General features: G+C 41.5%; 1 protein-coding gene across 1 annotated transcript; it reads right to left on the minus strand.

Annotated features, from left to right (window-relative positions):
• Positions 1 to 2,375: 2,375 nt before the first annotated feature.
• Positions 2,376 to 40,382, minus strand: LOC144938509 (PTB domain-containing engulfment adapter protein 1-like). Its single transcript, XM_078868904.1, has 11 exons — positions 40,355 to 40,382; positions 39,403 to 39,464; positions 34,394 to 34,465; positions 21,011 to 21,109; positions 15,631 to 15,768; positions 9,888 to 10,004; positions 6,290 to 6,367; positions 5,889 to 6,005; positions 3,626 to 3,908; positions 2,499 to 2,554; positions 2,376 to 2,381 (listed from the first exon to the last, which is right to left on the minus strand). Exons 1-11 carry the CDS (start codon positions 40,380 to 40,382, stop codon positions 2,376 to 2,378), a joined length of 1,056 nt encoding a protein of 351 aa, XP_078725030.1.
• Between the last annotated feature and the right edge of the window lie 31,707 nt (positions 40,383 to 72,089).

The raw sequence follows: 72,089 nt of genomic DNA on the forward strand, positions 1-72,089 counted from the left end.
TTCAACATACTTCTTAGTAATTCAGCACATCTTCATATTCTCATCGTGCCAACTGTAATATTTCAATTCTAACTGTGCCAGGTTTGATTTAAAACTGCAATGTTGCTGTTGCTCACCCATCCTCATATGTATTTTGTAGGCTAAAGTAGACACCTCTAACAGAGAAAAAATGTAAGCTCTTCATGAACAAAATGACGACACACAAACCGGATCTTTTTTAAAGTTATGCTGATAAATATTGTATTGGTCTTTCGGTAAAGCCACGTAGATAGAAAAATAATTTAAAAAATATCACGACGTTTCGATCGTGGTGAGAGACGATTGCTCTCACCTGAAGACGATTGCTTGTGTTGCGATTGAAACGTGGTGATATTTTTTTTTATATCTACGTGGCTTTACCGAAAGACCCATAGAATATGTATTCCTGCAGTCACGAAAGCTTTAATTCAAGACTATGCTGGTAAACACAGTTGAATATTTGCATGGAGTGTGTGTTTGTCCCGTGATTCCTCAGTGACCAGTCACATGAATAATAACTGTGTTGCCGCTTTTAGATACAAACTCATTGGAAATTATAAACAAAGAGGCCATAGACACTTGGCCACATGAGGTCGAAGATGATCTGCACAAAAAGTTAAAATGCTTTTTTTTTCTTCTTAGTTCTTTCGGTAAAGTCACGTAGAATGGAAATAATAAAAAAATTAAAATAAAACATAATAAAATAATTCTCACGACGTTTCGGCCACAACGCAAGCAGCCGTCCTCAGGTGAAGAACAGGTCTGTCGAGAAGACAGAGTCTGAAGACTGTTCTTCACCTGAGGACGGCTGCTTGCGTTGTGGCCGAAACGTCGTGAGAATTATTTGATAATGTTTTATTTTTATTATTTTATTATTTCCATTCTACGTGACTTTACCGAAAGAACTAAGAAGATGAATCCCTGCAGTCACGAAAGCTTTAAATCGAAATTTAAAATGCTTTGTACCATAACTACTCTAACAGAACACGTTTTGGAGACTCTCAATATAGTGTGGTACTTGAATGAATAATACACAGTGCCTCCTTATGTCCAGACGAAAGGTTTTTTGAAATGCCTGGATGTTTCTCTCAACAAATATTGAATTGTTACATTGTATTAAAATCATTCTTCTGTTTTTCCGTTTTCAGTTTCATTTATTAGGTATAGCCCTGTGAGCCATGTAGCTCTTGACTCGGGTATAACCGTAACAAACAAAACATGAACAAAAACATGAACAAATCAACTCTCAACCTTACAAATGTTAAGCCCACGTAGATGGCTGGGCGTTTTCACACGCCCTTTTCTTCAAGCAGAAAGTGACAACACGTTTAAGAGTTAGTATGCATTGCAGTATCAAACCTGGTACGCTGGCCCATTTCCCAAAGTCGATTCCATTGAATGCTGTTGAACTTCGCACTTCCCTGTCAATCCGCAAGTCAATGATCTCACTTGTTGATCTATTATTACTTTCTAAGACTGGCCTCCAGCCACCTGAGCACTTCCATACTCAAAATAACGAACAGACGACTTTTAGCCTGGACATTTAAGTGCACACTTAACAATCCACCAAGCAAAGTTCTACCATTGATCAGATTCACTTTTCTCGCTGAACTTACCAACCTTATATTTTCTCTGGATTCCCAAACCTTCCTTGATTATCTTCCACCTGTTTTGCCCAAGTTTCCCCATGCAAGTGCTCCAAGCTCGCCATCAAGTGCCATCCTCTTCCCTGAGGGTTGGTGGCGTCCAGCACCACCCTCCACTTATCTCTGTTCTCCGCGCGGTCTCGCGCTGTGAATCTGCGTCTTCTGTCATATGTCCAATTGCCTTCTTGGTCCATCTCGGAATTTCTGAACAGATGTTCAACCTCGGATGAGATATCCATAAAATTATAGTTTGTGTCTTCGTACACAACCAAAGTATATGCTGGTATAATGACTATAATATGTCAGGATTACATCTGACTCTAATTCGGCCCTTGGGGTTAGAAATTATCAAGTGCTAACCTCACCCTTTAGGGTAAACTTTTTGGGGTTGATTTGAAGGTGAGATATCAGCAATATTAATGGGCAAGGGTACTTTACATATTTTGTTGTACATCACTAAACTTACATTAGCAATGACTTTATACATTTAAAATGCAATGAGGAGCTGTACATTTTCAGGAAAGATGGAATTAGTGCAAAGTGTGACGATTTTATTTGTTATTTCAGGGCAAAAGTCATGCACGTATAAATTCTTGGGTGGCTGTAACCAGGACAACTTCGTGTGACTGAGCTCATGTGGCCAAAGACTGAAGGAATAACCCTAACTGCTGAGAAGGGCAGGTGAACATTTTCTGTGATTACTTTTGTCATTCATCCCTAGAGAGAGAAAAGATGACAGAAATCGGTCAATGAACACTTGCGTATAATTTGTTTTACTTCTTATCTATGCATTGTTGTTGTTGTGAAAGCTAGATGTATGGCTCATCAACATACCCAGTGATGTCTCAGAAGGGTGAGGCATTGGGAATCCATGCTCATCCACTTTGATCCTGTTCAACACACAGACCAGTTCCAATTAGAGTCGTATAACTTGGAACCTTATGCAATGAGTTGTACAATAAGAACATAGGATTATAAACCTCCAAATCTCCATTCACGAACATCACGGAAGCTCAGCACTAATATCATATAACTTAAAATGAGAGCTGCCTTAGTACATTGTTTGCGTATTATCATTTATAATGCATCGTGTGATATTGACAACTACGTATATTCTACACAGTTGAAAGATGTATTTAAAAAAAAGCTAAGAATGAAAATACTTGTATTTCCAAAGCTTTTAAATTACTTTCTTTGGCACGATTGCAATTAATGCAAGGAGCATTGTGATGGTAACAACTGAAGCAAGTGTATTATTGTAACAAGTACATTTTCTTTCAGTCGCCAAATTAATAAAGCACTTTCGAGAACTTTATTAACAGCCTCTGTGTGAGCAATCATTTTCCTTTCCAGTAATGATTCATGAATTAAAGCATTCCTTTCCTATAAAGCTCACCAGGGTGAAAATTATTGCGATTTTGTTCAGCTGGAAGGCTACAAAAATTGGCCAATTTGGTCCAAGGATATAATGAGCAAATGTGTATTGAGATTTTGACAGACACTTAACATTATAATCGAGACTTGAGGGTTATTTTTGTGAATTCCTAAGTACTGTACCATGTTCTAACAAGGAATCACAGAAAGGGGCATCCCATCAGGGTTTAACATGTATTAATGCAGCTGAAGATACATTTATAGACAACACAAAAATTGTTACTAATTTAGTTAAATGCAAGCGTGTGGAGGGACGGCACAGTAAATATGAAACAAATTTCAAACAAATGTCAATCTTGACTTAAAGCTTTCGTGACTGCAGGAATTCATATTCTTTGGGTCTTTCGGTAAAGTCACGTAGAACAACATTTTTTTTTGTTCTATGTGACTTTACAAATATCAATGTTAAGAATTTGAATGGAGGGGATAGGGTTGATAGTTGTTCAACATTTCTATGCAATTTTCATTCGTGATGGTTAACTAAAGGCACAAACTCTGAGATGAGTGTGAAATCTCATGTGCAGTACCTGTGTGAAGGTTGGAGAACTGGAACCCATGATCTGGCAAACAGAATTGAGATATAAACACTGGGCCGTTGGCTGTCTCTGAAAGGCTGCCTGTGTTGTCATCAGCGGCTGTAAAGGTTGTACCGACTGGAGAGTCGTGCTCTGCTTTCACCGAACGAGGGCTTAGGCTTTCAGCCTCTGATTCGTCACTTTCGGGCTGTAAGTCTGTTGCACTGAAGAGAGGTGAAAAGGGCTCCATATCGAAGATGTCCGTTACTCCAGAGTCTGGAGATTTACTGCCAGTCTGGATAAATAAATAGAAACACAGAAAGTAAGTGCACGACTTAACTTGAGTGCAATGCACCCGTTGACCTTCAGTAGACATATAACGTTCAAATTGAACCACGTATGTGTGTGTTAAACTTCTTTCGCACCGTACAGAGCCAACCGCACTAATTGGAGGTGCGGGGTAAGAACAACGAACTAAACACAAAACGCGGTTTGCACAAAAGTATTTATATTTGACACATTTTCAAAAACATACAAATATATATTTAATCGTTAATATTATAGAAGCCAAAACAAAAATGGCACGCAATTCAATGACTGGTAAATGTCAAACTGACATATTGATCAAATACTGTTATGAAGCAAAATACAAATGTCTTGTTTTGGAATATCCTTGTAAAATGAGTAATCGTCAGCACTATGGTGTCTACTACCTTTTGAGGGTGCCAGGGTGGCGAGATGTTCACTACCTCGCCTGGTATACAGGAGGTCATGGGTTTGATCCCGACTGCGACGCCTGCATATTTTGAGTTTGCATGTTCTCCCCATGCTCGTGTGGATTTTTCTCCGTGTCCTCCAGTTTTTCCCTCCACATGAAGAAACATGCGTTTAGATTATTTTTCTGCTATACATTTCCACGTGAAAAAAAAAGTTTTGTTATCATGTTTGGCCAAGTCGCTTTTGAAAAAGAGCTATATAGCTCAGTGGGCTTTATCTAGTAAAATAAAAAATACCGTATTTTCTAGCATATATCCCGAGAGGTATACCACTTTTTACAAACAAAACAAGACACTGCGGGGTATATGGAGGTGCGGGCTATCCTAAACATATTTTACACGTGTGACAAGTCATAACTCGTTAAATTTTTTCACTATGCAACACTTACCTTTGACTAAAGCACTGCTGAATAAACCACTCACACTAAAATTGCACATGTTATCACGTTTTAAATGAATTGTTTGTACAATTAAACGACAATGTTTGAAGTGCGCGCCCTGTTTACCGGCGACGGGAGCTGGGGGGAGCGAGAGGTAGGGGGCGAGGCAACGGCGTTACCGTAGTGCCGCTATTATCTGCGCAGTGCGCAATCTACCAGTGCTAAAACTGTACTTACTTATCTACTAGTTATGTGTTGCTTATTTATTGGATATTTACTTTTGTTACTTATTTACTGTTTTAAGTTCACTCGTTTACAGTTAGTTTGTTTTCTTTGTGCACGTTATGATTTTAATGTTAACAATTGATAGTGGAATGTATTACAAATGTACACTTCTTATTAATATGATGGAATTAAGCTGCGGTAACGACGTTAAATATATGAATGCATGCGGGGTATAAGGAGGTGCGGGCTATCTGAAATTTGTTTTACACAAAACGCTATTTTTGCGAGGTATATGCGTCTGAGAGTTATATGCGGGAAAATACGGTAGTAAATAGCAAACAGTAATATAACGTTTGTTGATTGATGGTCACGATGTCAGTCCCACACGGGAGGTCAAAAACCATGGTATTCAGTGTGACTAGTCATTATCCTTTGAGGCACACATATCTAAGGTGGTTAAAATGTCCCTTTTTCACCTTAGAAATATTGCCAAAATGTATCGCTTTCTGTCACCTGCTGACTTGGAGAGACTGGTCCATGCTTTTGTGTTATCCCGACTCGACCACTGCAACGCCTGACTGGGATACCGAGCAAAATCCTGGACAGACACCAGCTTGTTCAGAATTCATTGCACAATGGAATCCCAGGATGGAATGTGCATTATACATTTGAATTATTATTATTATCATAACGTCGCTCTATTCAATCTCACATGAAAGCTACATTAGGCCTGGGATGCAATGTCAAAGCTGTAGCTCTAGGTCACTGTGTCCTAGAGCAAGCCATGGTTGTTCCTGACTCCACCTCTACAAGCTCTCATCACTGCCTTGTATAGTTCACGAGGTGCATTCTCTCTGTGTGTTCCACCCGTTGAGTGCTGTCTAGAGCGCCTACAGGTGGAACGAAGAGGGTCGAGAGCTCCGTGTTTGGCAGGGTGAGGCAAGGCTGCAGCAGCAGGGAGTTTGGCCGCTTGGTTTCCACACTTCTCTCCAGCCCACTCTGCATGTGACACACACACCATCATTGCAGTACACAAATAAATGCTGCATTTATCAGCATTATAAATTGTTCATGTCAAAGAACAACTGAATTATATCGATGCAATAATCTCGCTGGTTTACTAGCTGACGAAAGCCCTCAATATCATTAATTCAAGGAAATAATGGAGCCATTTATACGTGCTAAATATTTTTATTTATTTTGGTACGTCTCATTAAGGTTACTGGTTTGTAATAAAACACAAAAACACGTTTTAAACGAGATGCTAAAATTATTGTTATAATGAAACTGCATACCTGTGTACTCTCAAACATGTCTTTCAATCCCTGAACCTGCTTCTTTAGCTGCCCATTCTCAGTCTCCAGGTTGACCACCTGTGCAATAAAAACAAAAACTGAAGATAATTAAGAATCATGCAGAATCACCAGGAATCACTCGCTCTTTTGACAGTCCCAGTCAACAACTACAAGTGTCTCCCTGTCCAAATTAGCACAACGATGGCACTCATTTCCACTGGCAGTCCTGAACCAGTGGTGGAAATTCCGCATTACCCATGGAGGAGTGATAGTCTATCCACATGACAATCACCGTTGACTTCCAATGGTGGTACTCGTTTTATGGACACTGGAGGGATGATCGGCTGAACTTACCCCTGACCAGAATATAAACGTAAGTTTTCATTTTGAGATCAGCACTGTAACCACAATCAAACGCTTCTGGGTTATTTGGCAGCACTTCGTTTTAATCAACTATTGCTTAATCTATGCTGCCATGAACATATCTGTCATTAAAGTGACTAATGATTGGTTGGGGGACTGATAGTCTGCAACAACAACAATGAAAGAGAAACGATATAAGCATTATTTTAGCACTTTAATGGAATGTGATCAATTTTGGCTCTTTAATCTATTTTTTTTTATAGCTAAATTTAGGCCAATGTCAAGCTAAATGTAATGAAACTTCTTTTTTATCCCCTTCTTTGGATTATGAAAATATATTTTTAAAAACAGGTAATTAAATGAGCTGTTCAGTAATTAAGCTTCCTTTGATTCGTACAAATCCAATTCCCAAGTATATCGTTAGTCATTCATAAGTAATACACATGTCAATCATTGCATGTCTATGGCAGCAGGTAAAAAAAATGGGTTCCATTATTTTAATGAAGCAGGCATGACATTAATTATTTGATCAACATATACGGATGGGAATTGAGTAATATCTACCGCTAACGTTGAATAACTGTCCTACGTTTTGATGTATATTCCAGATATGTCCCTCCATCAAATCATCTTTATTTTATTATGCATAACTGTTCATCTCACATTCATCTTGAGTTCAAATTTCAACGATTCTTCATTAAGTAATTTAGAATTTTTTGTAATGTATTTCCATTTGTTGCAATGACAGCCATAATAATGTATGAAATAGTTGTATAATTTCCCCATTTATGTCAGTGCATTCATGCCGCGATTTTGTTGCTTGTAAAACTTCGTCAAATGTCCCTGTGAATAACTTTAGTGAGAGGTTATCTACTTGCCAGACTCATCTTTTGATAAATGTTGTTGCATTCTTTATGCAACGTCAGTGTAGTTGTTCCATTCGTGTGTATGTTTTTTTTCAATAACAAATATATATTTTACGTAGGCCTCGAATTGTGATCATCAGTATCCACTGAGTGAATTTCTTTTTTGCAGTCCACAAAGGCTATAGCCACGATGGTATTTGATATTCATTTGTCTTTTCCCAAAATCGAATTGATAGCATGTATGAAACAATATTTTACTAAATCCGACTGGCTAATGTGAATAATTTACACATATATATATATAGTTATTAATTAAAGACGTCTGTGAGAGCAGGTCAGAGTGCTTTTGGAAAACTGAATTTGTTCATTAAAAGCAATACACCAGTGTTCCGAAAAAAGGGAGTTTTCAAACATCGCATATTACCTGCTATGGCATATGGATCGTAAAACAGAGACACTGACAAATAACATTTAACAAAAGCTGAAAATAAAACAGTCTGCCTCAGCAGCAGACCATGCTTTCCCACCTGATGACGGACGCTTGTGTTGCGCCCGAAACATCGTGATTTATTTTATTTTATACCTTCGTGACTTTACCGAAAGAATCAAAGAGTATATAAGAATAGGTTTTTCCCCTTTTTCATGGCAACAAAACTTAAACTTTTTTTACAAGGAATCATGTCTGTATTAATCACAATACTTGTGGTAAGAATGCAAACGAAAAAACACACTGATAATATATGCATTGTCCTTGAAACTGATGGTCCACACCAGAGACAGCTTTCTTTTGAGACGAGGCTCATGATGGAAAAAGCTGAAAAGTGTGCAATCAAGCAAGGGGAGGTGAATGCTCTGGATTACACGGATAGCAGGAGGAACATATATGAAAATTAGAGACATCATAATGACTGAGGAAAAACAAATGACCCTGGGGTGGGAGACGTCTCACGAAGGAATGATGGCCATTGCTCGAGACTAAGGATGACGTGTCAGCCAAAGTAGAGCACACGCCGGAGAGGACGACCACCACGGAGTTGGCGTGATACGCTCAGCTCATGCGAAGAAGCTAGATCAGGGGTCGGCAACCCTTTCAAAAGAAGAAGAGACATTTTTTTCTTTGACCAAAATAGTTCTTAAGCCGCATCACACGCAGAGCTACTTGTACACATACACAGCAGGTATACAGCAGATGACAGACCAATTCTGGCTTTAAAAAAACAAAACAGGTGATGAAATAAACTGTGTCAAATAATGTTTCTCTTCCCTTATTTATTCTTCAACAATACAGTTTGACTGTTGTACATTTTGTTGTCACCAAACATTCCACAGTGACCCATTCCCTGCCATATTTAATACATTATTTTTACGTTAAATCACGTTTAACATTTAATTTTTTTGCACCAGCTCCCCACAAGGGGGGAAGCCAAAGAGCCGCATGTAGCTCCCGAGAAGCAGGTTGCCGATCCCTGAGGTTGATGACTCACAAGACCATTAGGGATGGCGACGACTGTGTGAGGCCTTCATCTTGAAGTGTGTTCATCATGGCCAATGGTGATGATGAATCCGATCATGAGATTGCCAAGACTTTTGAAACTTCTCATCCTTAACCCATCATCCTCAACCCTAACATATATGGACAGTACATATGTACATGTTGTATTCTGTATACAATTTAATAGAGTACATAGCACGTGATACATTTTGAGTTGGCCTTTAACGTATCAATTTGAGTTTTAACAGTTTCATTTATTTAAGCCTATGTATGCCTGGCACAAAGACTTGGATAATTGTGAACTTATGCATGGTCCAAAGCATGCTAGCTCGTGGTTTCCATTAAAGGAGACCACAGCTATGCACTGTATTTGGGTCTCCATGTGTGTGTGCAAGCACATGTGTGCATAGGCATCCATGTGTGCGCACATGTGCCATTAAAACGTTAAGTACATGGCACTGGGCACACGTACTTGTGTTCACATCTTTGTGTGAGAGCATATGTTAAAATACGTGCATGTGAGAGAACGTGGGGAGTGCCTTTGTGAGCAGTGTAGCGGTTAGGGCGCTTCACTGCCAAACTGGTGATCAGAGTTGGATTCCCGCTTACGGTCAACAGCAGTGACGATTATCTGAACTGGTTCTGGGCCTCCCCGAGGTCGACCCAGCCTCAAATGAGTACCTGGTGCGATGTTTACAGGGAGACAAAGACGCCAGTCGTGGCGTTGGCCACCCCGCCCCTCGTGTGTCGCATAGGTTCTCACAGCAATTGCTCCAACAGTCTGTTCAGGCTATATGGGGGATCTTTGGCTTTATGTCTGCAGATATGTGCATCCGTGTTTTTGCATTCGCCTGTATTCGTTCTGAGCATGTCATACCCGCTGGCATAATGACGCCATCTGCTTTCGGAACTCTGCATCTCGGGCCCCAGAGTCGACGTACTGCCGATACGCCACCTCAAACGCCTGCCCGATTGTCAACGCAATCTCCTTTGCCTGATCAAAGACAGCAGATTAGATTATCGATCGACATGTTGAATATTATGGGAAGACTTCTCAACAACTAATGATATTCTTAATGATTATGCAATGTATGGATCAAGTGGTTGCGATCACAAACATGTGATCAGCATGCGATCAGCATGTTTGTGATGATGGTGGAAGTGGTGTCCATTTAATGCTTAAACTCCAACCGTATGTTGAGAGCTTTATTTTGAATGACAGGGGAAGGATGAATTAAGCACGAACAGGATTTTCAGTCATAGGGATGCGTAGGGGACCGTTCATGGAATAATTACACGATGTAACACAATTTTTGTTCCTGGGTAGTAAGTGTTATTTCGTAATTGCTTATGCCTAAAAAATATAAAAAATGGCTATTACTCCCCACAAACTTTGCTTTTGTGACCAGGACAGTGATATTTTGAAATTTACCTATTTTCAATGGAAAAACGGGCAAATTTGTGTCTTTTCGTTCACATAAAGTCAGAAAAAACAATATATTAATCAAAATTAACATGTATTTATACTAAAGTAATTCAAAAATGACTACAAACGATTTAGGAGTAGTTTTTCTAGATTTGCTATTATACTGTAAATCACTTTCACGAATCAGCCCCCAAATGTAGTCTCCCATCATGTTCTCGTTGTACTGTCCTTGGTAGCGGCGTTCAAAGTCCAGTATTTCCTGGTGGAAGCGTTCGCCTTGCTCCTCCGAGTATGCTCCAATATTCTCCCTTGAATTTATCAAGATGAGCATCAAGGATTGGACTTTGAGGGGGGACATTCTACAGCCTATTGTGCCGTAGTTTTTCACCAGTCTCAACCAGCTCCACAGTTTTCGACCTTGTGATTGCCTAGGAAGCCACGAACCACTGTGACATAGCTGTTCCAAGCCGCTTTCTCCTTACTATGAGCTTCTTGGGGAATTCATTGCACTCCAGGATCTTCTTTATCTGTGGTCCGACGAAGACACCGGCTTTGACCTTTGCCTCAGACAGCTTAGGGAAGAAGTCTTGAAGGTACTTGAAGGCTGCCGACTCCTTATCTACAGCTCTGACAAATTGTTTCATATGGCCCAATTTGATGCTCAGTGGTGGCATCAGCACCTTCCGGGGGTCCACCAGTGGTTCCCACTTGACGTTGTTCCTCTCCACAGAGAACTCGGTCTGCTATGGCCAGTCCCGCCTGTTGTAGTGCGCCTTAGTGTCCCTGCTGTCCCAAAGGCAAAAATAGCAGGGAAACTTGGTAAAACCGCCTTGGAGACCCATCAGGAATGCCACAATGTTTAAGTTTCCGATGACCTCCCAGCCGTACTCATCATACTTCAAGGCGTCCAGCAAGGTCTTGATACTGTTGTAATCCTCTTTGAGGTGTACCGAGCGAGCCAGGGGAGGTACTGGGTACTTGTTACCATTATGGAGCAGCACGGCTTTGAGGCTTCTGGATGAGCTGTCAATGAAGAGGCGCCACTCATTCTGGTTACAGGTGATTCCGATTGCCTCGAACAGACTGGTCACATTGTGGCAGAAGCAAAGCCCATCATGATGGGTGAAGAAGCTGCAAAAAGGTTGGTGACGCTTCCTCTGATCTGCGATTTACACACTTTCATCCAACAAGTTCCACTGCTTGAGACTAGACGTCAAAAGCTCGGCATTGGACTTGGTGATACCAAGATCTCTGATCAAGTCGTTGAGGTATTTTTGGTTGGGGTAGTATGGGTTTCTCTCCTCAGCTCCATCTCTGAAATTGTTATCTGGATCTACATCTTCCTTGCTCTCTGACTTGCTGCCTAAAGACGGCTGCTCTCTCTCCGGAGGAGTGGGTATGGGGAGCTCATGGCAGTGTGGCACCGGGGCGATGGATGAAGGAAGGTCCGCATACATGATAGCACGTGCATTCTTGCCAGTCCGTCGTTTGGAAGGGTCCACCATGCAGAAGTAGCAGTTGCGTAAGTGGGCAGTGGGTTCCCGCCAAATTCTTGGGATTTCAAACTTCATGGCTCTCTTTTCCCCTCTACCATCTTACAAAAATACATTTATTTCACCCATGGCTAATGTGTAAGAGATTCTCGCAACATTTTTCATATATGATATATTTTTTCAATAACATTGAAAATTGTTAAACATTTAAAAATGAAAAACTTTTACAATTATTTATTTTAAACAAATTTGATAACATAAAATTCTGAGCAATAATTGTCCATCTTACCTTCCAGAGTGTTTTTGCATTGCTCGCTGGTGAAATTAGGGGCCCAGGGTTTGTCTTGATCCCCGACAGGCATGCCAAAATATGCCTTGTAGGCCTCACACATCTTACAACAAGCCTGATGAAGCTTGTTGTAATTACTGGCGAAACATCGTACTCAGATTGTAAATGTTGTAATAACGAATAGGCATGTTCTATTTACGTGACAAACCTTACTAATTGGCTGTGTCGGGTGGCGGCGAGTTAATGAAATTTTTATATATTTACGCGCTCAAACTAAAAACAACATGTATTATGGCTTATATTATTTATTTAAAAAAAACCTATTCTAGTGAAATAAACACTTCAGGTATTATTTACCATTGAATACACGTTCCACATATATTAAAAAATGTAATTGTTGATCCAAGTTTGAAGAATGACACTCAATCACAATATCACTTCATTATAAGAATAGTTGTTTGAAAAAAAATAGCCCTCGTCAAGGCAATGAACAAAAGACTTGTGATGAGTGAAGAATATTTTGGTCTACTTGATCTCCTTTCGATGGTCATGACTACTCTGATGTTGCCCCAAAGGGCCACAGGCAATAAAAAACATTATTTAATATTATGTCAAAGTGAAATAAATGTAGCAAAGGCTAAAGAGCCAATTCATAGACTTGAAGATTGTTAAATTAACTGTTATCTATGGCCTTTAACCCATTTTGTAAAATTCTAAATCTATTGACACCTCAACAGGGAATGGTGTACCAAAGAATATATATGTGCAAAACATCTAAGAAATGTACACAGGTATCTGGTAAGCACTAATCATATCTGTTAAGAGCTCAAGTATTAATAATATGGTGTTATGAATCACTCGAGTATTTTTTGGGCTACAAATGATGAATAAACTATTGTGACATTAGTGCAGGTGGTGTTTGTAACAAACTATCAAACGCGGCAGATTGCAGAAGACGATGGAATGGAATGAATCATGTATACCAAGTCATAATTTACCTCCACAGTGCCAGTATCCACACCACACCAAACACTATCATATGGTTGAATCGAACTAGCAGAAGCCCATTCGACTTTTTGTGAAATACATCTTGAGTCTCTAAAAATGTCCCATGTTCTTAAACGAACTTTATGTCACCCAGGTCGCCCTTGCAGAAGATGGAATGTTTCATGTGTCTCTATGGGTTTATGTTATCTGTTGGTTAAATAAAGGATACTTGCTGGATCGTCGGTACCCTAGCATAATGATCTAATTACCACACGATGATGTTCTATCCCACATACACACATGGACATGCGCACTATATCAAGACCCCCCCTCCCTCCACTAGGGCCTTGAACAGGCTGGTTTCAGGCGGGGCCACCGCAATCAATAGTCCTGATTCAAAACGTTGAAGATTTATTTTAGCCTGATAAGGAAAGAGGCACTCATCCCATTAGACCTACTGCAGCCTATGACATTGTTTGGAACACTAGCCTCGCTACAAAACTGCTACGTACCAGAGGCATCATGGAAATGACCAGCAACAGAAGTTTATTCAGTTGCTGGTCATTTGGAGAGCAAAATAGCAGGCTACAAAGACTTTGCAATGTTTCACTGCAGGGGTCTGGAGCCAGAATGAGGTAAAGGTGGCGAGAAATTAATCATGTTTCTGGGTTCTTATTATAGTAAGCTCACACCTCATCACCGCCCACAATACATCACCGCCCATACTACACCACCACCCAAACTACACCAACGTCCACACTGCATCATAGTAAGTTATACCTCACCACCATCCATACTATACCATAGAAAGCTAACACCTCACCACTACCCACACTACACCACCGTCCATACCGTGCCATTTTCTGCCCAAGCCCAGTCATATAAAAGTCAACATGACTTGACAGTGTTATCATTTACGTGTTCCCTTTTCCATCACTAAGTATAGTTCCAAACATGCTATTATTACACACTTTTCATATGTAACCATAAACCACCACACGACGTATTTTAGCATCCTTGTCTACTGCAGCAGTAAAAACAGGTTAAGGCGTGGTCTTGAAATTGCTCGCTCACGCCACTGCTGGCGAAAGGACATCAACAGACCTCTGGATAGCCACTCAAGAGGGCATTTTGCCCGAAAAATGTCATGCTGGCTTGACATTTTGGAAGAAGTGCGCATACTCACACTTTACCGTAACCCTACTGACGGACAAGTAGTGTACCCATTCCTATGCCTGTGTGGACAGAGATGTAGGTAATGAATACACCTGTCCAATTTTTAAAATTCCGCGCTCTGGGAGTTCGAACCAGCAACCTCTGGAGCGCATGTTCACAGTCCTACCACTCATTACACCATGGCAACATACCCACTGTAGTGGTACACAGCTGTAATTCAACAAGTTCGTTGCTGACCTTTAACAAGGTTGAGTGATATGCCCTCAGTCGCATCACATTCCTTCAGGTTCCACTGTTAGATTCAACGTGACACACGTCCCCCCCCGGCCCCCCACCACCTTCCCCCATTGTAATTGACTCAGGTGTTTTTGGGTGATGAAATGTATTATTTAATATGAATATAATTAAGGCCAACTCAAGAAATTCAGCAATGTAAGCCAATATAAACGCATACCCACATTTCAATGAGAGGGTCAAATTGACTCCCTCAAATAGGAAAGATATAGGATTATGAGAGCGTGTAATCACTATCCTGCCTTTTTCTGGGACAGACATTGTTTATTTTTTTCCCTCAGGCATTCTCAATGCCCTGATGGATGAAGGCCTCCCCATGCCACGTCGGCCATGGGGGTGAACTGACCTTATTTCACCATACTACTTCATGCAGATTGGAAAAGAGGAGGGGGAACAGGTTCTGATATCAATTGCCACTGATGTTAGTCTTGGTCAGGAATCGAACTTTGGTCTTTTGGTTTGTAGAGCAATGCGCTAACCACTGTACCAATGCTCCACCCCGCAGTTAGTGTTACAGTTAGTGTTACTGCTCCTGTAAACCTCGGTTTTTCATTCAGCTTAGTCGTCACTGTTAAGTCAAATCAAAGTCAAATCAACAAACAATGGAGTTGCAATCATCCCCATTACTCAGAATAAGTCAATGGTGAAAATTCCTACATCCCAAAAGTGGACGCCAGTCTCCCCATAGAATGATGCTATCAACACTGCCACATAAACCGAGTAATGAACATGAAGCCAACACGATTCATAGCACAAATAAAACTGACTCCATATGTTGCCTTGAATAGACTTACCGATGGCTTCTGCATAACGGATGTGGGTGGAGTGACTCCTAGTGGCAACTCCAGAAATACACGACTGTCAAAAATAAAGGCCCTTAATTCTGTGCTGGTTATTTACCTTTGAGACCAGTTCCAGTATATTTGCTACAAGTAGTCAAATGCTCAACACTCACGCATTTATCACTGTCAAATGCATAGCAGAGGTTCCTGTTTTTGTCCACATCCCTGCAGACAAAGGCAAGCATCCTTTTGTCCACCTTGTCATCCGCGCAGAATGAGATATGGTTGAGTGGAATGCTGTGCAACAGCTCCTGTGAAACATAACATACGTAGGCACTTCCATTTGCAAGAAATACAATTCTGGAAACACATTCAGGAGTACAAATTCAAACAATTCAAGCATTAGGACCCTAATACATTTTTAATTAATTGCCATCGTTAAGGACACATTTAAAAGCACATCTGGCTCTGTTTGGAGCTCAGCTTTTACCTGCACCATGCAGGAGCATATATATATACACATATTAATGTTACTAAGCTATATTTCTGAACATTGGATTGAAGGAAGACAGGCGTACATATGAATGGAGATAACATTAACAATATCATATTTGCTAACGACATCGTGATTAGAGTGTCCAATGGGAATGAACTTCAGGAAATGATTGAAGTACTTAACTGAGAAGGCAGAAAAAGTTGGGCTCAGGATAAATACGCGCAAAACAAATTGTTACGTGCAGCAAGTTCGCTAAACATTTGGAGGCGTCTGACCGAGGGATACAACAAGAAAATTCAGTAGAATGTGCACCCACGAGAGCTATTGAAGGCAGAACAATATCAAAATAATGAAAAAACACGTAGATGACAGCAAAATGATTGGATTTTATACGCTTTGGTTCTTTCGGTAGAGTCACGGAGGTATAAAATTAAATAAATCACGACGATGATTGATTTATTTTATTTTATACCTACGTGACTTTACCGAAAGAACCAAAGAGTATGGATTCCTGCAGTCACGAAAGCTTAAAATCAAGATTGATTAGATTTTGTTTTTAATCAGTACATACTATCTACCGTTGACACTGAAGTCATTCACAAAAAAATAACAAACTGAAAGGTGCACAGAGAAGCATGCAGAGATGCAGACTTGGAATTGCGTTAGAAACCATAAATAGGCACATTTGGATGAGAGAAAATATGCATATTAATGACGACATCCAAACTTAGTCGAAGTAAGTGGAAATGGACAGGGTCCATAGCTGATGGGATGATGGTCAAGAATAATAATAGAATGGCAGTGGAAGGAATTTAACACATCTGAGAGGATGTCCAACGAGGAGATTAAGTAATTAAATCAGTTCATGTGCTGGTCCTGGATGGCTTAGAAGCCTTTCATCCACCAGTGACTCGAACATGGCTATGATGATGACGACACTAATTTAATCCAGCAGTATTTAGTTGCAATGAAATTTATACTTTAGAAATGTTATGCTACCAAACTACGAATTAATATTCCAGTTGTGTTATTCAAAATAACAATGGGAATCATTGTAATTCCAATCATTATGAAAGCACTCAAATGTAGTGCATTCCATATAAGAATGCTATTTCGCTAAGAATAATCACATGTGTAATAATTTGTAAATACAGTCGAAGGCATTACAAATATAAATATAATGAATTATATACAATAAGAAATGGAATGTATATTTTTAAGATAAAGGGCATTCATTCTTAAGGACGCTTTTCCGAGGGCTAGTATTAAACATGGAGATGTTATTGTGGGGAAAAGGTCATGTTGTAATGATGACTACAATGGTATACGTGTTTAGGATATAAACACGGGTAAAAAGGCATGCAGCAGAAAAGATAGGTTTTATTTACAAAGTTTCAAATTTTTGATTTAAAGCTTTCGTGACTGCAGAGATTCACAATATTGGTTCCCTCGGTAAAGTCACGTAGAAAGGGAAATAATAAAATAATAAAAATATAAAACAATAAAAATTCTCACCACGTTTCGACTGAAACACAAGCAATCATCATCAGGTATGAAATCCACAGCAAGAAAATTTGAAAAAAGTGGCGGTTTTTTTCTAACATCAGCACCACGAAACGTCGTGAGATTTTTTTTATTGTTTTATATTTTTATTATTTTATTATTTCCCTTTCTACGTGACTTTACAGAAAGAACCAAGAATATAAAGTTTCTAATGTTTAGAATTTCAATTATTGATTTTATGCCTCTAGCTTTTAATAGACTAGACCAGTTACTCAGGGTGTCTGTATGTGTTTCAACATTCTTAATTGCTGTCAACCAAAATAGCAACATATTTGTTCTCATTTATGCATCTTATATATACAGCCCTTTGTCAATCTACTGCTGAATGAGGGCCTCCCCATGCCAAATCACCTTGACATACAGCTGGTCTCATCATATATTAAGAGCTAAGCATAGCTGAGCGAGGATAGTGCTTGAATGGACAACAACCATGCATAAAACAGGTGATGGAGGCTGCTGCGGGAATACGTTGTCAGGAAAGGACAGCGATCAAATCTATTGATGTTACGTCACTATGCTCCAACATCTATGCTCCCTGCCTTCACTGCACTGACCAGCGTTGTTAAACACTGCATGATCAAACAACCCTCCACAACCCGCACAGCATGGGGACGCCCTCATGCAGCAGTGGATTGATTTTTTTTTAAATGTAACTTGTAAACGATTAGTATACATGCGGGGTTTGTATGTATAAGGTCAAGTGTTATCTTAGTAGCATATAATAGATTATCTCTCATATAAGTGAGTGATATGTAAAGGCATGGGATTCAACATGTCAAAATACAAGAGGGGTTGGGTAAACATATTAAACAGTCTATCTGTTGAAATAAATATATTATTGCAAGCAGGCATTGATAACAACTAGGTAAAACATTATACCAAGGATTGACATCACTTGACAGGAAGGGGGAATTATGTATGCATGTTGACCTTCTTTCGCACCGTAAGTAGCCAACCAATTGGAGGTGCGAGGATTATAATCATCACACGTTCGAATTATAATCACACGGTCTCAGATTGAAGTAAAAACATGCTTCCTATAATGGCAGATATTACAGAATGACTGTCAGTAATGTTACCAGGAATGTAGAATCCCAACCTCCCTCTGCTGTACCTGGCAACACGAGGTTACAGCTCATGGGCTGAACCTGCAGAGCCTTACACCACTCAGCCTCATAACTGCTCACCTCATATCACCTCACCTCACCTTGTCAGAGCCGGTTTGTACTTTGTAAAATCAATTTGCCTTTATGCATCACTTTCAGAAAAAAATAATGCACCTTTTACGTAAAAAAAACACCTTTGTCCAGCATTGATTGTAAGCTTAAGGGTTTGAACAATTACTGTACTACAAAGCAAAACCAATTTCATGCATAAACATACAACGGTAAGTCGGTTGCTTGTGTTGAAATCGAAACGTCGTATTCTATTATTATTTAATTAATTTTCTTTCTACGTGACTTTATCGAAAGCACCATAGAGTAGATACAAATAATCGATATTGTTTATTTGGTTGCACACACTTTGGGGTTTAATGCTTCTACAGAATGCCCTGGGATTGATTTCAAACATTCACATTCTATCCACACACCCCAACCGTTGGGAAAGAACCATCTGAGGACCCAATCAAAACCATCACCTTGCCATACATAGGAGGAGTCACCAAAAAGATTTCCAAAATGATGAGCAAACACAAGATCCAGGTTAGATTTAACACAGTACATAAAATTCGTGATCTGATCCCATCTGTGAAGGATGTAATCCCTGACATGCAATACCCCGGCATCTACAAACTAAGCTGTGTCTGTGGCAGTAGTTACATTGGGGAAACTAAGCGACATGTCTCAGACCGTGTTCGTGAACATAAGTCAGATCTGAAACATGGTAGGACCAATACCTCGGCCGTGGCTGATCATTGTTTTAATGCGGTGGGCTCACATGAAATTGATTTTTCTAAGACCAACTGGCTTTCAACAAAGATTAGTTCATGAAGCCATTCATATATATAGACAGACACAATTTCAACCGAGAAGATGGGTACAAACTCAGCAATCACTGGAAGGACGTTACCAACCAGTTTAATTCATAACTGGGTGTAATGTTTCCATTTTAGACCTGGCAGCCCTTTAATTGGTGGAAGCCCACCACCAGCGACGTCATTGCCCTCTACGAGTACCATCACTTACATTAATATTAGCTGCCCCGCCCATGCTGCTGACACTTGGGCTACGGTCCATTTCAAACCTTTATAAACAGTTTGCCTTTAGAGGCTAACCCCCTTTTCCTGATGACGACCGCTTGTGTTGCGTTCGAAACGTCGTAGTTTTTTGTTATTTTCTTTGAACCTATCTACGTTACTTTGCCGAAAGAACCAAAGAATATCCACATTCCAGTATAATGCACAAGAGAGCAGTTGCTATATTTTGTCAATCTTACCAATACAAACTCACTCGGTGATGAAGATGATGATCACTCGGTTATCCTGCCACTTAAATGTGTATATGTAGCATGGATGCCTTTATTTATGTATATATGGACTGGATGTATATTAGAGGCTGGCTCAGAGGATCATATACAAGAACAAATAAATAAAGTCCATTTATCTGCATCGTTTTTTACAAATATTTTTTCAGTCCATCAGCCTATGGGCTTTCCAGATGGGCTGAAAAATGTATTTGTCAATAGATTGCCTTTTGTTATGTTATTTTAAATATATGTATTTATTTGCTTGTCACCCCTGATGCTTTGCAACAGTGCTTGACGCTGAATAGGCCCTATAGCTCAAGTAGTTGGATATTTCTACTTGACACTTAACACAGTGGTGTTTGTTTAATAGGCCTAACTTGGCTGAAGAGACTCAAAAGGTTGAAACCAATCCAGTCTTTGCTGAGTTAAACAAATGCTGCTATGAAACATCGGTGCAGAATACCTGTAAGGTGAAAGACTAATTTATTTGCTTATATTACTGTGGAGTAGCCAATCTGTTTAATAATATTGCATTGAGGATGAAACTTGAGTGCTTGGAGAAAACCACGTATGTCAGGAAACTACACTCAATCTCTGTATGGATAACTTCTTGCTGTATTTAACAGGACCCTGCGGGGTGGGCTGGTAGGAACGGATAACCAAAGAATATAAACATAATGTATTATTACACTTGTTAAGCCAGGAAAGCCCCACTGAGTCAAAAGGTTTTTGTAGGGTCCTGCCAAGTGTTTGCTGTAGGGGTTGATGTTGATACACCGACGGACGGACGGACGGACGGATGATATAATCTATTGGTGGTCTGGTCCACTTCGTTCCTACCAGTATTAATGTCCTGAAGCTTGCCGATGCATGCTGATTATCCACAAATTGAAACTATTTTATATACCACCTCATTATCAATCGCTGGACTCCACATGATGCATTTATTTATATGCAATACAAGACTGCCATGTGCTGACCCAGCCTCGATTGCTTATACTAACACTGAAGTTTTTTAAGCCATTTACCTTGGACTTCTGTTGCACAATTCGTACTATGTGGACGGAGATATGGAGCTCCACCTTCTGCAGCTTCTGTCCTTCAGCTTTTTTGATGTGGCGTGTAAACTAGTAACAAAAAACAAGCAGACAAACAAATACAGAAAATGACGGTTTCGCCCGCATGGTTGAAGAGTCTACGAATAAAAACACAAAACATAACATACCAAAGAAAAACCAAGATATATACATGTTTTACTTCCGTTATGTTCTCATGGTTCAGATTGGCTCTCATATTATGGTGTAATAAAAAAGCTTGGCATAACTGTAATACTTGTCACTAATTTTAAGCAAATATCCATGCACTGTAACTTCATTATTTCAACATTTAATATAGCAATTAAGTGCAGATTACTACACTACGCCAAGAAAGCCGTCTTTAAATAAATCGCCTGCATTGACCTGTATTGCCTATAGTTAACACAAAAGTGTATTAATTAAAAGTTACTAAGCAAACAGCCACCATCAAATTTTAAATACAGTGTTTGAGTGCATTTTGCCATTGATAGTTTGTTGAAGTTGTACAGGGATGATGGCGTCATATGTCGGTGAGAGTTTTCACAAGGCCCCATCTGCTGCAGGGTGCTGATCACACACCATGTGTTGTACCAGGTTGTGAATTGAGAAGGCTGCATTATTTTTTTCATTAAGCATGCAGCGATTCTACAAAGACAATGTAAAAACGCAACCATATAGCGTTATTAAGGAGTGGTTTATCTTACCTATAAACGTAATTTTTTGTCTGCCTATCTGTCCGTCTGTCTGTCCGTCTGTCTGTGTGTGGATGCAACTTGCGAAGGATTTGGCTCGCAAACCATGGGGTATACATTTTTTTTAAGTAGTCAGGTACCACGCCATAAGCCCCGTGGTGAGCCAGCGCTATTCCATTTACCCATCCGTCAAATTTAAAGTAGTTAAATAAACAATTAAGTGGTCATTCTTATTTAATTATTTCCTCGCGCCGCTCCGCGAGTCCTAAAGCTGCCCTGGTGTTGCCCCTAGCAACGCACACGCGTCATCCGTGGAGGGGGGGATTTCTCCTTTGCATAAAAAATGTAAAAAAAATACACACAACGCTGAGGTAAATTAATCAAAGTGTCATGTCCTCTTCTCCCCCCCCACCCCAATGTGTGCACTTACTACTATAGGGTCGGTAGATACTAATATTATAGCGCTTAGATAGTATTATTGTAGCGTGGGCGGGGGGATGGTGGGGGGGGTAGCGACCCAGCCCCCAACCTGCCAAGATGTCACCTCGGCCGGCTGGGCAATCTAGGCGAGGCTGGGGGCTCTTCACGGGACTAGGCCTCACCACGGCAATGTTAAGTCAGTACTTTTTTCTTGCTTCTTTCGCTAAACTCACGTAGATAGAAAACTAATATTAAAAAATCAAACTTAATTTGGAGCTTTTATGAATGCAGGAATTACTCTTTGGTTCTTTCGGTAAAGTCACGTATAAAGAGAAATTATAAATAAAATACTAGCATACGACGTTTCGATTGCAACACAAGCAATCATCATCAGGTATAAATTAAATAGAAACACAAATCTAGTATACTTAGAAATGTAATGTAATACAACAGAGAGTCGGATAACATAACAGTCAACACCCTACCTGGTTGATTACGTTCTTCCTGAGAATGCTAAATTTGAGAGAGAGATAAAACACAGAACCAGAGATATATAGACAGACATATAAGTAGAGACAGATATCACAGAGATACATAGAGAGAGACAAACTTAGGCACATAGAGAAACCACGCCTCTGTGTCGAGGCCTTAAATAGAGAGAGGGGGCGGGGGCGGAGAGAGAGGGAGGGGTTAGAGAAATTAGCATGTCAATGAGTGGCACGCTGCAAAAAGCTTGGAAAACATGAGGAGACAGGAAGAGAGACACACTCAATTAAATAACCTAGCAAAATTTTGAAATGTAATGTGATGCAACACAGAGAGTAGGTCAACACACAATTAACGCATAGACTGGTTGATTACGTTTTACAAAGATTGCTAAGTTAGAAGTTAAGTGTGAAATTTTAGTGAGAGACAAGACGCAAACACGAAGAACAGACAAAAGCAGAGAGGGAGAGTGACAACAGCCGAGACACACAGAGAGAGCAGAACATAAGAACGACAAAACGAGTGGAGACAGAGAAAGTACACTAAATCAAATAAACCTAGCAAAATTTCGAAATGTAATGCAATGCAACACAGAGGGTCGGATAACACACAATTAACGCATAGCCTGGTTGATTACGTTCTTCCAAAGATTGCTAAATTAGAAGTTAAGTGTGAAATTTGAAAGACACAGACAGGAAGACCGATACACAAGCAGAGAGAAACAACAAAAATCCAGAGAGAGAGAGAAAAAACTACTTAAAACTTCCCCGTAGAAGTGGTTCATACTTAATTATTACATTACAATTCTAAGTATACTAGATTTGTGTTTCTATTTCATTTATACCTGATGATTGCTTGTGTTGCAATCGAAACGTCGTATGCTAGTATTTAATTTATTATTTTATCTTTATACGTGACTTTACTGAAAGAACCAAAAAATAAAAAAATCAGTTCGGAAACATTAAAATAACAATGTTTGTGTGTAGACAACTAATATTTCAAAATTAAGTTAGTAAATATTAAAATAATAATGTGTCTGTCTAAGTCCTTGTGTGCGTGTGAGAAGTGCGTGTCTGCGATGATGTGTGTGTGTATACATCCGTGTGTGTGTATAAGTCGATGTGTGTGTGTGTGCAAGTCGATGTGTGTGTGCGCGAGTTGATATGTGTGTGTGTCAGTCGATGTGTGTGTAAGTCGATGTGTGTGTGTGTGTCCGTGTGTGTGTGTGTATCAGTCGATGTCTGTGCGTGCAGGTCGATGTGTATGCGTGTGTGAGTCGATATGTGTGCGTGTGTCAGTCGATGTGTGTGTGTGTAAGTCGATGTGTTTGTGTGTGTCGATGTGTGTGTGTGTATGTTCGTGTGTGTATCAGTCGATGTGTGTGCGTGCAGGTCGATGTGTGTGTGCGTGAGTCGATATGGGTGTGTGTCAGTAGATGTGTGAATGCTGAGGGAGGGTGGCGTTTGTGCACAGACTGCCCTATATGACATCATAACAACAGTCTGGACCACTGGACGGGTTCCGCAGGACTGGAAGGATGCCCTGGTGGTCCCCCTCTTTAAGAAGGGGGACCGTACCGACTGTAACAACTACAGGGGCATCTCACTCCTCAGTGTGCCGGGTAAGGTCCTGGCAAGGATTATTCAACATCGCCTTGCTAGGCACGCTGAGGAGAGGCGTGCGGAGCCCCAATGCGGTTTCAGGAAAGGGCGGTCCTGCACAGATGCCATATTTTCTGTCCGTCTGCTACAGCAGAGGTGTAGGGAATTCCAAAAAGACCTACATCTCTGCTTTATTGACCTGGTCAAGGCCTATGATACCATCAGTAGGACTGGGCTCTGGGTTGTTCTTCGTGCTTTCGGAGTCCCTGACCCTCTGCTCACGATCATTAAGGACCTTCATGATGGTGAGCGGGCCCGGGTAAAACTACGTGGCCGGGAGTCGGAGCCTTTCCCTGTACACCTTGGGGTGCGACAGGGATGTCCTCTGGCTCCCACATTATTTAACATCTATTTCGACTGCGTAGTTCGTGAAGCCTTCAATAGCTGTACCGGGGGAATTACCATTTGGTACAGATATAATGGGAGGCTGATCGACGCCCGGGTGCGATCAAGGGATGGCTCCCTATTGGTCAACCACGTTATGTATGCCGATGATTTGGTAATAGCTGCTCATTCAGAAGAGGAGTTGGAGACGCTGCTGCTAAGACTGGAGTGTGCCACTAAGAGGTGGGGCCTTACCATCAGCCCCACCAAAACTAAGCACCTGCCTGGGTATTTTGTACCATCGGGCACTCCACCCCCACAACTCCCAATCGGTGATGGGGCAGTTGTGGAGAGAGTGGAGAGTTTCCCATACCTGGGCAGTGTGCTTATGACCGGCTCCAGTTTATCAGCAGAGGTCTCACTCCGAATCAGTCGAGCGGCAATATCTTTTCATCGGTTGCGTAACGCTGTGTGGAAGCTACCTGGTCTGTCGCTCCGCACGAAGCTTCAGGTCTTCTCGGCCACGGTCATTCCCTCCCTTCTCTACGCTTGCGAAACGTGGACCCCCCTAGTGGAGCATCTTCGCCGGTTGGAAACATTTAGGCTGGCCTGCCTACGATCCATCCTGGGTTTAACTAGGCTGGATTGTGTGAGGAGCTCACAAGTCCTTGAAAGATCTGGGCAAAGTCCCATCAGTGAGCTCCTCCGGCAGGCAAGGCTGCGTTGGCTGGGTCATGTAGCCCGCATGCCCAGCCACCGCATGCCTAAACAGCTTTTGTTCGGCCGGATCGAGGGGGCTAAACGGGCGCGGCACGGGCTAGAGAAGAGATGGAGTGATGTGGTACAGGAGGATATGGAGCTGAGTGGACTTGCCGATGACTGGTACCAGCGGTGTCAAGATCGGCCTCAGTGGAGGAGGCTCGTGAAGGACACTACTGGGCAGTTGGAGGCAGTCGCCCTCCAACAACAACGGAGGGCGGAGGAGCGACGCTCACAACAACGAGCGGAGCGCCGGGTGGCTAAAGCACAGCAAGTTGGCACAGTAGGGGGCACAGGTGGTGCATCAGCCAGTCATCTCGGTCATCTCGGTCAGTCGACCCGTGGCACCTGGGTCTGCCCCGTGACCTCCTGCCAGCGGGCGTTCGACACTTCACGTGGCCTCAGGGTGCACATGGCCTGGCACAAGCGTCGTGGTGACGTCACCGCCACTTAGTGGCGAATGGCGGTTGTTGTTGTTGTTGTGTTAGTCAATGTGTGTGAATGGTGTGTGTGTAGACAACTAATTAAAAAAAAAATTAGTTGGTAAATTATAAAATAATAATGTGTGTGTCTAAGTCCATGTGTGTGTGTGTGTGAGTCGATGTGTGTGTCTGCTTCGATATGTGTATGTAAGTTGATGTGTTTGTGTGTGTGAGTCCATGTGTGTGTGTGAGTCGATGTGTGTGTGTACGTCGATGTGTGTGTGTGTACGTCGATGTGTGTGTCAGTCCATGTGTGTGTCAGTCCATGTGTGTGTGGCTCTATGTGAGTGTGTGAGTCGATGTGTGTTTGTGTGTGAGTCTATGTGTGTCAGTCCATGTGTGTGTGTACGTCGATGTGTGTGTGTTTCCACGTGTGTGTGTAAGTCCATATGTGTGTGTGTAACTCCATATGTGTGTGTGTAACTCCATATGTGTGTGTGTGTAGGTCGATGTGGGAGTCTTTGTATGTGTGTGTGTGCTCGATGTGTGTATGTGTAACACCATGTGTGTGTGTTTAAAGTCGATGTCTGTGTGTGTGAGTCCATATGTGAGTGTGTGTGTAAGTCGATGTGTTTGTATGTGTGTGGGTCGATGTCTGTATGTGTGTAAGTCGATGTGTGTGTGTGTTTTTTTGACCCAGGCAATGCCGTGTACTTCCCGCTAGCAAGCATATAATTCAATATTGTATACATAGTGCAAATACCATACCATTTACAATTTGTTTCGGTTTTCAGATCAGAAGGGTTTTTAATACAAAATTAAACCCAGGCAGTTTATTTACTCTTATACCTTAATTTGGACATCATTGTAAACTATTAAAATGTCACAAGGTATTCAAGTGTACTGTTATTCGTTGCTATCCTAATTTTATTCAATTTTACATAGATTTTAAAACTACTTTGTAACACCTAAGATTGTATACATTTACTACAAAGTTAAATTATGTGGTTAATATTTATATTTGTATTGACATGGCCCGATTCGCACTCCAATGTTTGCCAATTTCATAATTGTATCACCAACAAATTAGTGAGAACTGAGTTTTTTTTTATAAACACACGAATGAGGACTTTTTAATGAGGCTCTTTGTATGTTTGGATACATTATGATGATACCTTTATTCTTGTAATTGAGAGCTCCTATAGCAGCAGCAGACCGCTTCCTGTGAAACACTTCTAGTTTCATTCGTATTTATATTATACGTACAAACTCTATGGACCCAACTATATCATGCATAACTAATACTCGGAAATCCACATGCCTGGAAATGTATCCAATGGCATGTTATATATTTCACTGAACTTCACTGTATTATTAATTTGGCAGGAGTTTTATTCAATTGTTTAACAATCCCATCATTGCAATACGAGACAGCGATCTATTATTGAGCAGTACATATGAAAAACTGGTTTGTATGAAAAATGTAAAATTCAAGAAAACATCAAACATCTAAAAATCCACGTCTCAACCAGAGCTCCAGCCTAATAAATACGCGTCCAAATTCATTTTTCAGCTAAACAAATGTATTCACTATAAAATGCATGGGATTTTGCATAGACACCAACAGAGCGAGCGGTCAATAGAATGATAAGGTTGTACGCATTTCACAATAGGTGCTGCGTATTCCAGTCCAACCACACACATCAAAGTAGCATTTGTTGAAGATAATGTTTTTAATTTGACAAAAAGATACACTTTTGAAAAGATCCAAACTGTAATACTGTACATTTTAATTTGAATTTGCTTCACAGCTGGAAGTCATCGACACAACGAATGATGGTTTTCTTAGTTGTGTCTCATTCTGGCTTCTACATGAGTTTATGTGAAATGCTAAAACTATACAGTACTGCATTGAACAATGATAAATAATACGCGATTAAATAAATCAAACATTAAATATACCTTTAACAAACAAAAAACAAGAACGTCTGTTTAGTTATCCCATTTATATCTGGCCTTGTGGAATATAAGCTGGAAGTAAATGAGGGATAAAGATGAATGCCCCGTATGTTGCTAATAACACAACAAGCCAAAGGCCATTAAGTCCATTTAGCACTCCAGCTCATAAATTCATGATGGAGAGTATGGTGCATTTAATGTTATCCATTAAACACCAGGGCATTTATAACTTGTAATCATTCTCTTGCCCATATATTAGTCCTGTGAATATTAATCTCTCTGCTGTAAGGGTGCCCAAAATGTAACTAGCGACCTTCAACGAAGCATCCATATTGCTCATCTCCAATGGCAAATCTTAGCCAGTTGTGGAAATTTCACATTCCTATGGTGAGAACCAATCTGTCTGCAGTACAGCCACTCTGGACTTTTCACAAATCAGCAATTATTGATGGACCCCAATGAGCTGAGTCGATAAACTCTGACTGGGATTTAAACTCATGGCTTTATGATTGTGAGTTAGGGATACTAATAAGGAATTTCCTGGGCATTAAGAATCGTGTGCTTTATTTTCAGTTTGCATTAATCGTTTAATGTTCATCATAAACCGAACAGAACTGCTCTGCATAATTGATTGTTATTTCTACAAAGCAGGTGCCATGCCGATACGTGTGTAAACAACCTACTCTTTATTTGAAGCTTTTGTGACTGCCGGAATTACTCTTTGGTTCTTTCGGTAAAGTCACGTAGAAAGAAAATAAATTAAATAATAAAGATAATGTATTCAATGAATTGTGGTGATGCAATGGGTAGCGTAATGCACTATGAACCCGGTGAGCTCGATGCCCAGCCACGGCTGAGACAAGTGGCGATTCATATCTGAACGGTCCTGGGATCTCTCCCCTCTTTCACCAACCCGCATTGACAAGCATTGGTGAAGTATGGCCAAACTACCACAATGACGGACACAACATTAGAATGCCTTAAGTAATAGATTGAATTTTTTAAAATATATATCTATCAATGCGAGCGTTTTTTTTCCTGAACCATCTATGTCCTTGAGATTAACATTTAGTGGGGTTCATATACTGTAAATACGAGCTAATTGTTGACAATCTTGTAATTTTCATTTCAAACACGACAGAATTTGCTCTGAAAAAAGGTAAGCCCCTTAATTTAGATATATATATTGTTTTAGAAAACAAGGGTGGCATAGATATTAAATGACCTTCGCTAATGAAGTATGCATTATGTCAAGGAAATTTAACAATTACATCATCACGTGAAAACAAAGATAACTTCCTATTATCCATTAATCACATGGGAGCCATATCAATGTTGTCGACTTTGGCTTGTCCCAAGTTTTATTAGCAGACATTGAAGTATGTATGTTGAACTTATTTTGCAACATACATAGCCTACCATGCCAATCGAAGGACAACAAACTAAACACAAAAAGCAGTTCTAAATAAATTAGTTTTCAATCTAGATTAAGAATTGCATAGCTCCAATGGATTCATAACATCGGAAGGAAGAGCATTCCAGACAGCCGCAGAAGTGCATTGGAAAGCACGCGATGCCAAATGGCAACCACATTTTTTAATGTTTTGGTTTTCAAACGTTAAATTAGATGGGTGCTTGCCTGCTTCTGAATAAATAATTATTGATTATTATAATGTTATGATGACCTCACTATAAAATCAGAGTATGGTTACAAGCATGGTCATACTTCAAGCAAAAGTCATCATAATATGAAATCACCATCAACTGATATCATGCAGAAGCTCAACTAATGAATTTCTTAAACAAGTCCTGGTTATTTGTAAGGTAGCATTAACATAGTGTCCGACTGTGAAACCACTCATTGTTGTGCCCTGCGGAAGCCAACTTGTTTTTCTTAACAGTATGAATTCCTGTATGCGTTTAATCTATGTATTTTCTCCAATTCACGTGTTCCTCCATTTCTCTTTCTGTGTAATTTTGAGAACGCATTTCTTTGATGATCACTTTTCAGTGCTTGTTTAATGGTCTGTGTTTATGGTTCTCATACCAGGTAGTACACACTAATGAAAACAAATCTTCTTGAGGCACATGTTTTTGCGACTATTTCTTTTCGAGTTCAGTATTCGAAAATTACTCCAACCTGTTCTCTTGTATATCTCTATGTAATCCTTTTGATCCCAGGCCGTCTTAAATTGCTGTTCCAGATACACATGCTCTACTGTTTCCCAATCGTTAACATGATTTCCTGTAAATGACCTTTGCTTTACTCATATTCATCTTGGCTCAACTTTGCAGGTTTCTTTATTAAGTTGTTATCACATATTCTGCCATATTCCTTTGAAAATTATCATCAATATTGCATCCGAAAATCTGAAGTTATTCATTGTTTCTCCATTAAAATGTATGCCATTGCTTCTCCAATTACATTTGTAGAGAGTATTTTCTAATGTTGCTGTGAATAACTTCGGCCAAAGTACATGAGATTATGCCTCCCTTTTTATAATGTTTATTTGTACTCTCTTCATGTCATCTTCGTGCGGCTGTTCCATTTTTGTAAATGTTTTTTTATAAAATAAAAAAAAGGATTTTTTATTTAGGCCTTGGCTTGTGAGACCTTGGATGAATGCATATATTTTTTTAACTGATATCGAATGGATTTTCGTAGCTTACAAAGCTCCGCACAATGGTAGCATAACTAATTACCCATGTCGCCCTTGCAAGAGACAATGTTCCATGTGTCTCAATGGGTTTATTTAATCTGCTGGTTATATTAAAGGCGGTGTAATATTTCACACTAGTCTTCCCCAAACTCTGATTAATAGTATTATATGGTCAATCAATATCATGAAATAGGAAACACTGTATATGTTATAATTCATATTACCATTGCTTCATTTTTCTTCTTGGTTCTTTCGGTAAAGTCACGTAGAATGGAAATAATAAAATAATAATAATAAAACATAATAAAATAATTATCACGACGTTTCGGCCACAACGCAAGCAGCCGTCCTCAGGTGAAGAACAGGTCTGTCAGAAAGACAGCGTCTGAATGAACACCACCAGGCTTGGCAGCGTATATTTAAGCTGGGTTGGAGGGGGAAGAGCGCCTTGACAAAGGAAATTGCATATCAAGAGGAATTTAGCATATTTATGGGAAATGCAGGTATGTGATTAGTACTACTTATGCCCGTGCATTATGCAGGATTAGCAGCATCAAAGGGAGGGGATATGGGAAATGCAGGTATGTGATTAGTACTACTTATGCCCGTGCATTATGCACACCATAGAGCCCAATGCATCTCCGACCAGGAACACATTGCCAGTGAACTCAAACACGTACGCCAAGCTCTTAAGGCTAATGGTTACTCCGACAACACAATCCGCAAAGCCTTCACTCCAACAATCACGAAGGATCCTGTTGAGGAGCCTTTCAAGACCATCACCTTACCCTACATTGCTGGGGTCACAAAAAAGATCTCCAAAATCCTGATAAAACACAAGATCCAGGTCCGATTCAACACAGTACATAAAATCCGTGATCTGGTCCCGTCTGTAAAAGATGTGGATCCAGACATACAGTACCCTGGCGTCTACAAACTAAGTTGCCTCTGTGGTAGCAGTTACATTGGAGAAACCAAACGACATGTCTCGGACCGCATCCGTGAACATTAAGCAGACTTGAAACACGGTAGGACAAACACCTCAGCCGTGGCAGATCACTGTTACAATTTAGTGGGCTCACATGATATTGACTTCTCCAAGACAGAGGTTCTCTGCAAGCCATCTGGCTACCATGAGAGATTCGTTCATGAGGCGATCCACATATACAAACACAGAGACAATTTCAACCGAGAAGATGGATTCTGGCTTAGCAATCATTGGAAGGACGTAATAAACCATTTCGGATCTTAACTGATTGTGTTCACGTTTACGGTGACTTTCAGACCGCGTTCCACTCACTGGCATTGTCTTCTTTGCAGGGAATGGATTCTTTGCTCTGCTGCAAGTTTCCTACCAATACTCTCCCATTGACATATTTCGTTGCTTCCTCTTAGTATCTTTCACACGACGGTCAATGGTACAGTGTATAATAACAAATAGTATAAAATTTATATGCTTAATACAATGTACAAAGTAATATATAGTATCGTAATTGTATAGTGAATATACAGCAGTGTGATATACATTAGGGTGGGTAGAATAATACATAGTGTAATATTACAATGTATAAGGTTTCGGGTGGTTTACAGCAATACAGTATATAATTTAATGTTGGGGTTGTCTATGGCAGTATATAGTACGGTGTAGACTCGTGTGATGTAAGAGAATAAAGTTTAGATGGAAGCATATTATATTTTTTACGACGTAGAATTGTAATGTATTACTTACTGTTAGTAACTCAGCTTATTGTAGAGTATATTTAGTATACTTGTAATAAACCTTCTTGAGACGGCTTCCGGAATCAGTCCTTTTTATTTTCAACTTCCACAGTTACACTTCACACACTCCCCGTTGCTGACAGACAACGGAGAGAGGGCAGACTTCCCGCCAAGTCCCCACCGCGCACGTGGCACCCAGAGCCCCTTCTCGTTCCCAAGTCTGCTCCCGACTGCTCTCTCTCTCTCTCTCTTAATCCCTTCGTCACGTGGTACCCCCCAGCCAATCCTCCATAGACAGCGTTGACCGTTCCCGATGGTTCCCTGTCAATCCCGGGACCACGCCTCTGATCCGGCTCCCCATTAGCTGAGGCCCCGATTGGCCAGGCCAATCACCCCTGCTAACATGCCGTGATCACGCCGAGGCCATGCTCCCTGGCTCATCCCTTATTGGCTACAAAGCGGGACCGGCAAGCCAATCCCCACGTGAACCCTCTATGGCTGTTATTACATACTGATGATACTATGTAGTTTATACTTTAGTTGTTTACGTGGTGGTTTCAGTTACTGCAGCTACATACTATTAATACTCCTTCCCTTTATAAATGCTACCCCTATCCCCTCCCTTTGATGCTGCTAATCCTGCATAATGCACGGGCATAAGTAGTACTAATCACATACCTGCATTTCCCATATCCCCTCCCTTTGATGCTGCTAATCCTGCATAATGCACGGGCATAAGTAGTACTAATCACATACCTGAATTTCTCATAAATATGCTAAATTCCTCTTGATATGCAAATTCCTTTGTCAAGGCGCTCTTCCCCCTCCAACCCAGCTTAAATATACGCTGCCAAGCCTGGTGGTGTTCATTCAGATGCTGTCTTTCTGACAGACCTGTTCTTCACCTGAGGACGGCTGCTTGCGTTGTGGCCGAAACGTCGTGAGAATTATTTTATTATGTTTTATTATTATTATTTTATTATTTCCATTCTACGTGACTTTACCGAAAGAACCAAGAAGATGAATCCCTGCAGTCACGAAAGCTTTAAATCGAAACATTGCTTTATTGTTGTATTTCCATTATCATCAGAATATTTCAGACATTTATACGTGCGTGTATATAAAGGATGACATATCCACAGATCGTGAACTCCAAATGGCGATATGAATCATTGCTTGAGCTGTTGCATTACATTCGGTGTATTGCACACACAACCTCTGTATCAGTGTGGCTGTGTTCAGGTTCCCCACTCATCCGTCCCTGTCTCAGGGCTTTGACCCACCAGCTCAGAGGTATGCTGGCTCCTTACCCATGACATGGGCATCAGTCCCCAAGTCGACCAACTATTTCACCAATTTCATTTTGAATGCAATTACATTGTATTCATTTTATTTTCGGAATCGAACTCATTTTTCTTTCATTGTGCAGAGTCCGATGGATGAGAAACGACACAATGGGGAAATACATGGGGGCAGAAAACGGGGATAAGAATTCGAAAAAAAAAGAACATGATGTGTCGTATTCCTTGAGCAAGGCAAAGCTGTTCATTTTTCTTTGTCGTGTGATCCATGAACAAATACAGGATAAAAAAGTTCTGGCACTCACACCAAAAAAACATCAAACTAAACATGAGGAAAATGTTCAATACTGTACATATAACCTACATGAGAAGTAGGACAGTTTAAAGTTAGCACAGCACATATCTTATGCAGTAACATACATGGGAACTCCCCTGCCAAAAATGACAAATCCATAAAATTTTATTTTACATTAGACATCTCATTCATGTCAGTTTACTCATCATGAAAATTGAATGCAGTGCTTCTCTGAGTGGACCTAGCCTAAAAGGTGTAACAGTTGTCAAATGTAGTAAACAATAACAACAAATTGTACATTAAATGTGATCTGCTCATAACAAAACTCAAAAGGCGCACCATGCTAAAATGAGTATTGGGTGAAACTGATCCACATTGGCAGTCCAGAGTCAGTGGTGGAAATTCCACATACTATGGTGGGGTCTCAGGGCCAGCCTTTCCATGGGACAACCACTGCTGACTTCCCACAACGTTTTACTCGATGAATTAATCAAGAAAGCATGATGGGCAAGGTCAACTCCTAATTGGCTTTTGAATTCGCAACATTCCAATTGTGGAACTAATTTTAACACTGCTAACTTGGCAAAAAGAGCAATTCAGAATTTGGGGAGGAGGAAGGTTAACAATTGAAACTCACCTTAAGTTTGTTGACGGCATCCTTCACTATATCTGACCCCTTGGGCTGATCAACCTCACGGCTCCCAAGGAACTGGGAATACAGCCAAAAACATCAGGGTTAAACATTTCCGTTTATAATAAGCAACTTATTTTATTTTTACCAAGGACAACAAATTGAGGCAATGAAATAATAAGGTAGAAATATTTTTGTAGTTGAGCACAAAAAAGGCAATGTTTTTAAAATTTGCTGTCATTAAAATGTATTTAGAAACGGCTGCATGTAATGGTGGAATTTGTATTTTGAAACAGCTCCTTGGGATAGTTGCATTTAATGCTGAAGTATATGCAATTGTATTTGCATGTTGATGTGTAAAATTATATTCGTAAATTTCTTGCAGGAGCAGTGCAAAGCCCCTTATTTGTCAATTGGTCAGAACAGATATAGCTGAGAATGGATGTGTAGTCAGTCCAAGTGAGTTGCGGACGTTGTCTTGGGAGCAATACTATTTATTTCACCAACTCAACATAACATAACAAAATGTAAACAATTCCAACTTTAAAAAAAATCACAAAAAATCTCAACCTTTGCGATTTGCTAATCACATTGTTTCAAATTGCAATTTCGATTTGAAATCGATTAATCGTTCAGCCCGAGTATGTACATAGAACTTATTTTGCATGGTACATAGCCAATGATGCTAATCGGAGGTACATAGCCAACCTTGCGAATAACCTCAGGTGCTACCACCTCAGGTAGCCGAACTTTAGCACTACAGATTTATTTACATGGCTTATGAGAGTGAATTATTGCATAACCCAGTCATTGCAAATGGTTATCACATAATGGACTGTTGTTGGCCATATCAGGAAACTGGGCCTACTAAAGTCATGCCACCTCAGGTAGAACTGGCAAGTCCAATATCTGGTCTGGGCTCATGGACTGAGGCTTTGCAACAGCGATAATCTTTCCAAGTTCCCTGTACTATACTGTATACAATTATACTTTTCTACGTGGAATATATACTCTGCTACATATAATGATATATATTTGTACATTGAGACAATGACCATTCATGTTGTGCATGCCAATGTTCATATGCCAGTGCATGAACCACAATGCCACGACTCTACATGTAGTCTTGTATATTATACTAGAGAGCAAAACATGTTTGCAAAGTAAATAGTCATATTAAATTGAATGGGTGGCTTTAGTGGGTAAAAAACTATGAGGTTGAAATATTAAAATATCTATAATGTTCTGGGAAATGTTTTATCCTGTATGTGTATACCATATATGCTGTATGTTGATGTCGTGTAAAGATGATTAGCTTCTATATATGCTAATTTAATAAGTTAAACAAATATCAATGAATAAAGGAACTGTTGACACATTAATTTGAATTAATTAATTTGTATAATCTTTGGCAGCAGACCTTCTTTCCCAATTTATTAAAGTCATATATTTTAAGAATTACTGTATATTCCTCTGAAAATGTATTAATTTTGCATTACCACAATCTTAAAATTAAACAACTACACCTTAAAAGTTCCACATGCAAAGCAGATTGCAAGTTTGCTATTTCTTATTTTAAAAAATGTATGCTTTTTTGATAGTTTATCCAAATACATGAAGATACTTTAATAGACAACAAGTACAATTTCTATATTTTGTCAGATACAGTTGATTTATATCATGCAATATTAAATTGGCAAGGATCTACTTTATTGACAAAAAATACTCTGTGAAGGTGGCACCATTAAAAAATAAAATTTATGAAATGGTCCGGGAGAAAAGGCTGGGGTCAAAGTGCAGGAGATTCTATCGATTATGTTCCACCTCATGTAATTGCAAAATTGCTTGCACTGTCTACGGTGTTTAGACAAATGCCCTTCCTCCATACGGTCTGGCTGGCAATGCTAATGGTAGTGCTGTAACAAAAAAAATTCTTGCTGTGGTTGTCACACCTGATGATGATTGCTTGTGTTGCAATCGAAACGTTGTGATTTTTATTTTTTATTTTTTTCACCTACGTGACTATACCGAAAGAACCAAAGAGTATGGATCCTTGCAGTCACGAAAACTTCAAATCTAGAAAAAGTGGTGTATATCTCACACACAAATAAAATTGTGCACAATGAATACGCAAATTAAAAATAATCTGCAACCCAGTAAAATGTAGTTTCAAATTAACGTGCATTATTTCCACGTTACAAAACAACTGAATTCTGTTAAATATATTTAAAATATCCTTGTTATTCAACCAGACATTTAAAATACAGTGGTACCTCGGTATACGTAGTTAATTTGTTCCAGAAGGTAGGACTTATACCGAAAATGACGTATACCAAACGAATTTTTCCCATAAGAAATATGTATATATATATCAGTTTTTTTGCAAAAATGCTTTTGTATATTACATTTTAACCTTGTTCAGCATGATTTTCTTAAGACTTGAATGAATCTGGCAATAACAATATTACTCAAGCATTCATCGCCCACATGAATATAAAAAGTCTTGCTCTCAAGGTAGTATGCTGGAAATGTGGGAGTCCTCATGACAATAATAACCATTGTTCATCGAATGTCTTTATTTGAGGAAATACCATTGAAATTTGTACCGACAACTTGAATGAATGTCACACCCGAAGAGGTAGACTTGTATGGTGGGTGCTATTCTACAGGCAAATACTTAACCTGCTGTATTTGACCAACAGTCACTGCGTACTTCTTCTGTTCTCTTTATCCTCATGCTATATACATAAGTACAATGTTCATTGTAGAATTTACTTCAAGCACTGTAAATGCCTGTAATATTGACGGAAACAAAAGTAAAAAGTAAAATCTTTCATAAATTCAGTGACATACGTGTAGGTGGATGCTGTTCTGCCTCACGGCAGGTGTGGGTGTGCGCACACAGGAACTTCCTGTATTGATGTTGAGTTTTGTCACGTGACCAGGAAGTTACGATTTGACATTCTCTAAGCCACGTGGCAGGGTGTCAGCCATTACACAGAGTACAAAATGGAGGCACAAATAGCGTCTCAGCGAAGACATGTGCATCTTTTCATTGTGAGAATTTAAGAAGCATTGTCTGTAAGTTCGTTTATGTTCTTATAATACTGGAAATGCTGTTATAATGTTAGGATGGCCGTTATAATGCTGTAAATGCCTTTATAATGCTGTTAAATTGTGATGATAAATATGAGGCCTAGTTAACAACGAAGCCTGCCACTTGCATTATTGTGAATGTTACTTGTAATTGAATAAGTCGAGTCAGACTTGTACCCATGTAACCTTATTGCAATCTTAAGAGCAGGATTACGAAATATCTCATCCACAATTCAGTGTTATGTGTAGTAGTGTATATTTAGGCTGCAGTATGGTGATTACACGATGTGCCCTTAACACAGTAGCTTATTCTCTTGTAAAGCTATCCAGTACTAATGTAGGTGCCTGGTCCATCCAGGATCTATTGTTGAGTTTCATGTTATCTAAGACAATGTTATGATGATGTCATGTTCGTTCATTGTATTGATATTCCAAGTCTTAATAGATGCTGTATTTTGTGTTGTGTTTTTCCATCAGTTTTACCTCGTTCAATTCATTAAATACGTTTGGAGTCGGATGTTCACCCTGGCTCTGAAGGTTTATTGAATGCGAGGTTATCTACTCGGATAGTGGTGCAACGCGACGCCCAGCGAGGCCGAGATAGATGCAATGGTTATTTTAATAAAGTGCAGTAGTAATCAGTGATTTTGTGAGTTATGTATGCCACTGTATTCACATTCTGTACTAATGTTAATGCGATATTTACATATCACAATTAAAATAATTAACTACATGAGGCTGTGGTCATGTTTATTCGTAGTCATGAGGCAACGTTTGAAATTCCACAATCACATGGCAACAGTATTCTCACAGGCCAACTGTACAATAAGTAGAGAAAATATGAATGCGTAAAAAATTAGCTGCAGTAAATTATATCAGTCTTATTGCTAAAGCCACCATTGCCAATATTTAGGTATATACTTTAGTGTCACTGTCTTACTGATCATTATGATAAGTGTTACTTTTGCATTATCCGAAAATCAGTAAGAGATGTGTACGCCTGCATGCTTGCATTTGAATTTCATAATGTTACACAATAAACCCTCGACTGTTCAAAACTTATTTAATGTTAGTACAATTTACTAAAAAATTGTTAGAAGCCAATTGGCTGGAATAAAAGAGGTTTGAATGCACTAATTCCACACAATTACAATAAAATAGACTTCTTCGTATTTTCTCTTGACTTAAAGCTTTCGTGACTGCAGGAATACAATGGCCACCTCCACAGCTTCATCGTCGTGGAGGTAGCCCAGCTCTCTGATCTTATATTTACATGCAAATTTCATCTAGCCCCGCCCACTTCGCTTATGACCCTTGGGCTACACTCATCTCAAACCTTTATAACATCCTGCCTCAGCAAATCTCCCGCTATATTTTTTCCTACCTCAGTAGCTCTCCCGCTATATTTTTTCACCTGATGACGATTGCTTGTGTTGCGATCGAAACGTCGTGATATTTTTTTATTATTTTTCTATCTACGTGGCTTTATCTTCGTATTTTGTTCTAAATTTTAGTAATGTTGCCCATGTAAAACCATCAGGGCATCTAATAGGCATGCAACAATTTACAACCTGCTGATTCAATGAAATGCCATGAATTATGTGTTCCAATTTTATTCAAGACTCAATATATTTTTACATTGTTGTACTCTTATTTATTTTGCTTTCTTTTTTGTGTCTTGCTTGTTCTGTTACACCTACGGCTTATAATCAGCATGAAGCATAAATTATACATTGTTAGTGTCATAAATGTATGCATGTATTGGTGGATCAATGAATTGCTGCATTCCTGCTATCTCAGAATTTACATTTGTGCCACGTTCAGCAATTATTTCATTATCAGTGTAAGATATACCATATAATATACATGGATATGGATTAATTGTACTACGGTAGTTCCTGGCAGGTTTGAATGTGTACCTTAACAGAATAGAGGACAGAGCCCAGTATGAGGACTTCAGGGGGATGTATCCAAATCTTGTCTGTCACAAGAAAAAAAATCACAATATAACCATTACACGAATGACAAATACAACTCCAGTGCCATAATTTTATCTACTCCTGTCACCCCAAACTAATCACTGAAAAATAATACTCTTTAAATAAAGCATCCATGTTTTATTTCTGTGATACAAAATATATATATTTAGTTAATTTCCAATGCTTCTAGGTTCCATTCCAAGAATGGCACATCCAGATAATTCTATACTGGAGATGTAAATTGAGGGACAGCCATAATTCTGGGTTGATGGATCGGAAACCCTTATCAAACGGTAATCACTGTACATATCAAAACTTGAAGGGAATTACATGGGGGAATTATAACCCAATAGAAATGGCTTCTAGCATCTACTCTATAAATCTCGCTTCCTTGCCTCCCGTCAAGCAATTATGTAATTTAATGCTGAGGTAATCGAGGGTACTTTAAAAACTTAAAATATATTTAAGATCAGCAGATTAAGAGGAATTTTATGTTTTGTTAAATTGAAAGATTTGCCTGGTTTAACCCATGTCTTCCCACAATTACATTAAATACATTATTATTCTGTCAGGGTCAAAAACTGCCTTTTCCCATTCAGCTAAAAGGCGTAAATAAAACACATTTCAAAGGACCAAAAGCTGATGATTTAGGCTCTTTACCTGGCTACTGGGGGTTTAACATGAGCAGGGAATAAAACTACATAGATCGAAATGCAAGGCATTATTTACAATTCATGACTAAGTATAGTATTCGCACACTTAATTAAGATAACAGGTGCAACAACAATCCATATATAACCAAATAGAGCACTGTGTGAAAAAAACTCCCACAGCCAAAACCAAAAAGACAATTTTCACACGTAAAAGAGTACACTGAATAGCAATCACTCACCTTTGCGTTTGTTGAAGGGGCGTGGCATTCTCACGATCGTCGTTGCCAGGATGTTTGACTGAAACTTAATAAACAAAGAATATGCAATATTGCAAATAAATTTGCATTTCTTTCGTAGCTGTGGAAGATATATGTTAAACCAACAGCAATAAATAAAGTTTAGCTGGATTGAGTTTGTGCCCTCCCTGCAAAAAACACAGCCAGCCTAGTTAGTTATCCACAAAGACATGTCAATGCCAAATTATTGACATTACATGCGATTAACCTATTGATTTTTATGAGGAGGATTTCCCCTATTCAATCATATCCTTGTATATACGATTCAATGTTATATGCAGCCTTTTTTGCAGAAACAGCACAATATATACTGCGCTTTGGCATGATCTCAACACGCCGTTCTAGTGTTGTGATACAGTGATAGCATGATAACATCTCTGTAAATGAAAATAAATTATTTAAAACATCATTAGAACATAATGCAGCATTATGGCATACACTTGCCCCAGGGTAGGTCAAACGCCTTCACTGCATGACGGTTGTGACTTGCAATGGCTTAGCAGCAAATTTAATCATTATAATTTATGAAAATCTCTTGATCTAAAACCCAATGGGTTATGGGGTTAGGAAAGAACATGGGAATCCTGGAGGATACTATATGTACACTGTTTGTTCACATGGGATGATGTTTCACACTGCTTGCTGAGAGAAATCCAAGTCAAGTTTTCATTTCTAATTCAGCATAACTTTAGCTCAATTTAAATGTGGACAATAATGCATACCTTACAATCGGGTTGTTTTCATGATGCTAATGAAATGTTATGGGAATTGCTTGATTTCCATTTGGCAAGTAGTGTCTGGGCTAAAATATACATTTAGCTATTTGGTTGGTAACTTGACCAACCAGTGAGTTTCTCTGGTGGCTTTCTTTTTTTACAAAAACACAGCCCTGAATTTCAACGAGCCATGGGATGCCAGTTTTTTTTATTACAAGGCTTATTTAGTCAAGAGAGGCTCACTGAGTGACATGCCTCTTTTTGAGGACAGTACTGTCAAGTTTTCTTAGTAGGGGGGCAATGATTGTCTATGTACTGTATAAGCCAATCGAATAATGTGCAGGTTATTTTTCGAAATTGACAAATTTGGACCGGGACGTCGGCACATAATGGCCTACTCTTGTGAATGACGTCGCGAGGGGTGTTTAACATCCACTGTGATCAGACAGCACGTGTATATTTTTGGTTTCAAATGCCCTGCGGGTAAGAACTAGGATGGCCGCTGATTTCGAACCCTGGGAGTCTGCAACAAGCGAGGAATGCACTGTTGTGAGGCTGCGTCACCGCTTGGACCATCGATGTTGTTGCAGGCTACAAGATCACCTTCCATGAAGAAGAATGGGACATGATCCTTTGATGGTCATGAAACATGGAACCCTAACAGCACTTGCCAGGAGACTCCACTGCTGCTATCTGGAGCCCAACAGCTCTGCCTTACTGTTGGATAGTTCAAAATCCCTGACAAGGTCTTTCAATTCAACTTGTGTTATGAGTTTCGATTTAAAGCTTTCGTGACTGCAGGGGTTCATCTTCTTGGTTCTTTCGGTAAAGTCACGTAGAAGGGAAATAATAAAATAATAAAAATAAAACATAAAATTATTCTCACGACGTTTCTGGGACAACACAAGCAGCCGTCCTCAGGTGAAGAACAGGTCTGTCGGAAAGACAGCGTCTGAATGAACACCACCAGGCTTGGAAGCGTATATTTAAGCTGGGTTGGAGGGGGAAGAGCGCCTTGACAAAGGAATTTAGCATATTTATGGGAAATGCAGATATGGGATTAGTCACTACTTGTGAAATGCGTAGGAGGTGGGCGGGGGGTTTCAAAGTCATTATGCCCGTGCATTATACAGGATTAGCAGCATCAAAGGGAGAGAGTAGAGTTAGCAAAAATAAAGGGAAGGAATGTTAATAGTATGGAGCGGCAGCAACTAAACCACCACGTAAAAAACTAAAATATAAACTACATCAGTATCATCAATATACTAAATATACTCTCCAATAAGCTGAGCTACTAACAGTAAGTCATACATTACAATTCTATGTCGCAAAAATATAATATGCCTCCAGCTAAACTTTTTTCTCTTACATCACACGGGTCTACCCCGTACTATATACTGCCATAGACAAACCCAACATTAAATTATATACTGTATTACTATACACCACCTTATACCTTAAACTATACATTGTAATATTACACTATGTATTATTCTACCCACCCTACTGTATACCACACTGCTGTATATTCACTATACAATTACGATACTATATATTACCTTATACATTATATCAAACATTACACTTTTATACTATTTATTATTATACAGTCTGCTATACAATACCATTGAAATATGTCAATGGGAGAGTGGTGGTTGGAGACTTGCAGCGGAGCAAATAATCAATTCCCTGTGGAGAATACAAGATATATAGTCAATGTCAGTGAGTGGACTGCGGTCTGAAAGTCACCGTAAACGTGAACACAATCAGTTAAGATCCGAAATGGTTTATTACGTCCTTCCAATGATTGCTGAGCCAGAATCCATCTTCTCGGTTGAAATTGTCTCTCTGTTTGTATATGTGAATCGCCTCATGAACGAATCTCTCATGGTAGTCAGATGGCTTGCAGAGAACCTCTGTCTTGGAGAAGTCAATGTCATGTGAGCCCACTGAATTGTAACAGTGATCTGCCACGGCTGAGGTGTTTGTCCTACCGTGTTTCAGGTCTGCTTTATGTTCACGGATGCGGTCCGAGACATGTCGTTTGGTTTCTCCAATGTAACTGCTACCACAGAGGCAACTTAGTTTGTAGACGCCAGGGTACTGTATGTCTGGAACCACATATTTTAAAGACGGGACCAGATCACGGATTGTATGTACTGTGTTGAATCGGACCTGGATCTTGTGTTTTATCAGGATTTTGGAGATCTTTTTTGTGACCCCAGCAATGTAGGGTAAGGTTATGGTTTTGAAAGGCTCCTCAATAGGATCCTTCTTGATGTCATACGTCGAATAACCTCATGCTTATTCGACGTATGACATCACACCAAATACGTTTTACTTCCAAAAACAGTGTAAGAGTACAGGGTGTTTCAAACATATTGACTCGATTTGAAATCGCTATATCTCTGCTACCACGAACCACCCATGAATTAAACTCTTACCACTTGAAAGGGCGGGGCGTAGAGTTTCAAATTATTACCGCTAGATGCCTCTCCCAGCGAGCAAACAGCCCCTAGACTCAGTCATTCGCAAGATGGCGACCCCGCAACACAAGGCCTTTTGCGTTCTGCAGTTCAGCAAGAATGAATCCATAATTGCAGCGTGCATTTCAACGGCGTTTTGGCATTGATCCGCCAATGTCAGCGAGCATTCGTTGTTGATACCGACAATTTGAGGAAACAGGCTGTTTATGTAAGGGAAAAAGCACAGGGCGACCACGCACCTCAGAGGAAAACGTGAGATAGTTTTCTGCCGAGAACTTGCGATCCCTCATACGACTGTCTGGCGTGTGTTAAGACGATGCTTAATCATGAGGCCATACCAGTTGCAAATGGTACAGGCTCTTCGTGCAGGCGACAAAGGCAAGCATGAAGAATTTTGTGATGTGATGTTACAGAACATGGAGGACCACAGCTTCTTACCACGTTTGATTTTTAGTGATGAAGCAACGTTTCATCTAAGCGGTAAAGTTAACCGTCACAATGTGCGCATATGGCGATTAAAGAATCCGCACGAAACTTTAGAGCATGAGTGTAATTCCCAGAAAGTGAACGTGTTTTTTGCTGTTTCTCAAAGAAAGGTTCATGGCCCTTTCTTTTTCGAGGGAAACAATTTTGGGGCAAGTGTATCTCGAAATACTACAGAAATAGCTCTTTCCACAACTTGATGAAGATTCCGATTACTTCATTTTTCAGCAAGACGGAGCACCGCAACATTGGCACCTGCAGGTTCGACGTTTTCTAAGTGACACACTGCCTCTAAGTTGGATAGGTCACACGGGACCCCAAGACTTGGCGCTACACTCTTGGCCCCCAAGATCCACAGACATCACACCCTCCGACTTTTTCTTGTGGGGATACGTCAAAGACCGTGTTTTTGTGCCACCATTAGCAACTAATCTGGATGACCTCAAAAACAGAATCACAGCAGCGGTGACTTCAGTGGAAGAAGACACTTTGAGAGGCGTTTGGAACGAATTCAACTATCGTCTCAATGTTGTCCATACAGCAGGTGGAGGGCACATAGAGCATTTATAAAATGGTTAGTACAACTTGTTAACTCATTTAACCGTTTGTGACTTTTCGTGTAATTGTAACATGTTGTCATCGTGAAATATACTGCTTTGAAATTGGGTCCTTTTAAAAAAAATCATGTTAAGCAAAGTAACTTAGATTATTCTGTTTTGCAAAAGTTCCAGATTACCGAGACATTAACTCTCTCAGGAAGACCAAATATTCAATACATGCTCATACACTATAATTGACATTACTATACTCTAATCAAAGCTGTATTAGAAGTATTGCTTTTGTAAGGATTTGGGATGATTGCATATGCTAAGGCATGGGTTAAATGATATAAGTTGTAATTTGGCTGCTATAAAATGTCTGTGAATATCAAAAACGATATCAGAGTTATTTGTTAACATTTAATTCACGTAAAAATATATAATTTAAGCCGATGAAATTTGCATACAAAATCGTATTCAAACAGATAACAGTATGCACATAAGTATACCGTGAATGGTATTGAAATCAAGACTGAAGATAACTTAATTGTATCACTCATAATCGCGCAGGAGCTACCTATGGATTCCTGGCACATGAATGGTAAAGGTCGTGGCAAATGATTTTGATACGAATTAAGTGCAACTGTGCTTCAATGCCTTCAATCAACCGGCCCACCCCAAAGTGCACTTATAAGAATAATGTCACCCCGTGCCTGCTCGAGTAACAAGTGAATATGATTACATATTTACCCCTTCTGGCAATACAACAGGTTTTACGATGATCGAACACCAAGGCACCAAGTCCATTTGGTGTTTGAACATCGGTTTTATTTCTTGAAAACCTATTCTTATTTTTCATCATTTTTTATACTGACAAAAAGGTGCCATAGATATGTTGACCCCTGTTAGCAGTGTTTTCAACTAGCATGTCATGCAACTATATTTTGGAAGCGTTCCCTTGATAATCATCACTAGGTTGCATACCTCATCAGTTGGTTGTTACACGTCTAAGCTCATCATCAGCCATGATTTGTCCACTGGTGGATGAAGGCCTCTCCATGCAATTGCTATCCTTCATCATCTCGCATCGCAACACATTGGAAGAAGTCAGCATTGGTTGTTCCTGTAGGGAGGCTGGTCTCCATCATATGTCTGTGAAATGCCCACCACTGCCTCATGGCCAACAACAGGGACTGGCACTGCCTACACATGCTGTATTCTTAAAAATCATAGCTCTTCACCGAGGGTATAAATATTGAACAAAACAAAATTATAGCAGTACGGTATATGGGTTTTAAATTGAAAACAAATTTCTTTAGAACTGATTTGTGTGTTTAGTTTGGTGTCCTTCCCCTGCACCTCCGATTAGCACGGTTGGCTATGTACGGCGCAAAATAAGTTTAACACACATTCATACGTTTGACAGTCACTGCCAATCAAACTAAGGACATTTTCAGGCAAGAAGTTGTAATGCCCTTCAAATGATGTTTTGTGTATGACCCCTGGGAGTAGGCATGCTTTGGTGTGAGCGTGTGTTATCCGCTACACTTCTCATTATACCAATTTATGCTCATGCTACTCTATATCACCGACTTGTCATTTTCATCATGATTCTATGAACGCACTTGGGCAAGCAATGATAATAGACAAGTGTAAATTACATTTTAATGTATGTTCAAAAAGTGTATCTAACATGAATATGTATGTAAACCTATGATATAAGCCCATTTAGTTAAATGCAATACATTCATAAATAATGTAATTGATTTAAATGGAAACTATGCACACATGCATTTGAATAAACGTATTTTTTTATCTAACCGAATTTCACATTAATTTTACTTGACACAGTAAGTACTGTATGTTGCAAGTCTGCATATATGCTATGTATAAATACTTTTATAAACTCTCTGGTTCTTTCGGTAAAGTCACGTAGAAAATAAAATCAAATAATAATAGAATACAACGTTTCGATTGCAACACAAGCAACCATCATCAGGTAAGAATGAATGAAAAAAAAACATAGTAAACTTAGAAACACAATGCAACACAACACAGAGAGCCGGCCAATACAACAGACAACACCCCACCTGGTTGACCTATATATATTACTTTTATATAACAAAATTATGTTTGGTGTAGTCTCAAGTAAAAAACATTGTTACACTTAGTTACTAAAAACCATCCCATATTAGGGGAGAATCTCATTTGAGCAGATGTGGTTACAATGTATTTTATTATTTTCAGCAGAACATTAATTGAATGCAGGTAAATTGGTCACGTGCGTTAATTTGACTTGGCGTCTGCATGCCACTTATATCGATGTATGAGCATAAGTGCTAAAGATCCAGGACCTCAAAATAAAGGTACCTAAATTTGTTCTGTTTTCTCGTTAAAAAGGCGCTAGATTTCTGTTTGGCCCATTTGTTTTTTTATTCTGTTCACGTTTAGAAATACAAATGTATCATGATCATATCTGTTTAACAATTAGGCTTTCGCGACCAATATCATTCACAAGAGGTTTTTGGGTTAGATCGCGTAAATATATAAATGTGTCGTTAAAACCGGCCACCACCCTACACAGCCAACTAGTAAGGGTTGTCACATAAACAGAACATGCCAATTCGTCACTAGTACAGCACACCAGTGTGTTGGAGAGCCAAGCCACAACATTTACAATCTGAGTACCACGTTTCGCCAGTAATTACAACTAGCTACATCAGGCGACAGCCAGATTTGTGGAGAAGTCTTACTGTTTCGTTCCTTATATCGAGGCGTAGATGTGTTGACCATGCAGCTGCGCTCTTGCACATTGTGGGGGGGGGGGGATTACTGAGGCAACGTATATTATGCATGTGCATTATGCGAGCCCTTTGAGTCACGATTATATGCGGCTTCATGATAATACAGGATGGAAAAGTAGTTCTCAGTATAAAGGATCTATTTTAATCTGGGTTCACTGCATACAAGCCAGATAAAGGCAGCAGTGGATCTGCCTTGAACCCGAGAGTGGCATCTGTTGGTGACCTTGTGCCAGGTGTCGACATACCACTTTCTTATGGCGGTGGATACGTCTTTTGAAAGGATGACCACTGATCATTTTCGCAAAGTAGTCATTTATATACAGCACTCAACCATAGAGGGATGATTAGCTGAGCCAACCCCTAACTACAATTTGAACACTTAACATCCAGCTGTGAGTCAAGAATCAAGCCAAGGCAATTCCAAATTGTATTTCATAACAATGGCCAAACACCCAAGAAAAAAATACCAGCAATTTAAAGTGGTGACTACAACTATGGAAAGGTGTTCCTGTGTAGGCAGGTGGCAAAGGTGGCATTGACTCGTTAAGGCCATTTCATTTCTTAAAACCATACTATTTGGTTCCTTCTGTAAAGTCACGTAGGTATAAAATAAAAGAAATTAAATCACGATGTTTCGGGCACAACACAAGCGTCCGTCATCAGGTGGGACAACCACAGCAAGAAACAATTGCTGAATTGTTTGACTTTACCGAAAGAACCAAAGAGTATGGATTCCTGCAGTCACGAAAACTTCAAATCTAGATTCTTAAAACCACTCGTGGTAACACCACCAAATTGATTCGCATTAATAACATGTCACACGAGTCTCACACGCTTGCTCAAGAATTACGAATTCATAGCAATCCATCCCATTGTGAATTCAATCAGTTTGAACGTCATCGGCCTAAAAAGGACATGTCCTGATTACAGTATATAAAAGCATGCAAGCGGAATGACCGCTGTGCATTTGAGATAATCTGGTGCAGTAGTTTGGTTGAGATGTTCTATCTGCACCGTGGTGCTGACACAGAATTATACTCGTGTGGTCATTATATAAACAATGTCCGTGATAATGACGAATATATTTTGCACATCAATAAAAAACTCCAGCTGATTTACCCTAGGCAATGAAGCACTCCAAAGGCAATAATGAGATACGTAGATTCTCCACCCCTTTGTTGTTCACATACCACCCATTGCTCTTAGGTTTCTCTCACAAGTAAATACATGTTTAGTCTGATATGGTTGGAGAAGTCCCATTTGCCAACAATAACCTCACACTTGAACATCCTCATTTCTTCTGTATTTCATGAAGAACCTGAATAAGTATTCACTTGATTTTTGAAATTCTGACTTTGCTTTTTATAAAAGTGTATTTTAATACATTGTATTTACTGAAATATATTTTCATGATGTAATTGTTACATTTGAATATGTTTTATTCATCCTACATAACACATGCAATTTTGTAGGTACCTTAAAAATAAAGTTAGATTGTTGTGAGATATTCTGGGCAATGAAAGCAAATTTTTCACCATTATGATTCGAATTATAAGGTAATTCTTATGTTTATCATGGGCACTAAAATATAATATTAATTAACATTTGTAAGGCGTGATTCATTCAGGGATCTCAGTGTGCCATGCCCTTAAACCTCTGCGGTCCGGTAAATGCAACTTCAATAGTTCATTGTGCATCATGACAATAAGAATCAGGCACTGCCCTTAAAATCTCAGAGAGCTTGGCAGCAATAACAATCTTTATCACGCCAAAATAATAAATTAGTGTAGGTTTCTAAAGTGTGTCCTCATCCCTCTCTCTTTACAAATTTTTATTCCTGTAAACAGAGGTGTGTAATTCGTATGATTGATTTAATGATGTGTACAGCCTCTTGGCAATACACTGCTAGATGAAAGAAGGCCATGTCCAACATGGGACTATGCTTCGTCACTGTGGTCGCTGTGAGTTGTTCAGGGGAGGTCCAGGAGCAGTTCAGGTATCACTCGACACCGATGTTAGCCATGCCCGGGAACAGGCCCGGATTATGACATGGTCAAAAAAATGCAAACCTATTTTCAAATGATTACCTTATTCCATTCTTCTACTACGGCAGTGGTTTCTTGAATCTGTTTTACAAGAGGACGATGAGGTCTGTAAGACAGATATGACAACCAAATGATAACGAGACTCAAATGAAGATGATTTTGGATAATTTGGTACAGATTGCCAAACAAACGTCATGGAATTGTAACTGCATTTGACTTGCTTCCCATGCTAAATGTTACAGATGAGACCATCCATTGACAGTCTGGCACTGGCTAGAAAATATAAAGTGTGTTATTCATCATCACGGACACTGTTGTGGCTATGCATGATGCTGCATTGCCTGTTAATGTTACACGGGTTAATTTATCTGATATAATAGTATCACCATCAGATGAAATTGCAGCAAGGGTGAACAATTACAAAGAATACAGACAGGTATGCCTACACGTAGACTCCAGTGCTTGAAGTGAATGAATTATACATGATAGTATATAATTACATAAAATAACTCAGCCACAATAACATGAGAGGGGAGATGTTGTTTTAAGTTATAAACTATGGAGACTGTTGGTAGCCAAATACTATGATGCATATAATAGACGTTTATGCTGTTGGTATATTGCTTGCTGGTTCACGCTCACATTAAATTAAAAGATACATACTCTTTGGTTCTTTCGGTAAAGTCACGTAGGTATACGTACGGACGCTTGTGTTACGCCCGAAACGTCGTGATTTAATTTATTTTATTTTATACCTACGTGACTTTACCGAAAGAACCAAAGAGAATGGATCCCTGCAGTCACGAAAACTTCAAATCGAGATTAAAAGTTAAATCTTCTGACGTAATTACTTCAGAGCGTTACTCGTACCAAGAGGAGGTAAAACTATCGCACCAACACATTTCTATGGAACATTTGAATCTGTTCAATGACGCACATATAACATGAAGTGCATTTATTCCAAAGTGTATCTTTGTTATTCATAATACAGTTTTAAACACGCAAAATTCACATGCCCAATGTTAATTTTGTTTGCGGTAAGCATAAATAAACATACTAATTTCTCAACTTTATCGCATGAGAACAATTTATAAAGACGTACCCAGGGCACATTGCAGTGCCGCTGTCATGCTTGCACATTTATTATTAAACTATAGACCATTTTCATGATTAACCAAACGGTGACAATCGAGGTAATATTAAAAGTTCCTTGCACAGCACGCAAATGCAATCAGCAATTTTACTAATTTAATTCACTAGAGAGAGCTTATATGATTATAAATTACCCACCGATGGATCTTGGGTGCTGAGCACCCTGCCGTCTTCCTCGCTCCTGTCGCTCTCATCCACGCGAACCGCATGCACGGAGCAAGCACCACGGACAGCCACCCAGCCCCTTATAAAACTCACTCCCGCCCCTTCGACCCACGACTACCCTGCCCGGCCCATCCCCGCTTGCCCCACACGCAGAGATATACAACTCCCCATGCTCTTACCTCTCTGGATTTTTGCCCTTATCCACAGGAGCACAATAGCGAATATATTAATGAGCTGGAATTTAGTATCAGCCTATGATGACATTGAAATTATACTCATGAATTACCGATGTTGCTATTTTGCACGGACTCGAGATGAGCGTGGTTTTTGAGAGCGAGGCTGCTTTGTGGTTCATTTGCTTATCTACTGGACATCTGTGAAAAATTGCTTAATCGCTCATCGGATTCCTCCAGTCGACATAAAGCTTTTGATTATTATCACTTGTGTAGTGTTTTTTATTTCATGCGGACAACTTTTTCTAATAATGAAGGTTTTTGGGTTACATCGCGTTATTTAGAAATGTGTCATAACCCTCCACCACCCAACACGGCCAAACAGTAAAAATGTGTCACGTTTACAAAATACAAAAATAGTTCACTACTTTAGCCCACCGGTGTGTTGAAGAGTGAATCAACATCACTTAAAATTTTGAGTACGCCGTTTTGCTGGTAATTACATCCAGCATCATCGGGCAATTTGCCAGAATGGTGAAGCCATCCACCTGCTCCCGGTCTTAAATAGAGCAGCAGCAGGGCGACGTCATCATTTAACCCAATCTGGTGCAGTGATTTGAGGCAGAGAGGGAGAGGGTATTGTAATTATATAATATATTGGTAATCATTCAATTGTTATATATTGGTATTCGTTTCCCCTATAAGGAATTGTAATATATTTTATTTAATAATACGCTTCCAGGCCGCACTAAAACCTGTAGCTGTCAGAGCGATTAAAGTTATTTGCATTTCTCTCAATTTCGATGGATTCTCTCATTAGTCTTGGCCAGTAATAAATTCGTTTTACACAAACACTTCAACGTTGTCAAAATAAATTGAGTGTCCTTGTTGACAAGCATGTTCTGCCACTGCCGACAGTTGAGTTTTTTTTTCTCCTGCGTCACTTTTTATTGAACAGAACTCCTCGCGTTCGGCATCCCATAACTCCGTCGTGATCTTCCCGCTGACGCTGCTTCGCTCCGCTCGCTCCTGCTCCTCCTCTCTCTGCCTCTCCACTGCTAGCTTGTTCTCTCTCACACTTTCTTTTTACTTTCTTTTTACGATCAGAGGAAACAAGAAGATGCTCAGTGTAGTCGACACTTTGCTTCGTTCATCATTTCGTTTTTTTGTTTGTTTTATGTTTTGCTTTATGTAACCCTCCCCCCTATGCCCCCCCCTCTCTATATACCCCCTCTCTTTCTACTGAATGTCGCTCTCACTCTCACAGCCTCTCCACTGCTAGCCTGTTGTCTCACTCTCCTGGTCTCTCCACTGCTAGCCTGTTCTCTCTCACTCTCCTAGCCTCTCCACTGCTAGCCTGTTCTCTCTCACTCTGCTAGCCTCTCCACTGCTAGCCTGTTCTCTCTCACTCTCCTAGCCTCTCCACTGCTAGCCTGTTCTCTCTCTCACTCTCCTAGCCTCTCCACTGCTAGCCTGTTCTCTCTCACTCTGCTAGCCTCTCCACTGCTAGCCTGTTCTCTCTCTCACTCTCTCCTAGCCTCTCCACTGCTAGCCTGTTCTCTCTCTCTCTCTCTTAGCCTCTCCACTACTAGCCTGTTCTCTACTGCTAGTCTGTTCTCTCTCTCGCTCTTCTAGCCTCTCCACTGCTAGCCGGTTCTCTCTCTCTCACTCTCCTAGCCTCTCCACTGCTAGCCTGTTCTCTCTCACTCTGCTAGCCTCTCCACTGCTAGCCTGTTCTCTCTCTCACTCTCTCCTAGCCTCTCCACTGCTAGCCTGTTCTCTCTCTCTCTCTCTTAGCCTCTCCACTACTAGCCTGTTCTCTACTGCTAGTCTGTTCTCTCTCTCGCTCTTCTAGCCTCTCCACTGCTAGTCGGTTCTCTCTCTCTCACTCTCCTAGCCTCTCCACTGCTAGCCTGTTCTCTCTCACTCTCCTAGCCTCTCCACTGCTAGCCTGTTCTCTCTCACTCTCCTAGCCTCTCCACTGCTAGCCTGTTCTCTCTCACTCTCCTAGCCTCTCCACTGCTAGCCTTCTCTCTCACTCTCCTAGCCTCTCCACTGCTAGCTTGCTCTCTCTCTCTCCTAGCCTTTCTACTGTTAGCCTGCCTGCCACTCTCCGCTAGCTTCGCTCTCTCCGCTGCTGGCTTACCACTACACACTCTGGTAGTTTCTCCACTGCTAGCCTCTCACTATCTTCTGCTAGCTTCTCTACTGCTAGCCTCTCACTATCTTCTGCTGGCTTCTCTACTGCTAGCCTCGCACGCTCACACTTAGGATTCCGATAGCTTCTCTACTGCTAGCCTTTCTACCCTCGCCTCTCCAACCTCGCCCTTGCCTCCAGTGGGGGTTCAGCCATCACCGCTGGAGAGGGCCAGGTGTGGCGAGCGGGGCCTTGGACTTCTCTCGTCTTTCCTCTTGTCTTCACTCCGACCAACTCAACCCGCTCACTCTCACGCTGCCGTATATTTCCCCCTCCTCATTAATTAAGCTGGCGACCTTCCGTCGCCTCATGCCCCGTGGCATCAGCCATTATCGCCTCAATCTCCCGTCAACCTGGCGCCTGTTCCGCGCCTGCATTTGCAGCCAGCCAATCACTCCGATGCATCCTAATTGGCCATCTCCTTTCCGTTGCTCTCTCTCGCCGAACCTGCGTGCACACCGCTTGCAACCCCCCGTGCGCGTTATTCCACTACACTTGCATTAACTGTAGATAATGAAAGTGACTTTTATCCTGAAGTAAAAAATACAGATTTTAAATCTTGACTTAAAGCTTTCGTGACTGCAGGAATTCAAATCTTTGGGTCTTTTGGTAAAGCCACGTACATTTAAAAAATAATCAAAATAATAACAATATCACGACGTTTCGATTGCAACACAAGCAAACGTCTTCAGGTGATTGCCTGAAGACGATTGCTTGTGTTGCGAACGAAACGTGATATTGTTATTATTTTGATTATTTTTCTAACTACGTGGTTTTACCAAAAGACCCAAAGAATATGAATACAGATTTTAGCTGGACTCAAGCCAGCACACCTAATGCAAACACTGATCACAATGCAGCACAATACAAAGCAAGTTGGATTTTAGTATGTATCCTCTAAATGTAACCTCATCTCAAGACGCTGTTGACAGGCAGTGAACAGCTGTCTCACCAAAGTTCATGAATGCTTCGAAACTCTTTTTGCTAAAAAAATCAATCAAAATGTTGCATTTATATATACATAGTACAGGCTATTTTTGTTGTTTAATTATATCCTTTATTCACGACTATGTCTCATTACTTTAGTGCACTGCCTTGTCATCCTTTATTATATGTACATTTTATTTTATTTGTGGAAATAATACTGCTACAACCAATTACTGTCATGACAATATACAGTACATCCAAATAAATGATGATCATTGAGCATCCTAGTGGAAAATATAAGTACCATAATAAATACGCATCCACAAAGCTTCCTTCCCATCCAGTGTCTACAACGACACTCAATGATTATCATGTTATATCTTCTTTGATCTCACCTTGTTTTATATTTATACAGCGCCTTATTTCAAGGCACTTTACATAGTTTTAAAAGCGGTAACAAAAATAGAGTGATTTAGATGGCAGTGGCATGCAAGTGTAATGTGAGGTTATATCCGGGTCGTTAACGGATTACAACTCATCACGATGATTGGCTCTGCCGGTCCTGGTTCATAGCCAATGGGGGGACGCCTAGGGGCGTGGCCCTGACGTAATGGAAAGGTGACAGCTGGTTGTAGAGGATTGGTTCTGCTGGCTTTAGCCACAGCCAATGGGGAGACGAGTCAGGGGCGTGGTCCCGGGAGCCTCTGGAATATTCCATAGAGGTTAACCAGGATTGGTGGAAACGTACCACGTGACCCGGCTATTAAATAGGGGTGGAGACGGACGACACGGGGTCAGAACGGGAACGAACAGAGGAAGGGGGCCACGCGGGAGCGGGGCTCCGGGTTGCCACGTGGCAGTGTGTCTCTCTCTCTATCTGTCCCTCTCACGCTGCCTCTCAGCAGCGTGAAGGAAAGCTGTAATGCAAAGTTGAATAAAAGACCGGATTCCAGAAGTCGCCTCAACGACCTTAATTACACAATGGTCGAAGAATGAGTGACCACAACAGAGGGAACGTGGGGATCATGAAAGGGTAGGGGAGGGACGGGAAAGAGTGGAGGGGCGAGGGGAGGGAAGCGGAAGGGAATGGGCAATGGAGAAGAGATGTGGCTTCGAGAGAGGGATGAAAGGAGGTTAAGGAGGGGGCGAATTAATGTACAGGTAAGTTTATTCCAGTGGAAGGGCGCAAGGAGGGAAAGGATCGAAATCGAGATTGGGTACAGGAAGATGGGACAGAGACAGAGAAGACTGGGAACAACAGGATGAGAGGGGATGTAGAAGAAGATGAGAGAGGCAAGATCAAGAGGGGCAAAGCCATGGGAAGATTTAAATACTAGTGTAACATATTTGAAAAGAGAGCAAAAGTAAATGGGAAGCCAGTGAAGTTTAATTACGATCCTTTTTAAACCAGGAAGGGTCCTTGCTTTTAAACATTTAGTAGTTCACCGGCATTGGCTAAAGCAATCCTGACTCAGCTGATGAGACACTGGATGTAGAAATCATAATTTTCTTGCATTAAAACAATGATTATGAAGATATGCACTCTCACAAGTCTGTGCAACCGATGTATAAAACATTAATGAACTCCTCTACGTGGAGAGGCCAATGTAGGAAACGGGTTTGAAGCTTTTGTGACGGCAGGAATCCATACTCTTTGGTTCTTTCGGTAAAGTCACATACGTAGAAATAAAATCAAATAAAACAAATCACGACGTTTCGATCGCAACACAAGCAATCCTCATCAGGTGGGACAACCACAGCAAGAAAATGCTGAAGTCGGCGGGAGAACCAAAGAGTTTTATAATATACGATTGACACAATTGCAATGGCACAGGTAATATAATTATATTAGAATAAACATGTAATATTTAACGTGTAATTTTAACGTTGATTGATCAGATTGGTCAAAAAACCCATGACTCATAGACCTACACAGAGACCCATAGACTCCCATAGACTGACTTGTGATTAAACCGAATTCTCAAGTGTAGCAAACTGATTGTTTCAGCCCTGTAAAAAATGACTGCACAAAAATATAATTAAGTTTGGATCCTAACTTAATTTGGCTCAATTTAAGTTCTGAGATTTCAAACTTGGTTTGATTGACAAGCGTCAAACAATATTTGCATGGAATATTAATGGTACAGATAAGGAGGACTGTTAAAATAACCTCAGAAGTAGTTCTGTGACGCAATCTTCGAGGTCCATTCTCTGACAGCGCCAGTTGCAGAGTTCCAAATGGAATTTCATTTGTCACATAACATAATACTTTTGGGAATATTTGAATGTACTTGGTCAAATATATATATATATAAAACAGTATTGATTACTATTTAATTATGCTTTGTTCAAAATACAATGCTACATTTCACATTTACAATATCTCATAAGTAGTATATAAACAAAAGGGCCCGAGCGAATATGAAGGTAAAATTGATTCTAGTTATAGAAATGATATTGTCTTTAACTTTCAATCTTAAAAGTAATTAGATTTTTTTAAATTAAATGGTATTTATCATATAAATGCAAAAAATATACCTTTACTAACTCTACAAATGTAAAAAACATTGTTTTTAAAGAAATACAAAATATATTTTTTCATGCACTGCGAGGTATTAATTCCTAATCCATAATACCAATATTTGAAATAAATAATTTTAAGTAATTTACCTTGAAGTGCAAGCGCCTCTCGTAAAACGCTGTCTTGGCCTCTATTTTGATCACTCCATCGCCTGTTTAATGGTTCTCTTTTCATCTCTCTGCCATTGCATCACTAATTTATTAGTAAAGTTTTGAGCGTCGACGGTTACAAAAATATGGCAAATGCACCTGCTTTTCTTAACACTGAGTCTTGGCTTTGCTGAAATAAATCCATATTTTTTTTATATTCTCCTCCTGACCATGTGTGTCTTACTCTCTCTCTGTGCATCTCTCTCCGATCTCTACTCCAGTGACCCGGGTGCTGCCGTGGGGTCCACTTTCTGCCCCGCCTCCTTCCCCCCTTCTCTTTTCCCCCCTGCAGCCGATCGCTCCAGTGCTCCCGTGGTGGTCCACTTTACTCCAGTTACCCTGGTGCTGCTGCGGGGGTCCACTTTCTGCCCTGCCTCCTTCCACCCCCCCCCACTTCTCTCTCCCCCCCGACTGCCGAGTCCTATATCACCTCGTGCCACGGCAGATCTCTCGCCTACTTCAGCAGTTTTTTCTCGCTGTGGTTGTCCCACCTGATGACGATTGCTTGTGTTGCGATCGAAACGTCGTGATCTATAATTTTTCTACCCACGTGACTTTACCGAAAGAACAAAAGAGTATGGATTCCTGCAGTCACGAAATCTTCAAATCAAGATCGTATAGTATTAATAAACATGTAACATAGGTTCATGCAAAATACGTGGCAGGATGTAAAATATGTTTGTGTTTACGGCATGGTCGTTTAAGGTACAATTATGGAATACTGCAACGTTTTGCATTCGCTTAGCTTGAACATGCTCTAGGGAACTTAAATAAATATAGGTTAAATATTTCCTGTTTCAAAATACATCACACAACATTTTTATTCGACTATTTTTATCAGAGGAAACATTTTGTCGGAAAAAAAAGAAGCGATTTCTTCCTTCCAGCTATTTAGACAACAAAGCCACCACTGTATTTAGAGACCGCCCACTGAACCCCGACAAGATGGACTGCACACCATTCACTCTGACACACCACTTCGTTCTCCATTCTGATTGATAGCACATAAGCTGCCATGTCATTTGTTTGCCTCACAGATGTGATGAGATATTCACCTTCTAATGGCGGGGACCTAGAACTGCTTATTAGATTCCATTACAGGAATTTGGAAAATGCACATTTCAGGATGTGAAGATTTCCAGTGACATGAGAAGACAGCCATCATATTTCATGAATCCTTGAACAATCCATCAGCTTTAGCAGTTAAGACATCAATAACGACCTGATCAACCTAAATAAAGCAAAACACACATCAATGTTGTCCAGGTCAGACATTGTGCCGTACACAAGTGTTAAAAGGAATTATGAAGAAGGCAATGGGATATGCTTTGCATATATAGTATCTCCCAAAATTGTAATGGCATTTTTTTCTTTGTGATCAAGAACACCTCAAGTGAAGTATTGTTGTATGTACATAATACATTATCACATGCAAAAATAAGAGAACGGGATATTTATTTATGCTTTATTTTATTTTAATAAATCAGGTCATAATCATCATCAGCCATGCTCAATCCACTGGTGGATGGTTCCACCAACTATCAAGACTTTCCAGAAAAAAAAATGACACAATCGGTGAGGTTTTTTTCTTAATAAAAATGATACATTTTCACTAGATGTTGTTTTAGTCAAGGAGATGCGAATACGATTCCATCAATTTTTAAAATAATTTTAATGATACAAATCCAGTTTTAGCTCTCTTTTAAGTGTGTAATTGCATACACTGTGGCGTAGTCCCAAACTTCACTTGAAAACAATACTAAACACATAATTTAAATGGCCAGACTTTTGCACGCCATTGACCTCACTGTGATGGCTTGTAGCAGTTAATATCTGCTTGACAAGGGCAGGAAATTAAGGAGTCATGGTTGATCTATGATGCAAGACTCATGCAGCCCTTGGGGATGCGTTTATATCTTGATAAGTGGCACAGCTGTGATGTGCAGACACGAGTATTTCCTTCTAGATTTTAAGCTTTCGTGACTGCAAGGATTCATATTCTTAGGTTGTTTCGGTAAAGTCACGTAGGTAAAACATCAAAATTAATGAAAATAAAATAAAACAAAAATCACGACGTTTCGGAGGCAACACAAGTCTCCGTCATCAGGTGGGACCGTCACAGCCGAATTAGCTGCATCAAGTGAGGCAATGATTCAAGATGTAATCCCTTATAAGCAAGTTGAAGGGGGAGGAGAGGGGGGGGGGAACTCATCAGAATGTGGTAGCCAATGAATGGAACGTATCGGGAGGGAGGGGGGCGTGGCTCAAAGACAGCACGGAGTGCTGTCTTTGAGCCCCGCCCCCCTCCGTGCTGTCTTTGAGCCCGGCCCCCCTCCCTCCCGATACGTTCCATTCATTGGCTACCACATTCTGATGAGCCCCCCCCCCTCTCCTCCCCCCTTCAACTTGCTTATAAGGGATTACATCTTGAATCATTGCCTCACTTGATGCAGCTAATTCGGCTGTGACGGTCCCACCTGATGACGGAGACTTGTGTTGCCTCCAAAACGTCGTGATTTTTGTTTTATTTTATTTTATTTTCATTAATTTTGATGTTTTACCTACGTGACTTTACCGAAAAAACCTAAGAATACGAGTATTTCCGTGTGAGTGTGAAGCCAATCTTAACGCTTGATCAATGGACACCCGAAGGAGATCTATTCCTCTCTCTACCTTTTCCTGGACATTGTTGCTTATGCAACACAGCACTGGTGCAGATGATAACATCTACCGGGTGATTTGCACATACTATATCAAGGTTCCATTAATTAAATGTTCATCTGAGTGGCCCCGTGGTTAGAGCACTTAATGCAGAATCACAATGTTCAATTCCTGGCCGTGTGACTTTTCAGCCTATCATCTCATTGGGGTAAATAAAGGATTCCGACGATGGGGATGTCAATCGTGGTTTCCCGAAGAAGAAACTGACTCGAGACGTGAGGGCGAAGCATGTCCACCACTGGCTCAGTGCAGCCACTGGAAATGAGTACTGCCCCATTGCACATCTCAGCAGATACGCACTTAAATTGTTTTAATATTATTTCTACTATTAGTAATATATGTGCACGGTACAATATTCAGCGAAACCAATCAGGACTTAAGTACTAATGCATTTCATTGTGCACTGTACACATTTGTAATTAAGACTGACTTGCTGGACAAGGCGAGTAAGCAGTGTGTCATCCACATTTCGGAGAGGGTCACACAAGCTACAGGGAACATGGGGCCATTGTTAATGTCCATAAGTCACCTGGCAGAAAGTATAGTGCTTTCTGTTGTGACAACTCTACATTAATTGAATACGTGAGAGAATGTGTTTCCGTGTTATGGGAAATTATGTTGGGATTTTGTCTCCTTTGGTGCAAAGGATCTCCTGCCATATGTGGCACGTTAACATTTAAAGGTCAGGTTAATTAACCCTTATATTAATTTGTAGAATCAACATATACATACATGTGAAAGTGAAACTCATACGCAGACTTTTTACATATTTCTAGAGGAACTTGAGGCATGAATGCAGGCTATGTCAACCTCAATCATGAAATAAATCGCTCAATGACCTTCTTCTTGGTTCTTTCGGTAAAGTCACGTAGAAGGGAAGTAATAAAATAATAAAAATAAACATAATAAAATTATTCTCACGACGTTATTATGTTTTATTTTTATTATTGTATTACTTCCCTTCTACGTTACTTTACCGAAAGAACCAAGAAGATGAATCCCTGCAGTCACGAAAGCTTTAACTCAATGACCTCTCAGTCGAATGAGCACAAGACCAGACATCAAAGTCGACAACACAATTTTCGACATGTCATGTGAGTACCTGTCGAAGGCAATATAATTGCTTGTAAATACAACCAAAACACTCATAGTTGAATGTCGGTGGGTAAGTGGTCTGGCAACGTTTGTGGAGTGCAATTTTGCGTCTATAAATACAGTGCTTCAGTTTGTAAGAGATGCTATCCTCAACGATTGTATGTTACCGTGGGCTCAGGCATAGTGAATATTGTATAATTATATTAATAATTACTTATCTACCAGGAAAGCCACACTGAGTCTTAGCACTATTTTTCTGGAAGACCTTGCATTGGGTTTATTATTATTATTATGTTTTGAGCCAATTAATGAGTTATTTATAGAAGTGGAGGAAACCGGAACATCCGGAGAAAAATCAAATGCGTGAGGGGGCAACACTCTATCCCCATATAGATGGAAACAGATGGTGATTAGTCAACTTTCTTTACTGCCTTTTCCTGGTGAGCCAGGGTATGGCACCTGGACGTTCATGGGAAGGGCGTTTCTCAACATTTGTGTGATCAGCGAACCCCTTGCCTCCACAGTGCTGGATTCGAGGCGCAATGGGTTCTGCTTTTTGCGCATTTTTAGTCTACCTAAATTGGTACAGTGGAACCTCGGTATACGTCGTTAATTCGTTCCAGAAGGTAGGACTTATACCGAAAATGACGTATACCAAACGAATTTTTCCCATAAGAAATAAAGGGAAAGGAAATAATCCGTTCCAGAGGAAAATAAATTATATTTTATATGGCATATTATACATTAATGGAGTTGTATAATATAATTTAGACACTAATTACTAAAATGCATACAGAAGCCACGTGACCGCGCTACTACCAGCTGCGCTGGTCACGTGGCGTGCCTCAACCCCGCACGTCGCGCGCGCCTCGACCCGGGGCTCCACCCTCCATGGGGGCAGCCCCCCACGTCCCCCGCCCCTCTCCCCCACGTCCCCCGCCCCTCTCCCCCACGCCCCCCGCCCCTCTCCCCCACGCCCCCCGTCCCTCTCCTCCACGTCCCCCGCCCCTCTCCCCCACGTCCTCCACCCCTCTCCCCCACGCCACCCCCGCCCCTCTCGCTTTGTTTCAGTCGTGAACGGGGCATACGCGGGTACTGTACGTGGTGACTCATCCCGACCCATACAAGTTCTAGCAAGTGCGTCGTATCCCAAGCAAGACGTCGTATCCCAAGACATTTTCTTCTCGAAAAAACACGACGTATACCAAATTCTACGTATTCCAAAGCAGTAGTATACCGAGGTTCCACTGTATGTCCAATATTCGTATGAGATATATGCCTTGGCTCATGATGGAGCTGAACCTCATGGCTAGTGACAATGTGACTCTTAAGATGTGTAGAAGGTAGGGCTCGGCAAGGTAAGGTAAAAGTTAAACGGTAAAAAAAACAAGAGAAACTTTACCCTACCTTTTACCTTACCACAATACAATCGCGCTACCCTACCTTTTACCCTTTAGCAGGTAAGGTAAAAGGTAAAAAAAGAACGAGCCTACCTTACCTTTTACCCTTATCCCATACAAATTTCGCGATTACAGGGTAATTACCAGAGGTGGGACAAAGTCATTGTTATGCAAGTCCAAGTCGAGTCGCAAGTCATCAAATTCATGACTCGAGTCTGACTCGAGTCCAAGTGACATGACTCGAGTCCACATCTCATAGGTGGGACAAAGTCATTATTATGCAAGTCCAAGTCGAGTCGCAAGTCATCAAATTCATGACTCGAGTCTGACTCGAGTCCAAGTCACATGACTCGAGTCCACACCTCTGGTAATTACTGGGGTAAAAAACATGGAATTGTTTTACGATAAATGCTAGTTAGAGCGCTTTATTCATTTTTCGATTTAAAGCTTTCGTGACTGCAGGGATTCATCTTCTTGGTTCTTTCGGTAAAGTCACGTAGAATGGAAATAATAAAATTATAAAAATAAAACATAATAAAATAATTCTCACGACGTTTCGGCCACAATGCAAGCAGCCGTCCTCAGGTGAAGACCAGGTCTGTCGGGGAGACAGCGTCTGAATGAAACAGCACCATGCTTGGAGCGTATATTTAATCTGGGTTGGAAGGGGGGAAAGGGCGCCTTGACAAAATAATTTGCATATCAAGATGAATTTAGCATATTTATGGGAAATGCAGGTATGTGATTAGTACTACTTATGCCAGTGCATTATGCAGGATTAGCAGCATCAAAGGGAGGGGATATGGGAAATGCAGGTATGTGATTAGTACTACTTATGCCCGTGCATTATGCAGGATTAGCAGCATCAAAGGGAGGGGATATGGGAAATGCAGGTATGTGATTAGACCTACTTATGCCCGTGCATATGCAGGATTAGCAGCATCAAAAGGAGGGGATAGGGGTATCATTAATAAAGGGAAGGAGTGTTAATAGTATGTAGCTGCAGTAACTAAAACCACCACGTAAACAACTAAAGTATAAACTACATAGTATCATCAGTATACTTAATATACTCTACAATGAGCTGAGTTACTAACAGTAAGTAATACATTACAATTCTACGTCGTAAAAAATATAATATGCTTCCATCTAAACTTTATTCTCTTACATCACACGAGTCTACATCGTACTATATACTGCCATAGACAAACCCAACATTAAATTATATAGTGTATTGCTATAAACCACCTTATACATTGTAATATTACACTATGTATTATTCTACCCACCCTAATGTATATCACACTGCTGTATATGGTACAGTGTATAATAACAAATAGTATTAAATGTATATGCTTAATACAATGTACAAAGTAATATATAGTATCGTAAATGTATAGTGAAGGATGTAGAGTGGAGGCTGTCTGGTGCCAGGATGTTGAGTGGAGTTTGTCTGGTGCCAGGATGTAGAGTGGAGGTTGTCTGGTGCCAGGATGTTGAGTGGAGTTTGTCTGGTGCCAGGATGTTGAGTGGAGTTTGTCTGGTGCCAGGATGTAGAGTGGAGTTTGTCTGGTGCCAGGATGTAGAGTGGAGTTTGTCTGGTGCCAGGATGTAGAGTGCAGTTTGTCTGGTGCCAGGATGTAGAGTGGAGTTTGTCTGGTGCCAGGATGTCGAGTGGAGTTTGTCTGGTGCCAGGATGTAGAGTGGAGGTTGTCTGGTGCCAGGATGATGAGTGGAGTTTGTCTGGTGCCAGGATGTTGAGTGGAGTTTGTCTGGTGCCAGGATGTAGTGTGGAGTTTGTCTGGTGCCCTGATGTAGAGTGGAGTTTGTCTGGTGCCAGGATGTAGAGTGGAGTTTGTCTGGTGCCAGGATGTTGAGTGGAGTTTGTCTGGTGCCAGGATGTAGAGTGGAGGTTGTCTGGTGCCAGGATGTAGAGTGGAGTTTGTCTGGTGCCAGGATGTAGAGTGGAGTTTGTCTGGTGCCAGGATGTAGAGTGGAGTTTGTCTGGTGCCAGGATGTAGAGTGGAGTTTGTATGGTGCCAGGATGTAGAGTGGAGTTTGTCTGGTGCCAGGATGTAGAGTGGAAATTGTCTGGTGCCAGGATGTTGAGTGGAGTTTGTCTGGTGCCAGGATGTAGTGTGGAGGTTGTCTGGTGCCAGGATGTAGTGTGGAGTTTGTCTGGTGCCAGGTCGTAGTGTGGAGTTTGTCTGGTGCCAGGATGTAGAGTGGAGTTTGTCTGGTGCCAGGATGTAGAGTGGAGTTTGTCTGGTGCCAGGATGTTGAGTGGAGTTTGTCTGGTGCCAGGATGTAGTGTGGAGCTTGTCTGGTGCCCTGATGTAGAGTGGAGTTTGTCTGGTGCCAGGATGTAGAGTGGAGTTTGTCTGGTGCCAGGATGTTGAGTGGAGTTTGTCTGGTGCAAGGATGTAGAGTGGAGGTTGTCTGGCGCCAGGATGTTTGAGTGGAGGTTGTCTGGTGCCAGGATGTAGAGTGGAGTTTGTCTGGTGCCAGGATGTTGAGTGTAGTTTGTCTGGTGCCAGGATGTTGAGTGGAGTTTGTCTGGTGCCAGGATGTAGTGTGGAGTTTGTCTGGTGCCCTGATGTAGAGTGGAGTTTGTCTGGTGCCAGGATGTAGAGTGGAGTTTTTCTGGTTCCAGGATGTAGAGTGGAGTTTGTCTGGTGCCAGGATGTAGAGTGGAGTTTGTCTGGTGCTGGGATGTAGAGTGGAGTTTGTCTGGTGCCAGGATGTAGAGTGGAGTTTGTCTGGTGCCCTGATGTAGAGTGGAGTTTGTTTGGTGCCAGGATGTAGAGTGGAGTTTTTCTGGTTCCAGGATGTAGAGTGGAGTTTGTCTGGTGCCAGGATGTAGAGTGGAGTTTGTCTGGTGCCGGGATGTAGAGTGGAGTTTGTCTGGTGCCAGGATGTAGAGTGGAGTTTGTCTGGTGCCAGGATGTTGAGTGGAGTTTGTCTGGTGCAAGGATGTAGAGTGGAGGTTGTCTGGCGCCAGGATGTTTGAGTGGAGGTTGTCTGGTGCCAGGATGTAGAGTGGAGTTTGTCTGGTGCCCTGATGTAGAGTGGAGTTTGTCTGGTGCCAGGATGTAGAGTGGAGTTTGTCTGGTGCCAGGATGTTGAGTGGAGTTTGTCTGGTGCAAGGATGTAGAGTGGAGGTTGTCTGGCGCCAGGATGTTTGAGTGGAGGTTGTCTGGTGCCAGGATGTAGAGTGGAGTTTGTCTGGTGCCAGGATGTTGAGTGTAGTTTGTCTGGTGCCAGGATGTTGAGTGGAGTTTGTCTGGTGCCAGGATGTAGTGTGGAGTTTGTCTGGTGCCCTGATGTAGAGTGGAGTTTGTCTGGTGCCAGGATGTAGAGTGGAGTTTTTCTGGTTCCAGGATGTAGAGTGGAGTTTGTCTGGTGCCAGGATGTAGAGTGGAGTTTGTCTGGTGCTGGGATGTAGAGTGGAGTTTGTCTGGTGCCAGGATGTAGAGTGGAGTTTGTCTGGTGCCCTGATGTAGAGTGGAGTTTGTTTGGTGCCAGGATGTAGAGTGGAGTTTTTCTGGTTCCAGGATGTAGAGTGGAGTTTGTCTGGTGCCAGGATGTAGAGTGGAGTTTGTCTGGTGCCGGGATGTAGAGTGGAGTTTGTCTGGTGCCAGGATGTAGAGTGGAGTTTGTCTGGTGCCAGGATGTTGAGTGGAGTTTGTCTGGTGCAAGGATGTAGAGTGGAGGTTGTCTGGTGCCAGGATGTTTGAGTGGAGGTTGTCTGGTGCCAGGATGTAGAGTGGAGTTTGTCTGGTGCCAGGATGTTGAGTGTAGTTTGTCTGGTGCCAGGATGTTGAGTGGAGTTTGTCTGGTGCCAGGATGTAGTGTGGAGTTTGTCTGGTGCCCTGATGTAGAGTGGAGTTTGTCTGGTGCCAGGATGTAGAGTGGAGTTTTTCTGGTTCCAGGATGTAGAGTGGAGTTTGTCTGGTGCCAGGATGTAGAGTGGAGTTTGTCTGGTGCTGGGATGTAGAGTGGAGTTTGTCTGGTGCCAGGATGTAGAGTGGAGTTTGTCTGGTGCCCTGATGTAGAGTGGAGTTTGTCTGGTGCCAGGATGTAGAGTGGAGTTTTTCTGGTTCCAGGATGTAGAGTGGAGTTTGTCTGGTGCCAGGATGTAGAGTGGAGTTTGTCTGGTGCCGGGATGTAGAGTGGAGTTTGTCTGGTGCCAGGATGTAGAGTGGAGTTTGTCTGGTGCCAGGATGTAGAGTGGAGTTTGTCTGGTGCCAGGATGTAGAGTGGAGTTTTGTGGTGCCAGGATGTAGAGTGGAGTTTGTCTGGTGCCAGGATGTAGAGTGGAGTTTGTCTGGTGCCAGGATGTAGAGTGGAGTTTGTCTGGTGCCAGGATGTAGAGTGGAGTTTGTCTGGTGCCAGGATGTAGAGTGGAGTTTGTCTGGTGCCAGGATGTAGAGTGGAGTTTGTCTGGTGCCAGGATGTAGAGTGGAGTTTGTCTGGTGCCAGGATGTAGAGTGGAGTTTGTCTGGTGCCAGGGTGTAGAGTGGAGTGTGTCTGGTGCCAGGATGTAGAGTGGAGTTTGTCTGGTGCCAGGATGTAGAGTGGAGTTTGTCTGGTGCCAGGATGTAGAGTGGAGTTTGTCTGGATGCCAGGATGTAGAGTGGAGTTTGTCTGGTGCCAGGATGTAGAGTGGAGTTTGTCTGGTGCCAGGATGTAGAGTGGAGTTTGTCTGGTGCCAGGATGTAGAGTGGAGGTTGTCTGGTGCCAGGATGTAGAGTGGAGTTTGTCTGGTGCCAGGATGTAGAGTGGAGTTTGTCTGGTGCCAGGATGTAGAGTGGAGTTTGTCTGGTGCCAGGATGTAGAGTGGAGTTTGTCTGGTGCCAGGATGTAGAGTGGAGTTTGTCTGGTGCCAGGGTGTAGAGTGGAGTTTGTCTGGTGCCAGGATGTAGAGTGGAGTTTGTCTGGTGCCAGGATGTAGAGTGGAGTTTGTCTGGTGCCAGGATGTTGTGTGGAGTTTGTCTGGTGCCAGGATGTAGAGTGGAGTTTGTCTGGTGCCAGGATGTAGAGTGGAGTTTGTCTGGTGCCAGGATGTAGAGTGGGGTTTGTCTGGTGCCAGGATGTAGAGTGGAGTTTGTCTGGTGCCAGGATGTAGAGTGGAGTTTGTCTGGTGCCAGGATGTAGAGTGGAGTTTGTCTGGTGCCAGGATGTAGAGTGGAGTTTGTCTGGTGCCAGGATGTAGAGTGGAGTTTGTCTGGTGCCAGGATGTAGAGTGGAGTTTGTCTGGTGCCAGGATGTAGAGTGGAGTTTGTCTGGTGCCAGGATGTAGAGTGGAGTTTGTCTGGTGCCAGGATGTAGAGTGGAGTTTGTCTGGTGCCAGGATGTAGAGTGGAGTTTGTCTGGTGCCAGGATGTAGAGTGGAGTTTGTCTGGTGCAGGATGTAGAGTGGAGTTTGTCTGGTGCCAGGATGTAGAGTGGAGTTTGTCTGGTGCCAGGATGTTGTGTGGAGTTTGTCTGGTGCCAGGATGTAGAGTGGAGTTTGTCTGGTGCCAGGATGTAGAGTGGAGTTTGTCTGGTGCCAGGATGTAGAGTGGAGTTTGTCTGGTGCCAGGATGTAGAGTGGAGTTTGTCTGGTGCCAGGATGTAGAGTGGAGTTTGTCTGGTGCCAGGATGTAGAGTGGAGTTTGTCTGGTGCCAGGATGTAGAGTGGAGTTTGTCTGGTGCCAGGATGTAGAGTGGAGTTTGTCTGGTGCCAGGATGTAGAGTGGAGTTTGTCTGGTGCCAGGATGTAGAGTGGAGTTTGTCTGGTGCCAGGATGTAGAGTGGAGTTTGTCTGGTGCCAGGATGTAGAGTGGAGTTTGTCTGGTGCCAGGATGTAGAGTGGAGTTTGTCTGGTGCCAGGATGTAGAGTGGAGTTTGTCTGGTGCCAGGATGTAGAGTGGAGTTTGTCTGGTGCCAGGATGTAGAGTGGAGTTTGTCTGGTGCCAGGATGTAGAGTGGAGTTTGTCTGGTGCCAGGATGTAGAGTGGAGTTTGTCTGGTGCCAGGATGTAGAGTGGAGTTTGTCTGGTGCAGGATGTAGAGTGGAGTTTGTCTGGTGCCAGGATGTAGAGTGGAGTTTGTCTGGTGCCAGGATGTTGTGTGGAGTTTGTCTGGTGCCAGGATGTAGAGTGGAGTTTGTCTGGTGCCAGGATGTAGAGTGGAGTTTGTCTGGTGCCAGGATGTAGAGTGGAGTTTGTCTGGTGCCAGGATGTAGAGTGGAGTTTGTCTGGTGCCAGGATGTAGAGTGGAGTTTGTCTGGTGCCAGGATGTAGAGTGGAGTTTGTCTGGTGCCAGGATGTAGAGTGGAGTTTGTCTGGTGCCAGGATGGAGAATGGAGTTTGTCTGGTGCCAGGATGTAGAGTGGAGTTTGTCTGGTGCCAGGATGTAGAGTAGAGTTTGTCTGGTGCCAGGATGTAGAGTGGAGTTTGTCTGGTGCCAGGATGTAGAGTGGAGTTTGTCTGGTTTATAGCAATACAGTATATAATTTAATGTTGGGTTTGTCTATGGCAGTATATAGTACGGTGTAGACTCGTGTGATGTAAGAGAATAAAGTTTAGATGGAAGCATGTTATATTTTGTACGACGTAGAATTGTAATGTATTAGTTACTGTTAGTAAGCAGCTACATACTATTAACACTCCTACCCTTTATTAATGCTACCCCTATCCCCTCCTTTTGATGCTGCTAATCCTGCATAATGCACGGGCATAAGTAGTACTAATCACATACCTGCATTTCCCATATCCCCTCCCTTTGATGCTGCTAATCCTGCATAATGCACGGGCATAAGTAGTACTAATCACATACCTGCATTTGACATATCCCCTCCTTTTGATGCTGCTAATCCTGCATAATGCACGGGCATAAGTAGTACTAATCACATACCTGCATTTGACATATCCCCTCCTTTTGATGCTGCTAATCCTGCATAATGCACGGGCATAAGTAGTACTAATCACATACCTGCATTTCCCATATCCCCTCCCTTTGATGCTGCTAATCCTGCATAATGCACGGGCATAAGTAGTACTAATCACATACCTGCATTTCCCATATCCCCTCCCTTTTGATGCTGCAAATCCTGCATAATGCACGGGCATAAGAAGTACTAATCACATACCTGCATTTCTCATAAATATGCTAAATTCCTCTTGATATGCAAATTCTTTTGTCAAGGTGCCCTTTCCCCCCCTTCAACCCCAGATTAAATATACGCTCCAAGCATGGTGCTGTTTCATTCAGACGCTGTCTCCCCGACAGACCTGGTCTTCACCTGAGGACGGATGCTTGCGTTGTGGCCGAAACGTCGTGAGAATTATTTTATTATGTTTTATTTTCATTATTTTATTATTTCCATTTTACATGACTTTACGGAAAGAACCAAGAAGACGCTTTATTCATATAGAATACTCTCATATCGGGCGTTTAGGCTGTCGACAACACCGTCCTCCATAACCTCCTCATCCCAGTCGTCTTGGTCGATGGCGATCTCATCAACAACCTGATCAAGTTCGTCATTGCCATCATCCTTGGACGGACGACAGGCAATAAGATCCTGCGCCTCTCCAGCCCAGTTAGACGGAACCTTCAGGCAGCCGGCCGTGATCCATGAGCGCAAGCACATGGAATTTATAAAGAGCGTCGTTGACAGCGACTGGCGAACGCATGTGAATTCCCGCCCGGCTCCGCTATTCGCACGTTCACAGGGAGTTGACGTCGCCGGCGCTCCCAAGTAGTCGCAGGCCATCTTGTAGTGGGCGGGGAGCAGCTCTTTGCGGAGAAACCACCACTGCATTACGTCAATGAAGGCGCTGGCGGTCGTGACGCCCATGCTCAGAAAACGATCGACTTCATCGCCATCGTCTATGGAGTTGCCGACGTTGCTGAACAGGGTGCTGAACAGCGACCGCTCCTCCATATGGGCAGCAACTGCCGTCGGCGAGATCGTGAGCACGTCCGAGTAGCGATGCTGCAGGACAGAGCGGATTGTGGCCTTCAGTGTAGCTAGCTCGTCTTGGTCTGTTGTTTTCGGCAGCTGTGGATTCAAGTAGGATGCCACAATGGCGGGTTCCTGAACCAGTAGGTGGCGGTACCGCACCAGTTCGGCCTTCATCCCCGTCGCAGTCAAGGGCTCATCGATCGCTCTAAGGGCGGCTTCACCGTGATCGCAATGACGGACGAGGTGCTCCATCGTCACCAGCACGAGATCCAATGTCGAATTGTGGTCCGCCGACAACGAGGCCATGACCTGGCGCAGCATTCGCAGGAATGCTGTCACGCCCTCAATGTTTGCCCACTGCAGTTCAGATAAAGCACCGACACCGATCACATCCTGGAAGCGCGCCATGATAATGTCCAATGGGACACGCGTCTTGATGGCGGCGTCGCCCATGTCAAACGTCGAATGCCACCTGGTCGGCGAGTCCTGGTGTGTCGGCTCCTTGCTGGTGAGCTTGGCGATCTCAGCCTCGCGGCGGTACGACTGCCGGACGACCTTGCTGCACCTGATATTGACGAGCGCCTTGCGCAGTTCGGCATTTGTTGACTTGATCAGTTTTAGCACTTGGACGACACCGATCTGGACGGAATGATCTGCACATCGAATATGGTGGCAAGTCCGCAACTGCTCATATCCGGCGTCCACGTTGACCAGGGCGAACAACGTCTTGACAGCACTGTTCGCATCGGAGCCATTGTCGCTGGTGACAGCGAGCAGCTTGGTCGAGATATTGTGCCCGAGGCTTTGGAGGTGCTCAAACAGAGCGGCCCCAATGCGCTTGCCGACACCCCTTCCGGACTGCACATCGAGGATTGTCAGCAGCATGGATTTTGACGCACCAGATTTGCTGTCGATCCAGTGCACCGTGACCATCCAAAATCCCTTCAGGTTGCGGTTCGACCACCCGTCGATGGTGAGCGAGATTGCGACATCCAGGTTGGAGAAGAACGCCCCGACGATGGGCAGCATGATGGCGTGATGCTCGACAATCCTGCGAATGATGGTGCGGGTCGATGGGCCCTCGTATCCCTGCGTCAATGTGTTGACCAAGGTCTTGAACTTGTCGCTGCCGGCGGCTCGCAAAGAGATTGCACCTTGGATAACAAAATCCACCACCGCGTTCTCAAACTTTACCAGGAGGTGATCCGGGATTGCTGGCCGGCTCAGTGTTTGCTGTATTAGGCGGCTCGCCGACGCCGACGTCCCGACCTCACTGCCTGGGGTGAGCACGCTGTGTTTCTTGAGGTGGGCTTTCCACCCCGACGCGTTCGTGTGGGTGGAAAACCACTTGCAGCAGTGCACGCACTGCCGCTTCCCTTGCTGTGCATGCGGATCACCCTACATCCAATCGTGTGTGTGCTCCCACGGGAACGCATACCGCTGCCTCTTTCGATTGCTGTTCGCAGCAACCCCAAAAAAGCCGTTGCTGGCATCCTCGTCCTCTAGTACCTCGACCTCAAGAACGTGGACCGTCTCCATGTGCTCCGCCATCACTTTAAAATGGAGGCCACGGACTGCGTCACTGCGCCACGGAACTTTTTAGCGGTAAACAAGGTACTGTATTTATCGGGTAATTATTCGCCCTACCCTTACCCTACCGGGTAATTCTTCTGAGCTACCTTTACCCTACTCTTTACCTTACCCCTTGGCATGTCGAAACCTTTACCTTTACCCTTTTACCCGGTAATAAAGGTAATTTACCTTACCTTGCCGAGGTCTAGTTGAAGGAGTGGGTGTTCACCACTGTAATCCAGAACTTTATAGACAGGGTTGGTGGATTTCACAGGAATGATCATCTGTGATGGAACTAATTCTTTAGTGCCATCAATGATGAGCTGGCCAATAGATGTACACATTTATTATTGTTGCGCTCTCAGTTTAACACGTAGGCTTTCGCGACCAATATCATCCATAATTTAGGCGATCTAAATCAACAATCCTCTATTATGTTACGCTGTCGTTTGAAATAAGTATATTTGGCAGTTGGCGGATCACGTTCACCTTGTGTTGGTGTGGAGTGATGTAAATTGTG

Source organism: Lampetra fluviatilis, chromosome 1, assembly GCF_964198595.1.
Source record: "Lampetra fluviatilis chromosome 1, kcLamFluv1.1, whole genome shotgun sequence".
Taxonomy (NCBI): Eukaryota; Metazoa; Chordata; class Hyperoartia; order Petromyzontiformes; family Petromyzontidae; genus Lampetra; species Lampetra fluviatilis.

Excerpts from the sequence above, each read along its gene's own strand:
- LOC144938509 (XM_078868904.1), bottom strand. The coding sequence starts at position 40,382 with ATGCCACGCCCCTTCAACAAACGCAAAG. Across the intron at positions 10,005-15,630 it reads CATTTGACAGTGATAAATGC|GCAAAGGAGATTGCGTTGAC; the intron begins GTGAGTGTTGAG and ends GTCTTTGATCAG. Across the intron at positions 6,368-9,887 it reads TGGCGTCATTATGCCAGCGG|GTGGTCAACCTGGAGACTGA; the intron begins GTATGACATGCT and ends TTTATTGCACAG.